Raw genomic sequence first — 71,851 nt, forward strand, 5'->3', positions numbered from 1 at the left:
TTTTTTATATTTATGACATTTGAATAATTCAAAAATAAAAATAAATTCATTATTATGATGCATGACATAGATTATAAAAACACCCTGTAGTGAGCGCGGCCCGAGTCTTTATCAATGGAGCGGAGCGGCGCGGCGCGGCGCGGCGTCTTTATCATTCAAGTTCATTCACCCTAGCGCAAAATAAGTTTCTTACTATTGCAATCTTAATGTTCTCATTATGTAGCAGTTTGTAAACTTGCACTCTTACTTAACTTGTAACACTTAATTCCAATTCTTCCTTCATACTTTTACGGGCTTAGGACCGTCAGAAACATTTTTCGTAATAAAACCAAAACAAAGTGATGTAAGTTGACAATGACGTACCTATTATCAGGCCTCTGTCACTCTCTGTACTCGCGCGCGATAAATGCCTACCGCTCGCTGGGTTACCGGTAGCCCCACGCGGCTCAGGGCGCACAACAGTCACACGCGCCGAGCGCGCTCCAATATTATTATTTTTATTTCGTGCGGGTTGATCACTCCTCGGTTCCGTAACATTATTAGATTGTTAGGCGCAGCGTACAATCTTCTTGCTTCCCTTAAATTGTCACCAGCTATTGCGTACACGCGTACCATTTGTAGGTACTCGATATTCGAGTAGCGACGGTTCCTATCACTCATCATGCAAGACGTATACCCTATTCACTCGTAGCGATCGCGAACAACACTTGATTACCGGTAGTGCGCGCACACTTCCACTTGCGGTGTTCGGACGGCAACTGCCACAGAATGACCTTTAAAACCTATTTTTAAGTAAAAGGCGGCATTTATCAAAGTCCACGTGGACTCTTTGAAAAGTGCCGTCGTCGTCTTTGGCGGTGCCGTCGTGCCGCTCGTGGAATGAATCTCATTGGATGACAGTCCACGTGGACTGTGCTAGATTGGCTTACGATATTTTGTCTCGTAAAAAATGGAGATGGAACGATCACTCGACTCGAGCGCTGGGAAGGTACCTACTTTCTACCGTTTGATACGTAAACATTATTAACAGGATGTTTCTTATTTCTAATGTATTATTTATTTTTCTTTGCACCTATTATCTTAATTAATGCTATAAAATTAATAATCATGTCTAGTGGTATTTTGTGTCGGATACATTCAGTGGACCACCTTTGTAAGACGACTAAAAAGTCGCGGTGTATATTGCAAACGAATATGAACATATAAATTTAGAAGCTAAATGATACGATAATGATATTATAAATCGGAAAGTGAGTTTGTTTGTTTGTTTGTTTGTTCCGCTTTCACGCCGTAACTACTGAACCGATTGCTTTGAAATTTTGCAGACGTAAAGTTAGAAGTCCGGATTAAATAATAGGGTACTTTTTATCCCGAAAAAAATAGATATTCCCGAGGGAAAACAAAAATTTTGTTTGCTTGATGGATGGATTGTAGATGGCGCTGTGTGTCGTTTAAAACAAGGTAATATATTGCAAACGAATATAAACATGTAAATTTAGAAGCTAAATGATACGATAATGAATCCCCGAAAATGAGGAATTCCCGAGGGATGATGTACAATTTGTTTAATCGTCTAAACTGTTTTTTTTTTTACATCTACTTATATATTGCAAACGAATATGAACATATAAATTTAGAAGCTAAATGATACGATAATGAATCCTCGAAAATGAAGAATTCCCGAGGGATGACGAACAATTTGTTTTATCGTCTTAACTGTTTTTTTTACATCTACTTATCCTGAAATATAATTCAACGAAAACTATAATTCAACGAATTACTAATTGGTATAAGTATTAGTTAAGTTATTTAGTTCTTGAGGTATGCGATAGATGGCGCTGGGTGTTTTTAAAACGTGGTAACGATGTGTTTTTAAAATACGTAAGAAGTGGAATGATAGCTTTTTAAAACGTGGTGACGTTGTTTTTTTAAGATACGTAAGAAGTGCAATGATATCTCGCGCTTTAACCTGTAGCTCATTGTTCAATCGCGAGCTTCCCGATAGCTCGATAGATGGCGTTGTGCTTTTCTGTATCGCGGTGTTAAGGTTCGCCGCGAATTAGTCTTAAGGTGTTTTGAAATCAGTGGGGCCCAGTAGCACCAGGGCCAGCCGCGGCTGCGGGTTGTTCGAAAGAGGTACCGCGGCCCTGGTATATAAAAGGCCTAAGACGGAACATGACGATTTTAGTCAGTAAGAGTCTGACACTCCGTCACACTCCCTCACCGCTGCTAACCCACAGCGGGAGGGGTGAACCGAATTCCACGCGGGCGAAGCCGCGGGCGGAAAGCTAGTTTAACATAAAAATGTGACGTTTTTGTCATCGGTCGGGTTATACCCACCATTTTGAAAAAGTGTCATTCTTTGGTTACATTTTGGGCTCACGGCTCGGTGAATGGAGCATGGCAATGTTGAACCTACCAGCAGATGCCTTAGCAGATCTAAAGTGGTGGCTGGTCAGCTGCCCCCAAACCTTGGATATTCATACGCCACTTCCCTGTCACCTTATAACCACGGACGCCTCCGATGTAGGATGGGGGCACAACTGAACGGAACTCCCGTAATGGGTTCATGGAACGAGCGAGAAAAAGGCTTTCACTGCGATCTGAAAGAGATGCTTGCAGTATTTAAAAATCTGGAAAATCACGGCGAATTGCTAAGGAGATCAACAGCCATTTTTCAATGCAAAAATAGGACTGTGGTGTCATATCTAAGAAATCAAGGTGGCACCCGATCAAGGAGCCTACCGAACCTGACGTACAAAGTATTCAGTTATGTCGAGCTGTATCAAATCTATCACGTCGTGAATCATATACCAGCCCTATACAACAGTCATGCAGACCATCTCTCCCGACACAAAGCTCCACCGGAGTGGCATCTTGTATCGGCAGTGAACCTATTTGCCTCGAGGCGAGCCCAGGGACACATAGTTGTGAACTACGTGCCCCTAGATCTGAAAGACCCTTTTTTTTTCTCTCTCAAGTTTGGACTTACCCGCTAGCATGGGTATTCCCGCCACCTTACCTTATACCGAAGGTCCTCAGTCATCTCAATTCAGGAACGGGAGTTTATCTCATAGTAGTTCCTCGGTGGCACACCAGGTATTTTGGCGAGCAGATTTGAAGTCCCGATCATTAGCAGTACCCTACACACTGATGAACCTCGAGCAGAAACCGATAGACACAGCAACAGGGATACCCCCTGTTAAGGTCCAACAAATGACACTGGAAATATAGAAGTGTGGGGGGGGGGACAAGGAGTCTCTCCGACTGAAGTCTTCTTCAATCCACACGCAACACTTATCAATCAGCTTGGAGTCGATGGTTAAATTGGGGCGAAAAGTATGAAATTGGATCCCTTGAATCCCTATTTGGACCTATACTTACACAATTTTTAGCGGACTTAGGTACACATAGTAAATAAACTAGCATACAATACTATTTTATTACACAAGTCAGTTATAGCTACACTATGCAATTCAGAAACCGCTGGAGAGCTAAGTTCAAACGTTCTAGTCGGACACATTTTAAAATCAATAGCGCTGAGCAAACCTGTTCCCCGGGAAGCCGTCCATCTGGAATATTGACCAATTGGTAACCTACTTAAGTGCAGTAAACGTAGACGAGAATAATCCATTTGCAACTTCCAGGCACACTGCTGCTCTTTCTTTTGCTAGCTTGTTTCGGGAAGGCGAGTCCATGACCTTTCCTTGCTTACAATAGACCCAGAACATTTCAAAGACATTTCATAACAAAGATAATTTAATCTTATGGCCAGTCTTTGGCTCTAAGACTGACAGTTCTAGTTATAGGCAGTCGGGTTGTAGTTTGATGGATAATCAGGAAAATATAAATCTAAGTCCAGTGTATTGGGTCATACCACCGTGGGATCTGGAGGCGAGAGTCTTCTTGCGCCTGTACGACTGGCGCGAGGAGGCTCAGCGCCAGGGGGAAACCCCGTTGCCGCGACAAGTTGTCGCGCAGCGGGCAGAGCTCCGGCGGGATGTCATGGTGGCCTGGAGGGAGCGACTGTCGCAACCCAGTGCAGGGCACGCCAACATAGTGGCGGTAAGTCCCCTCTTTGAGGAGTGGCTCGGGAGGAGTCACGGCGCCCTCACGTACCGCATGACGCAGGTCCTCACCGGACACGGTTGTTTCGGGAGGTATCTGCATCGAATCGGTCGTGAGGAGGCGCCCGGGTGTCACCACTGTGCGGATAGCCCCGAGGACACGGTGGACCACACAGTCCAGGAGTGCCCTGCGTGGGAAGGGCACCGCCGGGTCCTCGTCGAGGCTTTAGGCGGCGGCGACCTCTCGCGTCCGGCCCTGGTTCAAGCCATGGTCCGGGGCGAGAGGGAATGGGATGCCGTCGCCTCCTTCTGCGAAGCAGTCATGCTCGAGAAGGAGGCGGCGGAACGTCAGAGAGTTCGCACCTCTCATCCCGGCCACCGCGCTGGAGCAGGTAGACACCACGGGCGCCGGGTGTCGCGAGACGACTCCCGGCCACCGTAGGCGTGGGTCTGTGGGCGGTGAGTTCGGGTGGCTCATCGCTCATGTCTGTTTTTAGACAACAGACCCGTATCGGCGGCGCGCGTTGTTCCACGCGCTCCTCAAAGAGATGTCAGCAACCCCAGCGGGGCCCAGCAGGGCCAAGGCCTGCCGGGGCTGCGGGTTGTTCGAAAGAGGTACCGCGGCCCTAGCACATAAGGCCTACGACGGAACACGACGGCTTTTAGTCAGTAAGAGTCTGACACTCCCTCACCGCTGCTAACCCACAGCGGGAGGGGTCATTTGATTATTTTTTACGTCGTTAAAAAAAAAAAGTGTATTGGGTCAGAAAGACTAAAGCCTTGTTAGAAGATAGACGGACTTTGGCTAATTCCTCAAATTTATTTATATCCGTTAGAGGCCAACCAAAGGCAGGCACCCGAACGATGATTGCGTGTGGATTAAGACATTGTTAAAAGAGGCAGGAATACTACAACCCCAGGAAACTTCCGCTCGGCGGTAGCGTCAAAATCTGGGTTGACAATCTACCTTTAGACGATATATTAGCCGATCAGGCAATACATTTGCCCGTTTTTACAGAAGAGAAATGATACCCACTAATAGAAGTAGCAATTTATTATCTCGATTATTTAATTAATCCAGCTGATTAATGTCTATATTTTTTTTACTATTGTTATTAAGAAGTATCGCAATGTTTTTGTTAATTACTATTAGAAAATGAAATCAATTTTGCCTTTGTTCTTGTATCTCTCTTTTAATTTTTATTACTCATCCTCGGAGCCCCTTTCCCAACTATGTCGGGGTCGGCTTCCAGTCTAACAGGATGTTGCTGAGTACCAGTACCAGTTAACTTTTATTACTAATATACCTATATTCCAGGACGCAATACACATACTTACATGTGATTACTCGTGTACCTAAGTACCTATCTACATACACAATTTCATTGTGCTTTTGCTCACATTGGCGTCCACTTCCACCAGGCGATAACAAACACTTCTCAAACTAGTAAGCTTCAAATAACGGTCAAGAATTTAATAGCAGCGTTTTACCTGAAATAAAACGCATATTAAATACTTACCTTATTTGAAGCTTACATTTTAATTTCTGCCTGGTGTTTTCGACTCAATGACGAACTGTGGCCGCCGAGAACACTCGTCGCCTCCTGCCTGGTGGGGAGTGAAACTGGTCGATGTGCGAGAGAGATGCAAGATATGGGGTAGAAAAGGACGGAGATAAAAGCGGAAAACACGTAGGTGCCTATCTCAAACTAGTAAGCTTCAAATAAGGCAATTATTTAATATGCGTTTTATTTCAGGTAAAACGCTGCTATTTATTTTCGAATAATATTAGGTATGTAGGTAGGTACCACGGTTCAAAAGTGCATAAATTACCTAGTTTATTTATCAACCAGGAAAAATAGAGACAAATTAAATACCCTTACTAAAATACCCTAACTTTCCAACGGCGAAAAATACCTCAAATATTCCCAATGCATTTTCTTTTAGAGAAAAGCAAACCGATCCGCAATTTCGGCAATAAAATGGTGAAATTCTAATTTAGGTATTTGACATGCTTACCTCAAGATCTTTTTCCAATATTCTTATTTTGATTTAAAAAAAATTATGAAATCAATCTTCCTGTAACTGAAAATCTTTTCTATATTAAAATGTCATTTAAAATAGTTTTACGTTTTTTCACGAGAATTAAGTAAAATGGAAATATTGATTGTGATGAAAACGAGAAAATTCTTATTTTTTCTTTATGCAATAACTCTGATTAATGAATAAGTAGAATCACCAGTCAATTAATAGTGGCCCAATTAATTACTGAACGTGCGAAAATGCCATTAAATTATTTTAAACACTACTCACTTATCTCAATATTATTCAACACAATGATTCGATAAAAAGTCGCGAACTCTTAAACGAATACTTAATGCTTAGTCGTTAGTATTTAAGTACAGATGAATCAACAAACTTGCCCTCAGTTGACGACGAGATTTCTTGTGGGAAACTACCAAGCCTTACTAATATAAATCTAGCAAAATATTATACCAATATAAATACTCTACGGTTCGGTTATAAAGTGGTGCTAAGTTTTCAGTATTATTTTGTGGTGAAACGGCAAAGTTTTAATTAAAAAAAAATAATTCACAGGTATGTTCCTTTTATTTCCAAATTATTAACTTAGAATTAATTATTTTTCCCAATCTGAGCAGTATTTTTGAGTTTAGTATTAATACGAATTTAAGGAAACTAAATTATTCAGAATTATATTATTTCATTCTTTGTTTTGTACAATAAATGCTCTGTGCAACAGTATGCTGCTCAACAGCTGAATAAAATGCTATATTTTTAAGCAGCCCCTTTGACGTTGCAAATCGTTCGTTTTAGGAACGAAAGATTACCTACTTATTTGTACCTATCGATTTTCTTATTGTATCGATCATTTTATTATTATCTTTGACCTTTATTGCCACGTGTGTATGTATGATAACATTCTCGCAGGATCTATGTAAGTCGCAATTAAGTGAAATAATGAAATGGAGCATAATTTGAACAGAATCTCTAAGATAATAAAAATGTCATAAATCTCTTTAAATATTTACGAAGCACAATAAGCGATTTCAAGAAATTTTATGACTGTTGTTTTCATTTTACTCTTTTAAACATTAAATAACTCCAGTGTGTTACTTAATTTTATTTCGATTTGCAGTGATAAATACATCAGCTAAATAAACAATGTGTTCTAAATTGTTACTTCAGTTCCAAGCGTATTATACAGCAAAAAAACAACAAAAACAATTTAAATTGTGAAATACATTTATGCGTAATGCGAATGTTCAAAATTTACCGCGTTTGGTTTCCAGATTTTACAAAATCAAAACATCAGATTTCAACCAATAGCAGCGTTCAGCACCATCGGCTGCGAGAATTCTGATTGGTGAATAAGAATTGCTCTGTGGCGCCTCTCCGACCTTATAAATATCGGCGCGATCACAAACCAGACCTCTTTTCCACAGTGTTAATTCAAGGGGACTCTTTCGGGTTATTTTTGTGAGCTAACTCTAAATTCAGAATGCCGGAGACCTCAAAAATGAATGGATACGCAAAAACAAACGGACACAGCTATGATATGGAAGAAGGATCAGTGTTTTTATTCACATCAGAATCCGTCGGCGAGGGCCACCCAGGTTAGTTTTCTTCAATAACTACTAATGCAGGAATTGTTCGTAGAAAAATGGCCGCCTTAGCATGTGCGTAGATAAAGTCTAAATAGGATTTCTTTTGTTTACATTACCTGCAGTAGATCTAGAAAAGCAGGGATTGTCCGGCAATAACACACTCTTGCTGACATGCTTTATTCAATGGCAATGTTTTGTTACATCATGGTTCTCGCAGCTATTATCGCAATTTACATTTGTCAAAATAATCGCAACACGTGGTCCGAGCCAAACAACGTTGAAATTTATGATAATATACACTTGCACTTTTACTTGTATTTACTATTTATTATGATTGTTTTATTTCAGACAAAATGTGCGATCAAATTAGTGATGCTATCTTAGACGCACATCTGAGGCAGGACCCTGACGCAAAAGTAGCATGCGGTAAGTGTCATAATATCGTGAAATCTTATTATTCCATAAAAATATAGTAATACGTTTTGCTAATTATGGTGCTTTATTATCAGAAACGGTGACAAAAACCGGAATGGTGCTATTGTGCGGTGAAATCACTTCCAAAGCTAATGTTGACTACCAAAAGGTTGTCAGAGAGACGGTGAAGCACATTGGCTATGATGACTCCTCCAAAGGTATGTAAACATTATCCTTGGACCACTGATCGTTACCAGAGGTACACAGATGGAGCTCTTTGGCTTTTAGCCAGTGCTATGTAGACAAATTCTAATTTAACTTCCCTCATAGTAATGTATGAATATTATTCCGTGCACACTAGGTTTTGATTGGCGAACACTAAATTTACTAGTGGCTATTGAAGAGCAAAGTCCAAACATAGCTGGTGGAGTATATCAACAAAGAGAGGAATTAGATATTGGGGCTGGAGATCAGGTACAAATTGAATAAGAATTGCTGCACGGAACAACTCTTGGGTCTATTGGCTATTTTGTGGACTATAACTCGGTTTACATTCTGCATGATTTACAGAATGAAATATGATAAAACTATGGGTTTTCATAAATCACTATTGTCATAAAAATCATAAATTGTCAATCACAATGCATTACAATTGTCAGACAGTGTAATAATGATGGTGCATGAATATTTTAATAGTTTGTCTGACTGCACAAAGTGTCATTTGATCCTCTATAATCATAGTCATAAGTTTGCCATTAATTTGTACTAAAATAAGCATGTTGGGATCAGGTTTTGATTACAAGACCTGCTGCGTGATGCTTGCCTTGGACCAGCAGTCTCCAAACATTGCCGCTGGTGTGCATGAGAACAGAAATGATGATGAAGTTGGGGCAGGAGATCAGGTACGTTCAAATAATCATGTCTAACAATAACATTGGGATGAACTGGGTATTCAGTGCAGAGCATTATTAAAAAAAGGGTATTCATTCTTTTCAAAATTTAACAAAGTTGACAAAAGTTAAGCCACTATCTATAAATTGTCAGTGAGGGTTATCACTAACAAAATCCAGGAAACATTCAATGATTTCATAACACACTTGTAACTTAGTTATGCGACTGATAATATGATTCACAAGTATAATGTTTTCTTACCTCTTACTTGGGAAAAATCCATGTGAAAATTTGTTTGCAATTATTGTGCAATGTTGAGGATAACTAAATTTCCTTATTACCCTGCTTCTTGGGTGTCTTGTGATTTTCTTGTAATATTTATTATGTCTAATCAAAAACATCGGTAGTAATAAAAAAATGGAGATTATGATAATACCTAATAATCCAAAATCAATATACAATTTTAAATTTATTTGTTTCTTCCAGGGATTAATGTTTGGCTATGCAACAGATGAAACTGAAGAATGCATGCCTCTGACAGTTGTGCTTGCACACAGACTCAACCAGAAAATAGCTGAACTACGACGAAACGGCGAGTTCTGGTGGGCCCGCCCGGATTCAAAGACCCAGGTAAATAATTACCGCATGCATATTCTGTATCTGTAATGTTTACTTGCCCCTACTGTGACTGTGATAAAAAATGTTTAAAACACCAGTATTTGTATCAAACAGACTGATACTGACTCAAGATAAAATTATTTATGTGACCTCTGCAGCTATTTGGCATGCTTACTTATGTCAAAGGCTAAAATGTATTATTATTGATTATTTTATTTTTGTAAACTTACCTTATCTTTATAGAATGACAAACAAGAATAAACTTTAGGCTTAAAGTCATCACTATTATGATCTATGATACTTTTTCCGGTTCCACTGTTTTTCTTAAGAATTACAATAATTTTATGGTCTTTCACTCTAGTAAAATTTAAAATTACGTAGCTGGCATGGTGCGAAATTGTAAGTTGAGCAGACCCCGCAGGTCATTTCAATAGCCAAAGGCTAATTGTCTGCTACAATGTAACAATACATTGTTTCGCTCTTTGACCCTATTGCTGTGCAACATTATAAGTAGCTTTGATTGATGCATATTGGTGTCGAGACAGTTAGGTATTCTGCAGGCCAATTAAGCCTTGTAAATCAGAACAAGTAACGGTGAACTGCTTCAATAATGCTGTCACTTTGGTTTTTTCCTGTCTTGATCATATACTTTTATAATATCACAGAAATGGTAGAGCCTTTGAATCCAAAATAGGGAAGTAAAGTTACATTTTGCTTTGGATGCATGCTTAACTAATATTTTGATATACATACTTACTCAAATTATTTATTCATATTGCCCAGTTGCCATGCGTATTTTAATTTGGGACCCACCATGTTCAACAATCAGTTTTACGATGAGCTTACTAAACAAAACTCAAGAATATCATGTTCTTTATAATGTGGTTCCTGTTCATGCAAAAGATCACATGACGTAATCAATGTCTAATATTTCAATTGTTGTTTAATGAGTGAGTGATAAAACTGACACCAGTGTCAAGCGACATTTGAGATCGTCTATTATAAGTGGGAGTATGTATGAGCGCCACACAATGAGAATGTAAAAATGTTAAGTCGTAGTTTCTACGCGCTTCTTATCTTCACATGTACGTTTTATTTATTCATGTGTTATTCCTACATATTTTAATACAGTAAACTTAATTCAAGGTAATTAAAAAAGTATTTCTAAATACATACATAAATACAATGTGATATACGTTTTTATTTCATTTCTGAATTGGAATAAAGTCAGTTGCTTCCTCAAATATGTAGGTAATAATATAATTAATAGTTTTACCATAATGTGGGTGGATTGTTGGCCACGAATCACATAATCAGTCGAATTTCAAAAATATCCTGCAGCTAATGCTGCAAATACAATCTGGCGTTCCTCCTCCGTTTAATTATTTTACATATTACCATTTACATTAAACTACATCCATAAACGTTGTGATTTGTTACAGGTGACTTGCGAGTACGTGTTCGCTGGTGGCGCCACAGTGCCACAGAGAGTTCACACTCTCGTTGTCTCCCTGCAACACTCGGAAAAGGTAAAAATACTCACATAATATACTCATTATGCAGGCACCCGAAGTCATGAACATTTTAACACAATCAAGATACGGAACATAAAGAAAAAATCAATTATTTCTTTAATAGCATACATACTTTTTATTAAATATTTCGTCATATCACATTATCATCTGTGAATAATTTCCTTAGCACACGAGTAATTTTCTTGATAAACCTTATGCCCAAGTGAATCATAGCATCACTAATGTATCCATTTCATGGAGATAAGTTTTTAGGCTACATATCAGCTAATTACGTCATGCTTGTGTAATAAAAAGTAAGTTTCGTAGGTAATGTTATACTTTAAACAAGGAACATCTGATAATATTAGGCCGTGACCTGTGACGATATGGCGATTACAACAGTTGATTATTGAAATGAATTTTGTAGATCACTCTGGAGACGTTGCGTGAGGAGATCAGGGAGAAGGTTATTAAGGAAGTTATCCCAGCTCACTACATCGATGAGAAAACTGTCATTCACATCAACCCTTGCGGTCTATTCATCATTGGAGGACCACAGGTATGTAAAACAAAAGCAATAGAATATCCAATTATACTTTATTTTAATAGTCTTAAAAATATTATTTGATACATTGCAGAATAAATTACATAATCGATAAATTATTATAAAGCGTTGTAAAGACAAGGCATTCTAGTGTAGAGTAGTCGGTTACGTGGAAATACACTTTTAATGCTTCGTGAGGCAGAAGTTTGCCCGCGTGATGGCTCGCGAACACCTGCATTTTGTCGCGCTACTTTCTTAGATTTTGCTTTATAACAATATCTCCGCTAGTCATTTTGTTCTCCATGGTACATATTACCAAAATAATACTTTACCTCTTTATTATATTAGAACGGCAACTAGCTTGGCGTTTCTTAAGGTCTATGTGCAATAAAAACTTGACTTGGAGCGAAACTTGTTATAATGTATGCTGTGTTCCGCAGTCGGACGCGGGTCTGACGGGGCGCAAGATCATCGTGGACACGTACGGCGGCTGGGGCGCGCACGGCGGCGGCGCCTTCAGCGGCAAGGACTTCACCAAGGTGGACCGCTCCGCCGCCTACGCCGCCCGCTGGGTCGCCAAGTCGCTCGTCAAGGCCGGCCTCTGCCGCCGCTGCATGGTGCAGGTAAGCTTTACACATGCTTTTCAGGGATTCTGTCTCTTGAATTCAGGTCGGGTACCTGTTATTAGGGACTCCACAGTCCAGAATTAACACCAGATTAATGTGGCCCTTGAGTTTGTTTCATAATAGTTTCTTCTGAATGTAGTCAGATAGGCAATACCGACTTCATCTTGCTTTTTATGAAAATATTGCAAAATAAATAAGAATAAAATATCATAGTTTGAACCTACTTTGACGTAACTAGCCATTATTTACAGACACAAGTTATCAAACCATAATCTAGCTAGGTAGTCTATATTCTGTATCACAATGAGCCATAGGAGCGGACATGATCAAATATATGATATTAGCGTGTCCTACATGTTCTAACAAAGCACACACGAAAAAGGTTATTAACCGCAACGCGGTATTGCTCGTATTTCTGACCCACTTAATAAGTTGCCAAAATAAGTGCACGGTTCTTATACAAACCAGTATGTCTGACTTTACTAGCACGTGATTATTACCCAAAATACTGTACCACATTGCTACACTGTACGTCAGAACATTCATCAAAGTCTAGATTAATAAACTCCACGGATTCAAACTTGTACTTTCAGTGATCATTGTTTACTCAGACAAATTATCTTGAGGCAATCACCTCTGAAGGCGAACCAAATAAATGTTGCGTCAAATTTCGTGGCGATGAGTGTACGTCATACTTCGTCAGTATTGTCGTGTCGTGACGCAGCGGTGCGTTTCCGTTGACGTATTTGTTACGGTTGTCTATTAGCGCCGCATTGTACTTTAACCTCGTTCAATCATCTGTCCTTTGACACGCATTCATTATGCAGATGCAGATGATTATCACGAATGTTCTATTGACTAGCTCTATTTTGAAAATGAATATTTTTAACGTCATCCATTCATATTATCAATATTCAATATTTAAAATGTATGTTGTTGACAGGTCGCATACGCCATTGGTGTAGCCGAGCCGCTGTCGATCACCGTGTTTGACTACGGAACTTCCCACAAGACACAGCAGCAACTGCTCGCTATTGTACAAAAGAACTTCGACTTACGACCGGGCAAAATTGTCAAGTGAGTTCTCTTACCCAATGTTTTGAAATGTAGCTATTCATTATTTTGTGTAACATTCTAACATTAAATATTTTCTTTTTCAGGGAATTGAACCTCAGAGCACCCATATACCAGAGAACCAGTACTTACGGTCACTTCGGACGAGAAGGCTTTCCATGGGAGAATCCCAAACCGTTGGTTGTAGAATGACTTGAAACTTAAGCACTAGACCATTGTAAATATTTTCACCAGTATGTTATAAACACTTAATCTACGTGTGTAATTGTAGCGAGGGCGCAGGGAATGTCGCTGATGTCTCTCTTTAGACATTAATATGTTCGTGTTGAACCTCGCCAGTGGAACTGTATGCGACGCTCTAACAACACGTGACGGTTGCATTTACGAGGTTCACTATATATTTAAGTATTCTCTAGTTTATTAGACACATAGGTTTAACATGGTGCCGTCATTTCTGAATTTGAGTTAGTTCAGGGGTTTAAATGGCAGTCCTATTTATTTAAGATTACGTGTTCAGTTTCCTATAAATGAATTTGTTTGCTTTTTACACTGCCTGATTGTTTTTATAGTTAAGTAAATGAACTTTCCAGTGAACATAAGTAATATGATTTTATATTTATGTACAATTTAAATTTGGACTGCCTACACTCTCGAATGTTCTTCACTGTACGCTTTACGATGTAAGAGCTATGATTTATCGGTAGAGTAGACTACTCCCCTGCTCGCGTCACAGTCGAGCGAGTGGCGGCTGGACCAGCGGTTCCGCTGTTCCTCGCTTCACTGCAAATTATACTTGGTGCTGCGTGGAGATGGGCACTCTAATCGTTTTATTAGGACTTCCAATATTAGACGAAATACACTGACTTGCTTCCTGTTAAAGGTTAGTAACCGACTTAGTTTCCATCTCATGCGCAGCACAATTTGTGTTGTGTTTCCGAAAAGGATTGTCGTGGAAAAGAGCCATTTTGAAAACACACCGACCAGACCAGGGCAGTAGTGCACTGTGCATTTACTCCTTACTGTAATTGTAATTCCGCCGGTAGTTTTAATTAGGCGAAATGCTAACCGTACATTTGACATTAGGAATTAACATAGTTTTAAACTATTGCTTAGGACGGTTAGTGAGTATTTCCGATTATATTTTTTGATCTGTTTCATCTTCGACCTGTTTAAAGTTTCTGATTAACTTCTGTGGATTATCAATTTGTCAGATTGTGGAATTTAAACTTAATAAAATTATGTCCTCCCAAAATACTAGCGGGAGAAAAAACCCAAGCTTTTATTTAACGCCATGCCACTTACACTTTGTAGTTGCAATGATTTATTGTTTACAAACACTCATATAAGTTTTCTTTGATACAGGGAATTATTACGAGAAAATGCTTGAAAACTATAAGTAAAAGATTGTAGATATTTACAAAAAAAAATATACTATACATAACTGTTCTTATAAAAAATCTTAAATGCATACAGCATGCAGGTAATTTGCTGCATAGAGCGTTTCTTGAAACAAAGATAACTAAGAGAGCCAGGAAGCTACAATTCTTCTAGCTCTTTGCTGTACTGCTGTCATCGCAATTGTGTCTGATGAAGACCAAGCTCGCATGTCGAAGCAATGAGATGCCCTGAAAAATTAAAAATGTTGGTCTTTTACATCTCGTACGGTATGTCACGTGCAAGCCAATAACAGATATGCATACATATTCGGACCACATAGCAAACTAGTCTTGTTTGTAAAATAGGCAGCCTGGTAACTACAAACAAACATTCGATTGTATGTGATTGTGAAAATGGACGAAAATCGTTTGCATATGGCTTTCATAAGAAAATTCTTTCCACTGCCAGAACTCACCGAAATAACTTGGCTGCTCTGAACTGTATACTACAGGGGCCCGATTCTCCTAAGTTAATAATGTCAACATCGAATAGAAATTGAATCGCTATAGCAGTTTTAACCATATCGGGCATTCTGCTACTAATATAGGACCAATCGTATTCCAACGACATTCGATTGGTCTCCTGTTTTGGTGATTTTGGTCTATACGGTAGTTTGCTCTACAATCATATTGCAATCGTAAATCATTTGCAAACAAAATTATTCATTAGTAAATGACAGAAAAGGATAAAAACGTTTATTTCAAAGAAAAAATAGCGGAATGCCACATACGCTTCAATCGTAATTGAGTCGGGATTGGATCTCAGTCGAATGTGAATTGTATGTCATTTAAGTAAAATTAGGAGAATCGGGCCTCAGCTCTATAAACGACTATATTTTTTCTAACGTCAGCCATTTCATGTTATGCGCTTGCGCAGGTGTTTTGTTTAATATATATTAATTTGCACAGAAACTAGCATAGCAGCCAAGTTCTGAGCGGCAAAGATACTATTCTTGTCTAGAGTTATATATTTATACCTGTCTACGGTATAAGTAGGTGAAGTATCGGAAACATCTTCTTTGTAAACGCCGAGTGCCCGCCATGGGTCGATGTAACCATGAATGTTTATAGTATTTTTTACTTCAGGCGCGAGGGCACCGAAAACTAAATTGACTCTATCAGCTGCGGCTTTCACGAAAGCTTCGTCGAATCTGTAAAACGAAATGCAATCTTGAGTTGCTTCATTTACAAAGAAGTTTGTGAACGCATGAACGCATTCTTGTTTGAAGTCCCAACAATAATAAGAATGATCATGGGCGTAGCCAGCTTTGAGCTCAGGGTGGGGCAGCAGTCAACCTATCCCCCGGGGGAAGGCGAGGGTCCTCCGATTTTTGTATCTTGAGCCGTTAATTTCAAACTTGGTAATCTCTTAATTTGAGAGGGTAATATTTTCAGGTACAGAAAATAAACAATCATACACAGGACAAAAGCCAAAAGTAAGGGCATATAATCTCTGAATACGCGAGCGAAGCGAGCGCGAAATTTTTATCGGTCTTAAACCAAATGCTACGTAAAATTGAGCCCAAACGTACGTATCTTTTTGTTTGTTGACAAATGCAAAAATAAGGGCATATAGTTTCTGAATACGCGAGCGAAGCGAGCGCGAAATTTTTATCGATCTTAAACCAAATATTACGTAAAATTTAGCCCAAACGTACGTATCTTTTTGTTTATTGACAAATACAAAAATAAGGGCATATAGTTTCTGAATACGCGAGCGAAGCGAGCGTGAAAATTTGATCGTTCTTAAACCAAATATTACGCAAAAGTTAACCCAAACGTACTTTAACTTTTTGTTTCTTGACAAATACAAAAACAATATAGTTTTTAAAACGCGAGCGAAGCGAGCGCGAAATTTTAAGACTCAAAACCAAAAACTACGTAAAATGTTGCCCAAATATACATTTTCATGAATGGGGGTACTGGGTACGACACACCCTATTTACGTCCATAAGAAAACCCCCGCTCGCATAGATAAGTCGATAAAAATAGGTAAAGTTAGATAACGTATAGCAACGTCGCACAGCTAATCTTCGCGGACCACTTGGAATGCCTCCAGGGACCACCAGTGGTCCGCAGACCACCGGTTAAGAACCACTGTGCTAAACGATCGTTCTATTGTACAGGTCGTACATGGCTGGGCAAGCAAAATAGCGAGCGCGGTTTTTACACTACGATAAAATTGCATTTCCGAAATTTTGATCACATCTCCTTCAATGCATTATTTTTTGGATTAGATGGATTAGAAGGCTCGACTCGCTACGCCACATAGCACCTATTCTTTTAGGGAATACGGCTCGCTTTCAAATGACGCGCGCACCGCGCACTTTCGGGACCTCGAGCGTGTATTTTGTTTTGATCGCGCTCTTTTCAAAGTCGACATTTTTTTTGTGCAATAACTTACGGATACCTAGTACATAATGATTGTTGATGTTGTTAGTTAGAGCTAGTAAAAAAAACATTGTTTAATCAGACACCTTATAGGTCAGAGCCAGGGCCCAGGGTGGGGCAAGTGCCCCAGCTTGCCCCAGTGTGGCTACGCCCATGAGAATGATAGCTGATTTCTAGCTTCTATTTCATCTTACCTACCTTTCATCGAAAATCTTTTTGCAAATATCGACATAGAAATCCAAACTGAGCCACTTGAGGCCGTCAAACACTGTGCCCGATGTTGGCGCCGTCTGATAGAAACCGTATTCGGTGCAAGTTTGATAGTACCAGGCACGAGCTGAAAATAATGTTTTTCATAAGTGGAATGAAAGAAAGAACCCGTAGGTAGGTAGTCCAAGCAGGGTATAAGATGTACACTTACAATTTGTCGGAAGCATGTAGCTATCAAGGAAACTTTGATAATTAATTTGCCAACAAGAGTTGCCCAAATTCCGAATTCTGGCTATGTAACCGCCGATTTTTTCCATTGGAGTCGATCCTGCAATGCATTATAAAAACAATATTAAGGACAGGTTATAAACATTTTAATTTAGTAGGCCGTACATCTCTGAAAGGGTGAAACTGTTTATATAGCTAGCAACAAGATCTATATAAACAACCGTCAATCCTATCCAATCTGCAAAGTATCTAACCATGAATTCGATAAATTTTACGAAAATATTACTCACCATAAGTGTTATCGTTGAAATTATTGCAAATTGAAATTAGCGACCCGGGAAATGCTTGTTGTACAGATGTAGAGAACGTCCAGCTTATGAGCCCCGAAAATTGACCCAGATCGTACACATTGTCGTAATTCAATGGTTCACACAATCTGCAGGAAAATACAGGAGGAAGGGTTTAATTATGACGTATAAATTGATTTATCAATCAGCATAATAATGAGTGCTAACGAAGAACAAGCAATTGCTTGTTCTTCGTACGCAAAAACGACGGGGTGTAATTACACCCCGTCGTTTTTGCGTCGGGGGTTAAAAACATGTCGATCGTCAAATCTTCTCTGGAAAAGGCGTAAGTACCTATGTATTTCATTTCTACACAAGAAAATACATTGATATGAGATACTCGCCTATAAGCTTGCTCCAAGCGGCGCCTGCCCTCTTCAGTCTGCATGGAAGCTACTGTTTCCTCGATGCCTTGTCGAATGTGAGCTATGCACTGTTCTCCACCCTCCAACAAGAAAGCTTCATGTACCACTTCCAGATATTCTAAAATTAAATAAAACAGCATGATAATACATAGATCCTCTTCTATTCTGCAGTCTGCAGGGCACAGGTAGGACCTACGTTTATTTCGCGGTCGTATCCTAACCATTAGTAAAATAACATGAGTAAAGTAGGTACTCACCGAAGAAGTCAACTTTCGCCAGGATAGGACCACTAGAGGCGACCGTGCCCACCACCAAGTGCGGGTAGCGCATTTTGAACCACATGACCATGTTGGCAGCGTATGAGCCTCCGTACAGTATAACCTTGCTGTCTGCGAACCGCGGCTGCTTCTTCATGTCCGTGATGAAGTACGCGAGGTCAGCCAACGCTTGGTCAATGTTGAGGAATCGTAAGTTTTCCGCAGTGAAGTTCCTGTCAATCAAGGTTGAGGTAGTAGGTAATTCAGTTTCATAAAATAATGCTAACTTATGGGGGGTTTACACGGGTGACTTAAGCCGCACGATTTTTGCCGCGCGGCCAAGGCAGATGCTACCCAACTTAGGGGCTTGCGGCTTAGTCACTTGCGAATTGCCATTTAGATGGACGATTTACGCCGCACGGCAAAAATCGTGCGGCTTTTGTCACCCGTGTAAACCCCCCATTAGGTAGTTGTTTGTATGTTACGCAAGTTAAAATTACGTAGTCCAGTTCTGACTACGCCGTAGCCGCGTAGCGAATAAACTGAAGACAGAACACTGCTCGTTTTTCGCTTGCTTTGCAGCGCATTTAACTCCCAACGCGAAACGAGTGGTGTTATTACAGTATGTTAGCTTTTAGAAATGTTTTTTTATTTGTCCTTGTGCGAATTAACCAACAAGTGTCTATGGATTTCGACTTACGCAAAGATTTTAGATGCTCCGTAATAACGATGTTCCGTGTAAACTTGATACCCCTTGTTCTCTCTCGCCATCTCAAACATGTTTCCAGCCATTAACCAGCCAGGAAGTATGTCCCATTCTCCACCGACCAGGATAAATATAGGATAGCCGTCGCCACCAAAGAATTGTTCGTTAAACATGAACCTCTGTAATTTCACGACAGTAAAATATTATATAAGCAGCTTCCTATGCAAGTACTTTCATAAGTCTGTGTCATTGTATGTTTGAGTGGATATTAAAAAGTCCAAAGATAAGTTTTTTGTGTTTCTATAATTTTCTATGTACCTAAAGTATTAGGATCCATATTTTATGTAGTTGATTAAAAAAAAACACGAAAACCAACTGAAAAGCTAGTGACACTTTGCATGTTGGTTATAGCGTTAATTGGTGAACACAAAAAAAACACTGTGAAATTCTAGAAGATAAAAAGGGATCTAAATAAATTTAGCGTACCTACCATAGAGAAATTGGTAGGGTTCTGATGATCGAAATGGTCTAGCGGCATAGTTGTCCATGCTGTGTTAACGTTCCTGGCAGGCAGTCTGCTGATCTCCTCAGGGGGTTTCATGTCTATTCCCAGGGACATTTCTACGAGCCTGGGCTCCTTCGCCCATGATGGCGACAATAGACTGAGGAATAGTAGGAAGATAATCTGAAAATTGTAATGTACCAGATTAGATCACTAACCTCAGAGAAATTTAATGGTTACTTAAGCCATTCCTTAGTGAAGGATTTGTATGACATTCCGTCAATAAGGAGTGCCTTAAGTAATCATTAAATGTCTCTGAGTAGGGAGGTAAAACTTATTTTATGTTAATTAATGTTGGTCGATACCAACAATATTTATAATAATAAATAAATAATATTTAGTTATTCGATAATAAGGGTATCTAATTCCACAATCTGTATTTCGTACAAAACCGTAAATTACAATATTAAATGTTTACTTACCATTTTATATATTTTCTTTTGAACAAATTAACATATCACACGCGCATTCGATAGCCTAATTGCGCTATCTAAACGAAATAACTTCGATAACAAATAGAATTATCGTTATCATTAGAGACGATTATGATAATTCCAACTTAATACAGGGTGGTTCACATGTAGGTAGGTAAGTACCTACTAGTCCAAAATAGTATTTTCGCCTTTGTCCTATAATATCGACTGATTTAATTAATGTGTTATCTATTTGGCACTTAAGTACAACAGTAAGTAGACGTTATCGACAGAGGCAAGATTACATTACTCATGCATTACACATACATTTTCTAGTTTAATTGATTAACAAATTATGATAATAATGATTTTTTTCATCGTTCCTATTCTTATAGGTCCTACCCGTTGTGAGGGGTTTAAAATTAATATAAATGTCTATGCATGAAATGTATCTTAAACCCCATTCATTATATTTTTATCAGAAGGCTTTTCTGCTTTGATTAAAAGGTAGTAGGTACCTACACCTACGTGTGTTTAATACGAGCACGCATCGTCGGATATATCTGTGTATATTTTTCGAAGTCATTAATGAGATTGTAAGATTACCTACTTTATCTAATTGTAGGTACCAACCTACGCATTGTTATGATAAGACATAAAGTGCTAGAGATAACTGGTATTTAACATTAACGTAGATATTTCTACCTTGACCTCATAGGCTACCTACACCATTATCTGGTAACGCTGAAAAAACTCACTCAACCTGTTAGAGATCGCGTATATAAATCAAAGGATTCCTAAGTAAGTACGACTCATGAATAGTCTATTTGAATAATGCAATGTAAACTACTCAATGCGCGATCTCAGCTGACACTACTCTATTTCAAGGCATTATAGCAGCTACTGCTACTTAATTGATAATCTCATTTTCTTGACAGCGATGATAGCTATAATTGGAAATATCGCATACAAACGTCATTCTATTTGTAAACGACTCCAGAAGGCAATTTAAATAATCACTAAGTATCTAGGAATTTATTAATTAATGCTTCTATTCTAGTTCAATAAGTTTTCCTTATCTCATTGTGTGGTAAGGTCAATATCTGCTACAAAAACTGTCTTGATTGATTGATATTCTAAAAATATCTTCGTGGCAGCATCTTCACACGTCACTCAAGGAATCGCAGTTGCAACATTTATTATAACAGTAGATAGTTTGTAGGGCCTCACTAAAAGCTGATGACATGCGTAGTTCCTAACAGATTTTACAGAGATATCTAGCTAGATATGCGTTATGTAAATTAGATATTTCTAAGTTAATACTAGTAATCTATGTTAATGCTCTGAAATCTTGTTTGCCATTATTTTGTCCGTTATCAGCCATATTACGAAAAAATATACCGTGGGTATGCCCAAATCAAACACTAACCGTTATCAAACTACGAAACCGTATGTTTGGGAAAATGAACTATGACTACTATAAAACCAGTTTCTATTAAATTAATATATTTATTAAAGTTTAAACCTTAATCACAACTTAATTTTCAGCATCCTCATTGTCTGATGTTATAATTTTCTACATTTTGGGCCGTATGGGTGGTCACAATTTTTAGCGCCACAGGTTAATTTTCCACTAGGACCATCGCTCACCGGCTTATACGGCTTTTTACCTAAATAATTACCTCTGAAAAAATAAAGGATGGAAATATAATAAAAAAGATTTGTGGGGCAGGATCATGGATCTTGTGTCATGTTTCTGGAAACCGTGGTAAAAGGGGTAAAAGTGAGGTTTCATGACATTTTTTTTTTGTTCTAACCTATTTCTTTGATTTGAGGTTCTAACATAGTAAATAGTAAGTGTGTCCTACTAAATATTATGTTTGAAGAACTCACCCTGGTCCGTAGTTACAGGCGACGAAGAATTTGTTCCACCCCTTCTCGAACTGTTGGGATATTGCGCAACCCAGGTAATTGCTATTGGCCCACACCATCTGGGAATTAATTTTGTTTTGAGCTAAAACTACACCTTTCTATTAAAGTTAAAAAAAAAATCCCGACGAATTGAGAACCTCCTCCTTCTTGGGAAGTCGGTTAAAAATGATAAGTAGGTATACAAACCTGAGTGTAATGTCCAATATCGTAGTCTTTGGAGTTATCAAAATCGCTGGGCTGTAGAGGACCAAAAGTGAAGTTTACGTTTTCACTGAACCACGACTGAATAGCGGAATCTGGTTCCAGTTCGTATTTATTAACGGTTGTGGAATACCAATATAAATTTTCACCTGTTTTAAATCTTCCGGACTCTGCAAAAAACAATTTTATTGCAAGAAAAAAAATTGCGGAAGTGGTCTCCACCAATTGCCGGTAAGTAGGTATCCGTTTGCAAAGAAGGATTTTGTAGGCCAACTAAATACCTAACCATATTCAAGGTAAGCATAATGTGGTAGGTATGTATTATGAAACAATAAGTCTATTCGTTATTTTAATATTTTTTCTTACCACTAATTTGTTGCAGGTAAGTACCAAAATAATAATATGTTAGCCCAACTGTTGTTTAAACGAAATTAATTAGTATACCTACCTCTTAAGCAGGTATAATAAGTCACTTAAAAAATTAAAAAAGCCAACTGACATTCTATTGTTTCTAACTTTTAGAATATCTCTCTCAACAAATACCTACATTATAATTGTAGCAAACGGTTTTAAAGCACAATGGATACCACGTAGGTACTCCTTAATGATTAGGTACATACCTACTCTTACAGTTACTTGAATGCTTGTGTTAACTTGTGTCTCATTTCAGAAAGTCTCTTAATTTAATGACAATTTGGACGAAGAGTCAACAAAAAAGTTTAAATGAAATTGTAATAAGGGATTTGAAGTTCTGTTACATCAGGCACATCGACATCATCAAGAATCGCCTTTTGCTTGGCGACGACTAACACCCTGGATAAAACATCTTACTTTTGACAGGAGTTAATTATACTTAATAGGTAGGTAATAAAATACTTACGGACAGATCTCTCCGGGTTGTGATAATTAAGATTTTTTATCACCCACTTCGACGCTTTAGCTTGCAACTCCTCATCCCATACCTGGGAACAGAGGAGTCAAATTGATACCTCATGAAATCACATCTTGCATACCTACCTACACGTTTTACCTACGCGTTGTTATTCTGTAGAATTCTTGTATATATTTATATGGAAGCACTTGTTAAGTGATCTACCTAATTTAATGTTAAAATAAACTCAATACCTATGTTTGAATAATAGCACTTTAATGCGCTGAACGCTGAATATTTTTACAGAACGCTTTCAGGTAGGTACCCTCCTATTTATTTATGCATCTGAACTCCAAATCAAAAGCTAAATAACTGACACACTCAATTTTAAAACTTTAAGTAGGTAAATATTTCATTTATTAAATATTTAAATTAGTAAATATATAAATATAAATCAGTAAATTTTAAAGGACAAAATGTTTAACAAACCATCATCTTCATTTCAGACGCAGCCGGTTGTCCAGGCAGTTTTCCTTTGGCTACCTGAAGACGTCGGGAATTGTGGCCATCGACGAACGCACGGATTTGTTTACATGACAACGGTACCACTAAAACCAACAAGATTCTTTTATTAAACTGCGGTTATACATGCACAAAAAATAACCTTTAACTGAAACTGGCCCAAAATTCAAACAACATAATATTAGCAATATCGATAACATGAACTAACATTTGCATTGTACGATAGCAATGAAAGACAAAATAAAGAGCACTCTCAACCCCATTGTTCCGATAGGCACAACTGTTAGGACTGGCAAACCGACTAATTCGAGACAGCGATTTGATTGTAAAACAAGGCTACTTCAGTTATATACTACTACTATGTAGTACAAAACGGTGTTCAAACACTTGTTGTTAAAGACACGGTTCCGTATGTTGACATTGGTAATATTTGTACCTAAGTATACCGAATTTAGTATGTTTTTACTCATCATAGAGGTCGAGAGAAGAATAAACAGATTGTTATTATTTTTTTCTCTGAGTATATCGCCTTAGAGAAAACTGGGTTAAGTAGGCACCTACCTACACCTAGATACCTAAATAAAACTCAGTACTAAACGACTTACCGATTAAGAATTTCGCTGGATTTTTTCTTGGGTGCGTGGAGTTCATGAGTTCTGCAGTTTTACCAGGTATCTAAACTTTACGAGTCTGAGGCGAAGTTTAATGCGCAATTTAATCGCTCCAATTAGTAGGTAAGATATCCTTTTTTATCCTGGAAGTGGAATAGCTTAGCGGACCTCATTTAGACAGACGTTTATTGAATCCAATTTTGCCGGGTGCTAGAACTTACTTTAAAAATGATACACGGGTTGTCATCATAGATTAATATTCCTTAAAAATAGTTTTGCTCAAGTATTTCGTATCTGCCGTAAAATTAGATTCCTTACTAGCTTTATTCAGTAATGGAATTCACGGCATTCCAGTAAGTAGGTAGATAGCTATTTAGTTGTGTGTGTGTTCTGCGTCGTAAATGCGTATTTGTTCGTTTTTAAAGATTCTAACTCGCGTAAAACGCGCGTCTGAAAAACCATCGGTAACGTTTGATGGCCTACAAAGGGCTAGAGAAGAACAATGATTCCATTATTATTTACGTTGCAAAATACCGTCTAGTTAATGAAACGGAGCACATTGACAGAATTTCAGAGAATGAATGGGCAATGCGCGCTGCAACTAGGTATAAAAACAGTGACGCATACCTACGTATTGTCAAAAAGTTAGGTGATAACAAGCAACACAGGAAGTTAGACTGATTCAAAGGTGTTGCATTTTTAAAGAAACATGATTCGTTTCAAAACGAAGTAAAAATTGTAATTAGGTATCTGGGAGTGGGTTCACGTGTTTCACGTGTTCGATCTCGTTCCTAGCCGTTGGGCAAGTCTAATAAACCACCACCAACGCACTGTCTGTCTGTTGTTTCTGTCCAAGGCACTGTTCTTATTCAAGACATGGGCCCAATTCTCCTAATTTAAATAACTACCGTAAATAAAATACCTAAATTAAATTAACTACCGTATATACCAAAATGGCAGACCAATCGCAAACCAATCGAATGTCGTTGGAATACGATTGGTCTTATATTAGTAGCAGAATGCCCGTTATGGTTAAAACTGCTATTGCGATTCAATTTTGACATTATTAACTTAGGAGAATCGGGCCCCTGGACGGTCTTCAAAAGTTTTGACAACCCTATTTTTTCATATTCCTTACGACATGTTCATATTGTTCATCCTTTAGTTGTTTTTAAGAGTAGTTTGGAAGGAATTTGAAACAATAACTGATAATAAGAATGAGTCAATGGTGAATGATGGACAGCGTCAGTCTTTACGAGTGAAACGTGTCGTTTAGCCCAATAAAAGACATCATTATGATTGTTTATTCTTGTAAAGAAACTTGTTTTGCTTTCTGAGGTTCTCAATTCGTCGGGATCTTTTTTAGGGTTCCGTACCTCAAAAGGAAAAAACGGAACCCTTATAGGATCACTTTGTTGTCCGTCTGTCTGTCTGTCTGCCAAGACCCTTTATTTTATGTATATTTGTGTACGTCTAGTAAAATTATGCAACAGTGAAGGTTTGGAGCTGACCTGTTGATGGAGACGAGAGAAAGTCGAGGGAACTCGACAACTGAATATGTAAACTACCTCATGTTTGGGCTTATATTATTTGTATTGACGAGACCTTTGCAACTGTGAAGGTTTGGAGCTGACCTGATGATGGAGACCGGAGAAGGTTGAGGGAACTCGACAACTGAATATGTAAACTACCTCGTGTTTTGCTTATATTATTCGTATTGATGAGAACTTTCCACAAATGCGGATAGTGACAACTACGCTTGTCACTGAAAAGCCAAAAAAAAACTTTTTACAAAAAAATTAAACCTACTCCCAAAAACACTGAAAAGCAAAAAAAAAAACTAGATATTCTTAGGTGCACCGGCCTAGAAGTCGGTGGCGTATAAACTCAGGAACATCCATTAGACACTGACTTCTAGGCCGGTGCACCTAAGAATATCTAGTTTTTTTTTGCTTTTCAGTGTTTTTGGGAGTCGGTTTTTTTTTTTTGTAAAATGTTTTTTTTTTTTGTTATTATCGTGTGTCAGTTTTGCTGACCGTCAAACAGAAGCGTACCAAGCTAATTTTAGAATTAGTTCTATAGTTAAGTATACAATAGCAATACCTACATAATTAAATTTAAATCTCTAAATTGCAATTACATACTTAATCTCAAAATTGCATAGTAACAGGCGAAATATAGCGGTTTAATTATGAATACTTTTAACATTCAGAAGCGTAACACGACGCCGTTACTAAGGGCGCATTAGTTTTAAGTTAATTATATGAAATATGTATTAGTGTATCATTTAATGTTATAATATTTATGTATTGTATTTTCTACTAGCTGTTGCCCGCGACTTCGTCTGCGTGGTGCATTCTTTCACATGACAGCATAATAAATGTGCAATGCGTGATTTTCTGTGTAAAGATTTATAATTGTAGGCCGATCAACTAATATAAGTACAACATTCAAATTTGTGTTATTTGGGTTCAGAATCGATTTATGTATCACCGTCCAAGTATTCTTAAAAAAATATATTCAATGTATAGTTTTGACTTTCCTATTATTCTATTATAGGTATGTATAGATATAGATGGGCCTTAATTGCCTGATTTAAATAAATAAATATTTTTGTACAACATAGAGATTTGAATTATCACTACCATCAGTCATCATCACACAAATTGTTTGCGCATAGTGGTGCAAGTTAGCAATAAATACTTTTTGTGAACTATTTTTAAATGATAATATAGGTAACAGAAATAAAATAAATGATTTACTTTTACACTTTATTTCGTTCATTTTTCACTAACAAGTATACTTATTTTTCTCAGGTCATATTTCTATTGGAATATTTTGTTCCACAGCATTAAGAATTTGTTTTATATTATACGAACATCTTTTGAAATTGTTTATCAATAATTTATACTCTAATCTTAACATTAACACACGTGACAGTATACAAATATGGACATTAATTAAGAAGTTTAACTAATTAGGAATTCACCTAATAAGATGCATTTGTTATCTACAAAGAATTTAAATTCTTTGGCTTGTATTGTAAAGAAAAAATATGTTAAAGCGACCGTTTACTCAAGTGTATAAGCCGATATCGTATCTATTCATTGTCTAGAAGCTTAAAAAAAGAATTTATGTTCAGTGATGGATTTGTAACTTTATCACGGCTTTCAATTTATTTAAGAGCACTACAGCTGGGCAGCTTTATTAACTTAACTCTAACCTTTTGAACGCCAGAAGAGACTTCAAGTTAAGTGAGTATTGCTATCAACGACTATAGGCATTGACAACATGCTTAAAAAGTGCATTGGCATCGTATTTTTTTTAACGTGACGTAAGTTTGAGGTTAGAACTAAATAATAATGCAAGCGAATTCCTCCACTTACAAAATGAGACACCTGTGTGAGTTCGCTCAGTTCTAGGGCTGCATAGCTGTAACGTTTCATAACATTTACTTGCGTGATAGTTCTCTGATCCCAGATATACTATAATTTGTATCTTTTACTATTTAATTAAATGCATATTATTTGTCGCTTTGTGCGTCACGTGGTAAAATATTAAGTTTGCTTGAAAACACTCGAAAAATTATCACAAAATATGTTTCGTAAACAATAAAATCTTACGGCTACTGAATTTCAAATATCTTTTTATAATTTCTTGTCTTGTTTCTCGTGGGTACAATATACGTTTTGAATACTTTTACTCTTTTACTCAATGAATGAAATACATTTTATTTTACACATTATTCAATTAACCTAAATCAATATTATTTCAGCTAATTAACAAATGATTAAGTCTCAACACAGCAATATTTTGCTTATTGTAGTTTATGCAAATTGTTCTTAATTATAGGTTCCTGTATTTAAGAGCACAAAATGTATGTTTGCCGTGATCTATTCCAATTATACAAATGTAGCATTAATTTAAGGCCTTCATTAATATGGTATGTACCTAGTGTCGCGTTTGAATATTATTAAGTCTAAATGTTTCTCACACATACATCGAAACGAATCAAACACTGTATATTCATAAAACATAATTATTGTTAACATTGATATGACAAAATTTATTCAGTCCGGGGATATTTTATCACTTAAGGGTGCGCTCACATTGGTGAAAGAGGAACTTTTATTCCAATCAGTAACTTGGTGTATGATTTAGCAATATGAACGCACCATTAGACGAAAGAGGTTAACATGACAATGTATACTCAAAAGTTACAAAACTAATTAAAATATAGGCGAAGGTTCGCTGCAGCAGCAAATAAAGAGTGCTTCAAAACTAAGTGGTTGTTGTTAATGTAATCAGTCAGTTTCGCGGTTTCGGGGAAAATAAACCGTTGATTGCTATTGACAGCTGCAACGAATTTCGTCTATACTAGAATTAGAATAAATACAGACAACAATATTACAAAACCACGTATTGCAACCTCTTTCCTCTCATCGGACTAATTAACTAACAATCATTTAATCGACACGCATTTTTTTTTCGATTTCTTAATTTTATTTCACATCGACATACGTTTGCCAATAAATTAAATATGTATTCGTTAAAATACAAAGTGATCTACCTATTACGTATACGCTACATTCATTGTCACAAGACTGTACAACTACTTAGGAATAATAACAAAACTGAAGTGATACAAAAATAAAAATAAAATGCGATATGATACAGATTTTTTAATTTAGTCTATTAAATTCTATAAAACAGAATAATAACCTAAGGATCAGGTTGTGCACTATACTAATCTATGCATTTGTCTATTAACGATAATGATACGGTTTATAAAACATTGCTAAGCTGTTCAGTTCTGATGGAGAGTCGAATGAAAAATTATACAAAAAATAATCTCCAAATATTTATCATCATCTCTTTGATAACCGAGTAGTCATAGACTTAATACCTTTTAAACCCGCATCAGTTTATACACGTAACAATAGTTTGACGCTACTGGATAAATTAACATTAATGTACTTCAGTTAAATCGGTAAAAACGTTCATAATGTTGCATAATAAATTAAAAACTAACATGTCATCAAATTGAAACCTACTTACGCTTATCATTATAAAAAGTCTACAAATAAAACCATTTGTAGAGTAAAAAAATAAGAGGAAAATGTTTCCATTGTTTTTCAAGTAATATTCCTAGAAATGAAAGGGTTAAAATTGTTCTAGTTGGTGCTCGGGCTGTCTGTTCCACTGCCGCTGTTCTCTGTGTTCGCGAGCGCTGCTTTTGTATTCTTATTAGTTTTTTTAGCAGATTTGCTTAGCGTTGCAACCTCTTTTAACAGATTCTGTATTTTAGTATTCATAAGGTTAAACTTTGTTTCGTTAAGTCGCTCTTTGTTTTTCATTTCATTCCTTAGATCCTGTGTGTTGTTTAGGTGCTGAGCTTTTAGTTCTGTTATCTGTAATTATAGAACGCATATTTTATAAGTGTCTTTTTTACGAAATCATTAAAATATTTCAATATTGGTGAATGATACATACCAACTTGTCTTTGGAAAGTAATTCATTATCCTTCTGTTGTACTTTCTTCTGTAGACTGGCAATTGTCTCCTTGAGTTGAGTCATCGCTACCACATGGTCTGAACTGTTGGGGTCCAGTTCACCTATGGAGCGAAATACAACTAAGAAAAAAACAAGAAAAATTAAATTATAAATTAATTGTATTCACAAACAGGGTATTATAACAGAATAGTAAAAAAGGAAGGTTCGTGCATGCAAAATACGTTTGTTGAGCTAAGTGCGGAACTGAAAGAAGAATTAATAGCACTAAATCAAGAACGTATGACAAGAATTTCAGGTACTAAGATTAGGTGGCTGAAGATGAAAGATTATATAGTATGTATAACAAGCTAAATCTTATATGCGGACAATACTAGAAAGACGACACTGGCGGACTATAGTAGTATAGCTTATTGGTTGATTCAAGCTACAGAAAAGCTAAGTTGCTACTTATGGAGCGTGTCGCGAGGTAAATATTACGAAAACAATAACAGAAAAGTCTAAAATAAGCTTGCAAAAGTGATGTTATTAAGCCTCGTTCGCACAACGTGGCATGTGACGTCACTTACCTATGCAACGTCGTTTCGTAATAAAAGTAGCCTTTTAATATAAAGTCGACCAAGTCTTGATTAAGTCGTCTGCAGATTCCTTAAATTGAAATGGATTAATTCTGCTAAAATAGAATGCTTATTGAATGACAATTACCTTGCATTGGGTTCATCTTAGATTTCTTCTCCGATGGCTGCGAGTCGTTTAGCGATGAGTCGTTGGAGTTCATTGACTTCATCATGTCGGACTTACGCTTCTCTTTGTGGCCGCTCCTGGATCTGTAAGTTATTAAAGCATTAGAATTTCATAGAAAGGGGAAAAATTATGGTAGGTTCAACTAATGAATAATAAACTAGAATATTTACTTACTATTTATGTTTTTAATTAAAGAAATAGGCATAGCGACATGCCATGAAACTTTTCGAACATAACAACTGAAGTACATATTACAAAGATTCATTTACTTACTTGTGTCCCCTGTGCTTGTGTTTGTCCACAGATGATAGATGCTGCTTAGTCCTGGCCAACGCCCTCTTGAGGGACTGGGTGCAAAGCCAACATAATAGTTTTCCATCCACCTGCAACAATATACAATCCATTTATTATTTAGATGAGTATTCAGCAAATATAAAAAATAGATAGATAGATAGAATATTCTTTATTGTACACTAATAATGGCGTCCACGGCCGATTTCGGCCACGGCGGCTGTTCTCATTTAAGGAGATCAGCCAGCTGCGCAGGACATATTATAGTGCACTAGCATTTGCGCAGACACAGGTGCACTCCCTATTCCTTCACTCTCATAACCCGATGGGACGGCAATCCGACACGACCGGAAAGAGATTAGGCGCAGGACCGACATTTACGTGCTCTCCGATGCACGGGTGAATCAATCACCAACTTCCAGACTACGGGCTGCTTTGTGAAAGTTCAAGAAAACCCACAAAGCGATTTCGGCCCGACCCGGGAATCGAACCCGAGACCTCGAGAACAGCAGCCGCGCTTGCGACCACTAGACTAATAACAAACAGAAGGACATAACAAATAAGTAGTAGACGAGTACAATAGGTACAATAGGAGTAAAATACTACCTATTTTTTTTCTAAGAGATTAGTATGTAGTAGTAGAAGTAGTAGTGTTTATTTCAGATTCCATGTGGAAACTTACACAAACGTACATAAACAGTTCAACAATTCAAAGTATTGATAAGAAAAAAGCCATAAATAATGTACCTACACAGTTCTATGAACAAGTCAAAACGTTACATTGCTTCAATGTTTGAAAAAAATCTGTAATAACATGCCTTTGGCATTTTGTTATCAGCTGTTGAAAATATTTTATGTTCAACATGAGGTGAAAATGGAGATTTATTCTAGTTCAACATTTTCAATGGATTATTAAAAAGAAGATGCAAAAGTTAGAACATTGTTATTTTTGTAGCTTTAAACTGAATAGGTATAACAACTTTTAAATCATGTTTATAGCAGGAAAAACTTGAATAAACACAGTCAGATTTACCTGGAAATTCATAAGTGGGATATTACACAGGGCATTTAAAGTACATACTTAAGGTTAGTTGCTACATTTGACTATAACGATAACCAGCCAAATGGGCAATTAATATATAGGCAATTTTTTTATCCATGTGCGGAAAGTAAATTCTAACTGTAATCGCAGGTGGAAGCTAACAACTCATAAATACAATTAGGTACACATAAAATGGTATTAAGTTTCCAAACTACTTCATTGTTTGAGACTTAGCCTTGATTGTAATCTAGAAATTTCTAGGTCAATACTCAAACAATCTTATTGTTAGTAATTTAATTTGCATAAAAATAGACTGGCAGCAGCCTTACTTTATAAATGATAAATTGTGTTCAATATTTCTTGGCTTGTTTTATGATAAATCCTTACTATGTGTCAGTTAGTCTGTCGTGCTTTCACACCAAAACTAGAGAACCAATTTAAATGAATTAAGTTAAAAGACAGTCTAGTGTAGAGTCTGAGAGAATGGATATATGCTATTGCTGTGGCATGTTTCATTGGATGCTGGATGTATAATAATGAGACCTATTGCTAAAAGTATCACAGAAAATTTTATACCTTTTTACTATCATCGTGGCGGTCGAAAGCGCAGCGTTGCTTGCACTGCTCACAGGTAACGGCTGGTCCATACTTGCGCTCAGAGTTAGCGCACCGTTGGCATTTGTTACCTAATTGCAATGGAGTGTCAGAGCATTACTTTTAAACTGTAATAGAAACATGAATTGCTAAAGCTACTGGGATTGCAGTATTTGGTCAAAAACCGTTTGCATTTCCTTGAGACTTTTGTTTGAATTAGTTAATTTATTTTTATCTTATTTTGCAAAGTGGAGTTTCCATATTGCCATACATGAGTAATACATACAACGAATTAGTTAATTTATATAATGTAAAGTTGAGTTTCTATATGCAATACATACACAGTTTAAAAATTTAACTAAAACATAAACAGTTGTAATCTTGTTTTGAATGCCAGTGTATTATTGAGATAAAATTTCTAAGAAATCCTTGAACAAGCATGGTATTTAATGCTTATTCATTATTTATTTTAGCAGCATTGTTTCCTGTCCACTATAAGGGGAGTTAATTGAAATAAATTTTGTAACAGTTGTTGACAATGTTTAATGAGCAAAAGTACCAAACAATGCCTTGTCTGTAATGGAATAGACTTGCCTTGCAATTTCAAACAAAACTACTGCTGTGGCCTTTGTATAGTTAGAAAAAAATATTTATTTAACTTTGTTTAAATTTTAGTTTGTAGGATTGTTGGTATGTAAACTTGCTCAAATGTCACAGGCCAAAAAACAGAATTCATCATTGGCAAAAATTAAAATAAACAGGATCAACTTTAGGAACTTTTACAGGAAGTTTTACCTAAAACAATGAGCGAATTGCTTAATTTTGTATGTATGCTTACCAATGAACGCAGCGATGATGTTACAATATTCACAGGCCGTAGGCTTGCCATAAGCCTTAACATTGGCTTCACACTTCTTACAAATTGATGAAGTGTTTGACTTGCTACAAAATAGAGATATCTAAATTATAGATTTATTTGTACACACAGCTGATTTGTTTGATAACATAGATAAAGTTGGTAAAAACGCAACTCGGTCGGTAAAAACAACAAAAACGCAAACAATAAAATGTAAGGATAAAACTGGTTTACAACCAGTAAAGTTGGCTGTTACTATGTCAGCTGATTGTGATGTTTGGCCATTGTTAAATACGTATACGAGAGAATGTCACGATCTAGATAGTAATTGCAACTTCATCTATGCCCTAATACGCAATTCATGCACATGCCTTGGCAGGTGACACTGACCTTGTTTGTTGAAACTCGGAGCGGCAGTACGTGCACTTGACGACTGGGAATGATCCACGACATTCCTGAAATATCACACAACAATCGCGTCACTTACTGACGTCAAAATAACAGTAAATTATGACGCACACACATAATCCCGTTTGTATTGCCCAAGAACATTAACATAGAAAGTAATAATCAGATCAATACTATATTTTGTATTCATTAAAAGTGACGTACGTACCTTACAAAGTTGTTCACCAGTTGATAATTCTTCGAAAGGGTGTCTTGAGAAACAACGCGAACATGCGAAAAGCGGTGTTGATGCTGTGTTACTCATGTTTATCAAAATCAAACAAAACTAGTTAATAGTCAAAAATGATAGAGTGTGATCACTGAATTACAAATACAAAATTACAAACGCGTAAATTTTAACAATTATTGAAAAATGGCTACCAAACCAACCAATAGCAAATATGGCGAATTGGTGTTTTAATTTTTAATGCCAATGTCACTCATCTGTCAAAATTAGAAAATAGTCGATTAGTGACATCGCCTAATCTAAAAAATAAACTGAAAATGAATGAACATTATTTATCGATAAACAAACACCATTAAAAACTGAAAGGTCGCGATTCTTATCTGATGTTAACTTATAATAGTAAAAAGTGAGTGCGGTACTTATAAACATACTTGAATTTCCGTTTTGGGCGTAAAATTCCTCACAGTATAACGGATAACATGTGTTCAAAAATGAGGTAACTGGTTCATAAAGTTCGAGTCCCCTCGATCTCGATCTGCTAGCGGAGCATCTTCTTTGTTTAAAGCAGGAATAGCTTCCTCGCTCGTGTAGCCTCTGTGGACGATGCCCCTAAGTCCCGCATCAAACGGTGTTAAGAACTTGCTCTGCCTGATTTCCTTCCACCTGTAGAACGGGTCCCATCAGTTCATGACTTAGCGTGGTCCTGTAGGAAAGTATTTTAACAGACTACGTACACAGGTTGTAGGTAGATTAGATGCAAGAAGAACTACCTATATAGGGCTACTATGCTGCTCAATGTGTATGTATCCAATGGTTATGAATGCTTTGTAATCCTACAAATCCCTACAATATTTTTTTTTTTTAGTCTGTGTAGTTTTAACTGTTATTGCATATCTTTACTATATCTGTGGCAGTCTGTGTGTTTTGTGTTTGTGCACGAATTTAGAGCGTGTTTATTTGTGATTTTGTTATTAATTTTATGATAAGTTTAACGTTATTTGCATGTAATTAAGGTCGTGTAGTGTTAATTTTTCTTTTAAAATGACGTTACCACCGTTTCCTTCACAAGATTTGGCTAAGCTAGTTCTTGGTATGTTGACTATTTGGCGGGAACATGATCCCAATTAACGGACGGGATGACTGATGTTTGAGTTCTTTGTTTCTTGTTTTAGGATATCTTGCGGAAGAGCAGCTTATGACTGCTTACGATGAGTTTCTACAAGCAAGTCCTTACCTGGATGCTCTCAGAAACGAATATGACAGGATATTTATGACATCACTCAAGAATATTCTGGCAGAGTATAGGGCTGTTAAAATATATGGTTAGTATAGGGGTGCTTCCCCCTCTGCGTACTTAATTTTTTGTCGTTGAAATGCATTGAAATTTAAACGCTGGTTCTTCAGTGTAGCTTTTGTATGTGTCCCTATCTGGTTAAACATGTTTATAACACGCAATTTGTGTTATGTCACAGTTATAGTAACCCAATTTAGTATTGTTCATTGTATACAGTATGATGATTGAACATGTGAATCCCATACTAGAAGGGGCAGTCAAATTAAAGCTAATTAGAAAGCAGCCAATGTCCAAGTATCTGAGAATAGTAGTATTGTAGAAGTTCTTTAGAAAAGGTCATTGGAGAAAGTTTCACTAAAGTTGATGATGATGATGGCTAATGAGAAACATTTCACTAAACACTGCTACACTGTGAACACCTATTTCAGAGTTTTGTTTACAAAAAAGTTCACTAGACTGTAAGTAGGTTAACAGTTATTGATGAACAGAAAAACGTAACAGGGTGTCACTTTACTGTGCCCTTATGTTCTGTAAACTAATGTGGCCCACATTGAATACCTACAAAACAATTCATACAGTAAACCAAAAACCTTTTGTAACATGGGCAGTAAAGGTTGCATGTTAAGATATGTCCTTAGAAGTTATCAATAACATGAGCCTTCACTTCGATCACTACTGAGTTTAATTGATAATTGATTAGCAATTTTATGAGACAGGTGATTAAATGCATGTTATCAAGCAGATGACTTGTTGCTAAACATAATATTCACAAAAGACCTTTGCTAGATTAATTCCTTTCTTGATTTAACAATCAAAATGCTAGTGCACAAGAATCTTCTTTTAATGTTTTTCTTTTTCAGTGGAAACCTGCAAGCCACTAGCATTAAGGAAAAAGGTGGTGCAATGTACTAATTTGTTAGACGTTGTTAAGCTCTTGGTGAACAATATAGATATAAGCAAAATACAAGCACAGGACTCCTCAATTGAGAAGAACAGGTAACTTTCATTTGTTTTATACATAATAAGAAACAATGATGGCTTGCCTTCTAAAAACTATTTTCTTTAAATATAAGTACAACAGCAAATCAGATATTGCAAACACAAAGTTTGAGTTTTAGGTTATCTATGAAACATTTACACATAAAATTATGGTTGATAATAGTTATGGTTGGTTGTTAATAGTTATGTGACATAAAAGTGCCCCATAAATACTTATATTTGTACTGACCCTTTCAGTTTGATAAAGCAGAATGCATCAGGTAATTCCAAACAGAATGATTGTGAAGTCTGTAACACATCGAGTTTGTCTGGGTGTTCCTGTAAAAATAAACAGAAATCTACGTTCAATTCAGCCAGTTATGTGGAAGGAAGTACTTTGGAGAGCTCAGTGGAGACCACAGCTTTGGAAGATCTACCAGGTTTGTATTTGGAATGTGACTGGTTAAAGCTGCCTTATAATTTGAACTCAATGGAAAAAATACATGTAGAAATTCAAAATACTCATTTGTTTCTTGGTATTTACAGGAAATCATGTTACAACAAAAAAGAAACATGTCAAAGTTCTTGAAAAAGAAACTTTTGAGGCCACCTTAGGAGTAAGTGAAACTACAAAGCAATCTTCAAGTGTGTTGAACAACAGCAACAGTGGACTGAATATGTTAAACTCTAATAGTCATTGCTCCCAGATAAAACCAAGTGGTCAGTCTACACATTCTTTGAACTCAATGGTAAGTTTATTGTGTACTTTAAATATACTATTTGCCTTTCAAAATTTAGTAAGTTCAGGTAATTGGTCATAGAGTACATAGACAAGTCTAAAACTGGTTTTTGCCACATTGATCACAAAATATGCAACAGAATGTTAGGTATTATCTATAAACAGATGATAAGGAAGTGTAATATGAATATTTAAACATTAAAATGATCTGTTTGGGTGTATGAATCTAAATATATTCATGCTTATGTGGCAACAAGAGTGTCTGTTACTAATTTTGTACTATTGCATATTGGGGAGCTTGGAACTTTGCCAGAAAGAAAACATGCATGCGTTTATGTAAACAATTCTTTTGCATTTACCTGCTAAGCGAATTTTTATGGCTATTAAGCATTATCTTGGACAAAAGTTTGCTTCTGCAATACATATTATTAAATCAGATGAATTAATATGGATCGGTCAGATTGAAATTAGCACCTCAATTGCTCTAGAGCAATTTTAAATTTGTGTATGTCACTTCAAATGTGCAGTATTACCTAAAAACGATATGGTATGTTAATGCCCTAATCTTGTGCTTATCATCTTATCACAATATTTAGTAAAGTTGCATCTAATTTTGATATCAATTAAGCTAACAAGTGAATTTAAAAATCAGATGTATTTACACTTGCAGACAAAACCTTCTGAAAATCCTGAATGCAGAGAGAAGATTGAAGAATTCAATAAAATTCTCAATAAAGTTTGTAAGAATAAGTCTCAAGCAGATACTAGGGTTTTTAGTATGTCCCAGCCAGAACTCCTGAACAAAAGCATACCAATCTCATTCCAAGACTTTGCTTCTGGAGTTTGTGGTAAGTACTTAAAGATGTTAAATAGCAGTAAGAAGAAATATTTCAGAAAATTGATGAATAATATTATGTCTTTGCTGTTTTAGTTCACGAAAATCGGAATAATCCTGTTGTACCTGATTCAAGCACTTCGGAAACCTCAATAGCTATGTAAGTTTTTTAAAAGTATTTTTAAACACATAAACCGTCATTGAAATGACTTTTTAAACCGCACGCATAACTTTGATTGCATATGAAATGCCGCGTATTTACAGTATATACATGGCTAGTACGCAAGCGTGTGAAACTAGTCGCGAATAGATTGGAATTCACTTTTTGTACAAAGTCTTCCGATGTATACAGCAGCAGTACGCAAATACTCGCATATATTTTGTAGTGGCCAAAGTAACTTGCTTTGTTCCATAATATACAGTGCTAGTCCGCATGTAAACTAATTGTGTATACATTGGAATAGGCGCGAAAAACTTTACGATTCCAATCTATTCGCGAGCAGTTGCATGCTGCCATTTTGATTAAAACACGACCTAGCATTTAATGTTAATTTAAATATTAATAATGCTCGTAAATTCAATTTCTTTTTGTATATTTTTTAAACAAGTTGATTTTTTATGGGAAATATAAGTGCAGCCACAAAATTATTTATTGAACACATGATTAAGCTTCTAATTTTACAACATTATTTATACATTGTCATCTAATTTACTAACTCCGCCGGAGCCCCGCAGCACCGGAGCCGTGACAGAAGCGATGCTTGCTGCATGTTGCTTGCCTACATTTTAAACGTACTGAGTTAAAAAATTAGAAGCTAATTAAATATATTTATGGTGTCATTTAATAGCATTTTAGAAGTTTACTGTTAGAATGTTACATGCTACAAATTTAGATGCTAAAAAATAACCATCATGCTGAGTTGTATTTAGAGTGGTTTACTTAGAAGATACTAGTGGCTAAGATAGTATTATTTAGATGCTCGTTAATTATGGCTGACTTAGTAATTTAGAAGGCAACATACATTTTTGGGGGCGAATAATGATATTAAAAAGAAGCCTGTTTAATTAGCACCCATTTTTTATAAACAAACTGAGTGTCAAAAGCCTTTTTTATTTAATGGTTTACCTAATATTAATTTTGTATACTTAAATTTGACCGTGTATACATTGGCATGATGCATGTGCACGTCTAAGCTACGAATTATACTCGAGCAGTACGCAAAATTTGTGTATACTTTGAAATCACAAATTAAAAAACAGCATTACAAAATATCAGCGAGCAGTTTCCTATGGATGCGTTTTGGCTATGTACACTCTGTAAATACGCTGAAATGCCGGATAAACAATGTATGTGTCATGTTAAGACTAAAACGTGAAGTGCGGCTACAGCTAGGTTTAACCGGTTTTAGAGCTACAGCTGGGTGTAACCGGCCATATTCAGCTTAAATTAGTTATATCTTCGGTAAGAATAAAGTGTAGCCTTCATGGAAGCGACTACAACTATCAAAGTTATTGTAGCTGCACACCTGTAGCAAAGGCCAGGCGTAACCGATTTCTCGTTGGCTAGAGCTATGTTTTAGATTCAGTTAAGTAAAACACTGAAAACAAATTTTGGATTATTGCATATCATCTTGTCTCTTCCTACTGATCTTTCAGAGACCACCTTTCATTCTCAGATAATATCTGATTATTTTTCAAAGATGCTTGTGTAAATTTTCAATAAATATTATGAGGGGGTACATAAGGGTAGTACATAGAGGAAGTACGTAAGAAATTGTTACAAATGAACCTGGCTCAACGTTAGATGTAGCCGCACTTCGGGCTTTAGCCTTCAAATATTAAAAAAAAAGAGTGATGCAGAAAGGCAATGAAAATATTCGATTTTTTATTTTTTCAGGCCTTCAGTAGCTAGCAATCAGAATACAGATCTAAGTAACAATTTGAATGATGTATCAAAAAGTGGTGATAATTTAGGGTTTGAAAATTACAACCAATATCGATATCCCGTTATTAAACCTAAAGGCGTGGATAACAAAATTAAAATAATTTCCGACGTAAAAGTGGACCAACCATTTCCAGCAATAAATAATGCTACTTCAACACCGTTGATGCAAACGATTGTTATAAATGGTACACCAGCTTATAAACATAACCATCCACCAATAAGCAATAACTACACAAAGGATGAAATCATGGCAATGCCTACAATCATAGTTGTGCCAGCATCAGGTAAGATTACAAAGTCAAATTACTATGAGATAAAATGTTAAGTATTTCATTCTAAGTTTTATCGGTTTATTATTTATATATTACAGGTCCCCCACCGCACTTGACTCAATCTAAACCTGTTCTGACACAAAAGTTACAAAAAACAAAAACGAAACCATCGACAGCAAAAGTGCTTAGACCTCTAGTAATAGATATTTCATCTAGCAGTACTGGAGGTCCACCTAAACCTAGCAATGAGTCTTCCAATTCAAATATACAACAAAATACGCAGGAACCTGGTTTAGTAAAAGCGGTTGAACCTGGTTTAGTAAAAACGGTTGAACCTGGATTAGTAAAAACGGTTGAACCTGGTTTAGTAAGAACGGTTGAACCTGGATTAGTAAAAACCGTTGATGTAATGAAAAATGCTTCGGTTCCAAAAGATAATGTCATATCAGGTTCACTTCAAACAACAACACCTCAAGGCATGGCGCCTGTGAGGAAGTCTTCATCTACACCGCGACGAAATTCTCATATCAGAGTATTAGACTTCACTACTCCAAGGCGAATATTACATGAGACTATAAATGAAGTAGTCCCAAACGAACGAAACGAAGTAACTGAGAATAACCCTGTTGAAGTTGTGGTCACCAGGAGCTCTCACTTAGTATTTCCCGAAACAGGAACTAGTGTTAATGATATTATTGATATGAGTACTGTGAAGGTTCATAAAATTGAAACTTCACAGTACAATAAACTAACAAACAGTAATGATGGTAATCCAATTCCAAAAAAGAAAAGTAATTGGGATGCTGATTTGCGCGCTCTAATTGCGATGCCCCAACAAGATAAGCCACCACCGAAATCCAAAGCTAAACCTAAAAAACCTAAAACTATTAAACCTGTAATACAACCTGAACAAGATAAAGCCCCAGATAAAATTGAAGATAAAAAACCACGCAGTAAAAGGAAATTGTCACCCAAACCTAAGAAATCAAAGAAAAAACAGAAACTAGAAGAAGAGGAAGAGCAATCGACAGTTAGTACTGAAAGTAGCAATTCTGTTAAACCAACCTTCAATGTTGTACATGTTAACCGAAACACAGAACCCGAAACTACTAAACCAGCTAACGCTGAAAGCAGCCAAAATCAGAACAAGTCTAACAATGAAGAAATTAACGATACTCCTGAAGCAGAGAGATTATGCTTGCATAACGAAATAGGTGCCAGATTAAACATATCAGAATTTCTCGAAACTCCTTATAAACAAGTTCTCTATGATATCCAAATGGAAACACCAAAATTTTTAGGTTCTGTGTTGCCAGATGAACCTATTTCAGATATCAAGATTATGAGTATTCCAACGCCTCGATTCTTTGATACTCCTAAACCTGCCATCGCCACGCCGTCTTCTTACTCATCGCGGCCAACTGATTATTCTAGCGGAGGCTCTTATTATAAACCAGATGAGCAAGATTATTTGCGAATCGTGGATGTAGAATGTCCAGTAACATCATCGAAAGAGGATCCACACGTCGAAGAGTCCAAGGATGTAGTAAATGATAATAAGAAGAGTTCGAGACCGGTTAGAAAGTGTACGAAAAATGTGTCATACGTCAATAGTTGTGCTACTAAAACTAAAGTGAATGATGATAAAACCGATGTAGCCTCTTCTTGTAGTGATTCTACAAGTGCCAATACTTCTATGGAAAGTACACAGATTAATGTTAAAACGCCTAAATGTAGTAAAATAAAAGTAAGTTCTAAATCGGAAACTAAGAAAAAAATTGAATCGAGCAAAAAACTAAAAATATCTCCAATGAAAAAAGACAAGTCAAATTCATTCATGAAAATAAAACCAAGACGATTGACTCCAACGAAAGCAAATACAAGTAAAAGAACAAGAAGGAAAACAGACGTGTTTTCACAGAATAATACATCTAAACCCCAAACAAAAAAGAAACCGACTGCTAAAGAAAAGAAAGTGCATATTACTCCCGTCGTAAATCCTGCTCCTACAAAATCGCGTCGAAAATCATCAACGCCTAGAAAACTGCATTGTACTAAAACGTTTAATTCGGAAAGTTCTGGTCATGAATCGCCGGATACTAATGCGTCTGCTAAACATAACGTAATGCCAGAACCGAACACAGCTTCAGTTATGTCCTCGCACGACTCCGATAATGAACAAATAGCGTTAAGGTGGTCCGATGACGGTTCCCAAGATGCTAAACCAAAAGAAACGGAAAGTGAAGATATAACAAAAATAAAACAGTATATTGAAACTTCTCTTAACAGTAAACCCGAACTTGGTACTTTGCAAGTAGATTTAATTAAAAGAGGTTTTGACGCTGAAACTGCAAAAATTATTGAAAGAGACTTGTTGGATTCGCCTAGCATAGAGGTAGCAAGTCAGACTCAGGTCGTGGTTACTGAACCGAAGAAAAACGATCATGCATCAAATAAGAGTATTGATCCAGACGCAAGCAGTACGAATGAATTACAGATAGTGCAAGATGCTGAGTCGGATGACGAATTCGAATTATCTGTGTATGAATGTCACGAAGACAGTCGTAATTACATTAAATGTAGTAGTGACGCCAAAGATAGAGGGAAGGAACAGCCTATTAAGTTAAAAGATAAGTTTACTATGGAAGTGTGCATAGACGACGGAGTAGCGATTAGATTAAGAGCAACAGATTGTACTACGTTATTTAGTAACGATCCAGATAATGAAGGAGAATTGGGATATAGTTTCATGGAAACAGAAGTAGCTGTAAGTTCAATATCAAATATAGATAAGTTATACACCCCCATGAAAGATCACAAAACGCAGTGCTACGAAATATTTGATTCCACACTCACAAGCTTAGACACTCCTCTAAAGGTGAATAGTCCAAGCCATAAAGAACGGACAATTACTGAGATAGAAATAGTATTAGAAGAGGAAAAAGTAGATACTAAGGATAAAGCTGACATTAAAAAAAGAAAAAGATTGCAAAATAGTAATAGCTCCGAAGACGGTTTCAATGAAAGTAAAAAAACGAAACCAGAAGCTAGTTATTTGTTTAATTCTACAAATATTCAGAATATTGATATAGAGTCAGTACTGAAGAAACTCCATGGCCCCTAGTGGACTAATATATTATGTACCTACCAGTGAGTTTATTCAACTTGTGGACAAATGTTAAGTTTTCGTATTATTCGAACAGTGTTATGAAGGTATATTTATATGTGTTAGACACATACAGAAGTAATTTCATTCTGATTGTACAATTAAATTTATGTGAATATAATTTTGTGCTAGACACAACTCTTGACATTTATAAGTAAAAATTATTATTTAAGTATATAAATTATGTTTGTTTCATTTGAGATCAAATATTCTAAGTATAATCAGATGCCAAAAATCAAGCCAGTTTCCTGAAACTTAAGCTGTCGATAAATGGTATATACATGAACTTACTAATTAATCAATTATCTGGCTGGCGAATGAATGCGGCTAATTTACCGGTTGGATCACCGGCGGCGGTGTGAGCCGCGTGCAATTATTATGTTATTCAGTTTAATTAGGTATCACAATTAGAGGCTATCGTGACACTGCAGTCGGTGCGAACCATCCATTATGAATGCTAATTTGAACCGTTAGCTCCGACGTGCCGGCGCAAGCGCATTCTATGTAAAAGTGCATCTTGCCACGAATTAGGTAGACGTGTAATTTGGTATGCTAAGATATTTAAGTATGATTCGTGTGAAATCAGAAGCGAAAAAATTAAAAGTGAATTAAAAATAAACAGGCGCTATTATCCAGTCTGGTACTTTTGTAATTGGCGGGATCAGCGGCGGATAAACAAGCCACGGCTCATGAAAATTCCATTAATGATAGGATGCAATTAAGTAGAAACATGTTCAATGCTTTATGTACTTATAATACCTTATAGATGTCGTTATTTTGCCTTAAAAAATACTAGCTGCTGCCCGCGGAGGTTTGCATATGTCATCAATAAAAAGTTCTTTTTTATCCGTAACTTAACGTAACTTATGTTGGCGCCGACCGTAAATAAAATTGGGAACAGGACAGGTCGAAGAAGAATGATAATATTGATATGTAGATAAGCTATATTGGGTACTGCCAAGTTTCATCAAAAACCAGTCTGCAGTTTTTGCGTGAAAGAGAAACTTGCATCCGTAGACGAGTGACCTCGCAGCTAGATGAACAAGTGTTCCATAGAACAGTCTCCTAATAGGCGAGACGACAGGGTTAAAAAATAGTGATTAATCCACATTTTAGATTGGCAAAAATATTGGACACCCTTTTTTATTTTAACAAAATACCAAATATTTGCTAAGTTATAACGCAACAAAGACCGTGAGTGGGCGCTTGTGACGTCACGTCTATGTAAAATTTGTACTATAAAGTGACGTAACGCAAAATTCAATCTTGTCCTATCATCGTTGTTGTTTTTAAACGGTTTTATTTAGCTCACCCCGTTTGTTTAGAGAAAAGAAAAATACTTGTCCATCATTTTAGGGTATTCTAAATGACTAATTACTTTTCTGTTTCGCCATGCCTATTGCGATTTTGTTAGTTTATTGAGTTTTTTTCATGCAGGGGGATATTTTTGTTTCTAATTCTAACATATTTCTTCAATTTGTCAATCTCAAGCAAAACCAACAGTCACACTTATTTGAAAGCCGCCTCACTTACGACATAGCCAAGGATAACATAAAACACAGTAATGGCGGCAATATAACTTGACATAACCTAGACCAAAATATACGGCAGTGTCGGTACTCACAATTCGCTAGTGTACGCGGGAAGGGGTGTTTGAGAAGTGGGTCACGGGTACAGCTCCTGACACAAATAGCTACGTCGCATCTCACCACGTGGCCTCGTGCCTCTCAAATGCTGTCAATGTACCTATGTACTTGTGTGGGGGTGGTATATGTAATACATCCGTGTAGGTATATAAGCTTATATGGTAGTGGGATTTAGGGAGGTACTTACGTACCTACTTGTTTTTTTAGATAGGTAAATCGAAAAACTTCGTTTCTATTTGGTATTGAACCTTCTAGAATTTCTTGTGGTGAAGCATTTTATGATAATACTTACGTTTCCAAAAATACAATTTAAATTAACCGAACCAACAATTCCCCTCAATAGATATGTATAAACAGACGTTATGTCATATTTATAAATGGATATAATTTTTCAATTAAAATTGTATTGAGTAGGTAGCTAAATAAAACATCATTATAAACAACATGCATACCATGTTCATTTTATCAGAAATCAGATAAGTTCTCGGTAATCGCCACACCTGGAATTTGCCCGAACCTGAAAGTTATACTTTAATGAAAAATTATTGAAAGTAATTCATCTAAAACATACTTCAAAACAGCAAAACAAATATAACGCAAACGCAAATCCCAAGAAATAATAATTCGTATCAATTTCAATTTTATACTGTGAGAGAAAGCCATAATAAAGTTGGTGCGAGGGGGTGGTGTCGTGAATTTAGTGACGGCTAGTAATTCTGCAGGCAGTTCGGGTATAAATGATTGCGGGTGATTTTACACCACCCTCCTCCCTGATGTCTGTCCCCCCCCAACCCTCAACCCAAAGTGCAGCTCCGACGCGACGTCGCTCCGGACAATCTGCGTGCTCTGCTTATTTTCACCAGTAATTCCTTTTGCGGAAATTGCCTTTATAAAGAACAGAGAATTTAGTTTTGAGAAAACCGAGATAAAAGGAATTGAATGTGCTATGAATTAAGTAGGTGTTTTTGATGAGGTTTCTCGGTGGCGTGTTTAAATTAAGGCTTCTGAAGAAAACTTGTAAAAACAAAGCGAATCATCGTTAATGCAGTTCAAAGAACAAAATTAGGACCTATCAAAATTAAACACGAATACTATAAAACTAATATTAATATAACTAAAGTACAGTATGCAGTAACAACTTATTACTAAAACAAAGGGGCACCTTTGTAACAACGGCTTACAAACGTGGGAGTACCTACCTGGCACAGTACAGGCGGTGGTTAAGATGCCTCGGCTATATGCACGCGTCATTGTCTATTAATATACCTGAAGGGTGTCTCTAGAGGTATTGCGACTGACGAAACCTAATAGGATGCAGAGACACGTAGGTACACAACACATTCGACGAATATTACTTTGAATTTAAAATATAATTAAGATGAGGATAAACACGTAGTTTTGCGAATTATTTTCTATTGCCTGTCTATAGAGAGATTAGGATGAATTTACTACACAAAATAATATTTGCACAAAACACGGACCAGTAAAATATATTTTTTTGTCTAGTCAGTAGTCATTAGTAAAAACTTTAGTTTTTATTGACTTCTCGCAGGTTCTCAACTCTACACCCTAATGACATCTAAGTTCTTATCCTATCGAATGAAAGTCCTTTGTTAATGCAAGTACGCTAATACTTCTGTCAATTCGCAGTCATACAAATGCAGTGTACATAATTTGTTTACAGTTCTCCAAGGTTAAATAAAATAGATACGTATCTTCTATAAGCAAGTGCGCGATGTTCCGATGTACGGGCGGGCTCAGCGCCAACTGGGTCGAGCTTTCTGTAATTTTCAGCTACTTCTGCTACTCCGCTAACAATAATCGTAGATGCAATATGATTCGGTTTATCCGATTGTTTTTTTGAAGTGACTTGCAGTTTCTTTGTTCCCGTTTTCTTTAGTTTCAGCTGGTAAGAGAAATGTTCCGATATTTGAAGCAGTTTGGCACAGGAGCTTTGTTTCCTGGCCACCATACCTACGGTGAGGCGACATCGTAAGTGCCAAGTATTACCTTAAGTGTGTCAATTGGTGGCTCGATGTGCGTGGCTCCCCCTCTCACCCTTTTGGGAGGTAGAGCGTGGGGTAGGTCGTCGGATCGATACCCGACGTCTGGCCCACGACCTCGCCTTTCTTACCACCTTCCTAAATACTAATTACGTGCTTTGACACAGGCTGCACCGGCTCGTGCCGAATGAAAAGGGCTATGGATGGCAACGTGAGCGTTATTAACGTTACCGCGCTGTTTTGACGTGTTTGTTTTTGGTAACGTTGATGATATGTTTACGTGTTGAATGTGCACTCCATTTTGGTCTAGCAACTTAGCTTTGTTGTGAGATATTAGTACTTGCAATAAGTTAAATGAAAAGAAAACTTTAGAACTTAAAGTCTAAAATGTTTGAGTTAATACCGAATTTCAAAATATTTTTTTAACTTTCATATTCTTTTCTAACTGTGGAAACTAATGCTATCCGATAGATGGCAATGAAAATTAGAAATAACCGTTTAGCTTTCAAACCTCGTTTTTAGAAAGGTAGATTTCAGCAGCGCTCTACCCACCGACCGCTTTTCTGAGCCGCATGATATAAAGGAAACAAGATTAAAAATGTATTCCCTACACGTGGGCCATAATGCGATTTATCGGTGCAGGGGCATGTCGTGACTGGGGTAGGTACTTTAACAAAATACGACTATGTGCAGTAGTTAGGTGGATGTCATTGTACGTACGAACAAGGATAGTGTTCTAAGATAAAACTAACTTAAGTGTTTCATAAGTTCAGTTTGTTTCAGGTTTATACCTATACCAATATATCGCAAACAAACGTGAAATCTCTTTGAAGCCTTTCAGAAACGTTGATAAGTGATATTCCAATATCCAACATAAAAGCAGCATCAAGTACATACCCAGAATTTCAAATGAAGAGAGCTTGCAACGGAACGGACGTAATGCTTGCAAAACATGTCGAGATTTCAGGAGAAATCAATAGCTAACATATAGGTACGTATTAAATAAAATGGAGACGAAATTCATTACCATTATATGCAGCGGCAGTGCGGTTTCGTCCAGAAACTCGATGCATCTTTGGGTGTGAGCGAGACACTTGCCACCCCGCACTTTCGGCAGCCCCCCGCCCCCACTGGGAGGGGGTAATGGACGCACGAGGCTCCTCGGCCGTGCTGCGCTCACTCTTTATACCCGGCCCCGCTTGCACGCGTGCACTTGCTAGTTTCTTTGACGTCCCTTTGTTGTGGATTCCAATTTTGGAACAGCAAAATGTTGCCGATATTGCCTTTAATTTATTGCTGTATCGATGTAAGAATTTGATGTACATGCACGGTGGGGTTTTAGCATTCGGGAAATATTTTTTACTTTCTTTTGCCAGCTTTTAATTTTAATTAGACAAAAATGTTTCTTTGTTATTGTTTAATTTTCCCAGCTGCATTGTTATGCTAGGTATTCTAGAGCTTTCGTGTGCTTTATTATATTCCTAAATTAGTTATTTCTACTTGCGTTCTTATAAGGCAGCGCGTTTAATCATGCAAATTTTCCGAGATGGGAGGGAGAGCGCCCTCTGCAACTGAAACTGAAACTTGAACAACCACCCTCCTCGAAGGTCGTTCAAAGTTCTTAGAAGAAATGAATCTGCTGCACTAAAACACTTTCATTTTGTATTACGTTTTGTAATATTATTATGATACGAGAAATTTCCATTTTCGTTGTAATGCTACGTAAATACAAAGCAGGTGGTTTCTACGTTTTCAATGCGCAGGTAATTTGTTAGAATAACAAGTTGACAGGCTAAACACTTGTTAGAAACCTTGTTACTATTCGACATAACTGCTTCGGTATAATATTTCTTAACGACCTTTTCGTGTAACTACATACTTTCATAAAATTAAAAACTAAGTTTAAGTGGGTACCTACATTATAAAGCTGTTAGTTGCCCTGGTGTTGGGCGCCAATAATGGAAAACAAATACGTAGGTACCCGACATGTAAATGCGAAACAGCATAAATAATTAGCGACGCCAAATATTTATCGAGAGCAAAACATTTTAATTATCGCGGCGCATGATGAGGTCTGCATGAAAGGGCATACTGGGTGGGTGCACTATCGATCTCCTTTGAATTAGTGTGCGGATCGGTCGTCGTCTTTGTGTGGCGGCCGTCCTCGGTCCAAACAGACCAAAACAAGCGAACCTCCCCACGAGCGTCGCCCGAACCTCCGCGCAAACGATGCTTGTCGCTACCTTGTTCACTAGTCTGATGGTACGGGGAAACTCCCAATTTATTTGGGATATATCTAGTAATTATTGCTCGTCGCAGGCTTTGATACAGCTTTGTATACTTGTAGTTAGAATAATCATTACATTTTCTTATGGGTTATAAAACAATATAGTCAGCTCTCGCACTGTTATGTTACACTAGTTTTCACGGAATAAGTGCACCCAGAAGGATCAAAGAGAAAACCGTCCCGTAAGAATAAAATATCATTGCTTTTTTTACTATTTCACCATGAACGTCGGGCCGACTTACTTTCTGATATTCAAGTCAACAGTTCATTTCCGAAACTACGCACTTTGCATTAAACAATGTAAAGACTTAACTGATACATATTTTTATAGTTCTTAGGGCCGGCGCTATATCATTATTGATATTATCTGTACGAAGAGCAGAATTAAAAGCAATATGTAAAACCATGAAGCTTAATATATGAGCTTTTTATAATATGACCTGAAAGATATAATCGACTTTTGCATAAAACTATTTCAGAAAGTTTTTCTGGTTGAAGACTTGTTAAAGCTCTTGGGCGAACTACTTAATTCGAAAAGCAGATAACTTAATTATCTTATCTTGAAAATCATAGAAAGTCTTTAGCACAATATATACTGACAATATTATAGGTGAGCCAAGTAGTAAGTAATACCTATACAAATAGTTGCAAGGTACATAACAGAATACATTTGTGTCGTCATTTCGCACGTGCGATATAGTCGTAATTCGTCGTCGCGGCGTTCCCGTGTGCCACGCTGTAGTTACACCAATTTACTTGTACAAATATGTATAATGCTACCTGCTACAGATGCGACTATGAGATTACTCATTGTTATAATACGTTGTTAATTGGTGTGCTCTTGACAAAATGTTTGTTTTATGGCTCTAAAAGTAGCGGTTTGGGTACATCACAGGCTGATACGGATTGTACCGATAGACACAATAAAAACTGTATTGTTTAAAACTTTTTGCAAGCTGCCTACTTACTTACTTTCTAAAGTATGTTTTTTTCGTGATTCAGGTGAACTAAAGAAAAAGCTCTATCGTAAAATTGCAATATTCAACGCTTGACTGAGTAATCACTGTTTAATAAACAGCTAGGTTACCCTTATCCAGCGTAAAGTTAAACAAAGTATATAATTATGTAACGGAAAGAGCCGTGCCACACAGCGTCCATCTATTGAATTAGTAAAGTCTGTCAAAGTGCATCGCCGAGGCACAAAGGTCGTTGCGTGGGAAATAGAGGGTGGTGGGGGCGCCGCCCGGCTCCCCCTCCGCCGGTCTCGTGGGCTTGCACCAACTTAGCTACGGCTCCAGAAATTTGTTATGACGCATCCCAATGCGTCAAAGACAAGATATATTTTGTTTGAGTACGGAATATTTGGAGAGTATATAGCATAAAGTTAAATAACCCTGTTTTCGTGTGCAATTTTGCTTATAAGTACTAAGCATTTCGTTCTGTTTTTCTGTTTTGTTTTTAGAAATTAAATCCAAGTTTTCCTGTGAGAAAAAGATTTTGTCGGTTGGACGACTAATTGATAAGTTTTGCTGAAGTAACTAAATCATTTAGCTGGTTAATTTAGTTACTTTAATATCAAATAATATTTAGTCTTTATTGGTCTTTTCTGTTGGTCCTCATTTATTTAATTGGTGATCAATAGAAAAAGTAAGACAGATCATATTAGAATACAAACATTAATTTAATAGTTTTACTTTCATATGATTGCATAACATTTATGGTCTCATAGCTTATTTTGAAATGTCCTGCTAAATATTAATCAAGTGACAACATACTGGGCGCTCAGGCGCTCACACAAAAAATATCATGTCTGTTCTGTTTACTTGTACCCGTCCAATTCGATTAATGTACCTGCTTGTACTAACATTAACTTACAATTTAAATAGAATATGAATGAGAAGTCAACGACGTAGTATTTCATATGTAACCATACATAAGCAGGGCTATAATCATTTATGTTTACTGGAAGCGCACAAAAAGGCGGAGAGCGGTTATTTTCAAAGCGTTGCGTGTGAACAGGGGTGACGCATGGCTGTAGTCTGAAGTCTAGACATTATATTATTATAAGTGATGCTAGAGGGCGCGCCTCATTGCACCGCAGCTGTTCACTTGTTTACCACATTAACACGAACCACTAATTAATCCCTTATCACTATTGTTCTAAATATCCGTACCAACTAATAATTTGCAATCAATTTGTAATTAAATGTTTATCCTCGCGCACTTCATTAATCAGTTTTAACTTTCTATGTTCAAGCTTATAGTTTTTGCTGCCTTTGCGACGGTTTTTGCGTAGTATGCAAGTGGCTGTCGTTGTTGGTTAAAAGTGTCAAACAAAAAGTGATTTTGTGTTTTGCACAAAAGAGTTCAGTGATCCCTCTTTAGTTTAGCACCTATTCCGTATTGTTCGGTATACGTAACATCGTCTGCTTAGTATTGTTGAGTTGACAGGGCAATGACGTTGGCGGTTCGGTGCAGCGGTTCGTGCCCCCCTCGTCTCCACCCCTGAGCCCCCTCGTAGCCGACGGTCGACGCTCTCTAAAAGGAAAAAGGAAGCTAAAGGATAATCTATCACGCCCGAGGCCCGACTCGATAAAAATGAACGATTATAACACACTCACAATCGATGGTTTCAGAACAGTAGTAGTGATAAGTAATGTTGTTTGTCAAAGCGTCCTTTGTTTGACGGCACTATGATTGCATAGATTAGCAGCCTTGTAAAGTATGAATTTTAGATGCCAGATTAAGAGGGGTTTACCTTTGTTATCCTTAAAATTTGTTGTGTCTGCGAACGTGCGTTTACAAAAGGCTTTCAGGTAGGCGAAGCTTTGAGTATAACAATTATGGTCTACGAATATTAGGGATACAATTGGGTACATTACTCTTTGACCTGCGCAAGTTAAGGTGTACTAAGTTCAGAAGGGTGCATGCGAATTCGGCGCCGGCACGTCGAGTTCAACGGCCGGACGTAGACCTGGAGCTACGCCGTAGACCAGTAGCTCCCGTGTGGACTACACACGATTAAACCTCATCGTAAACACGCTGATTTTGTGTGACATACCCTTTGTGTAGGATGTAGCGACAGACGGTAAAGTTACGTGTTTTATTTTCAAGTTGCATTGGACCGACTTTAGGAGCTCTTACCGGCATTGTTTTAATAGGGTACAGATGTAAAGAAAATTTTAAGTTGTAGAGATACGGGGCAAAGCTGGAAAAATTCCTTCTCAATCTTTCCAAGATAGTGATGCGATTTTTATGAAAAGATTAAGATATAAAGAAAACGCATATAAAGAAACAGATAACGACGGTCTATGTCTGTAACATGATGCATAACTTGGTAAAAAAGATTTTTCAATATAGTGTTGCTGAAATTTTCACTTTATCGCTATTATTTATTAGTTAGTGTTATCAAGTGAAAGTGCAACGTGTTTATGAATATTTAGCTATGATGGCTTGCGCTTTTTCCTATAACGGTAGATTGCAAATCGTGCAGTTTCAAAATGAGTGTCTCGCACGTTTTTGAATTTGTTACTCCTTTTTGGAAATCTTTACAATGGTGTCTGGCATGGGTTGATATAGTTTTTGTTACCATGTCTGTAGTATATTTACTTATCTCTTTTCTGTAACGTTTTTGCATTGATGTGGTCGCAAGTTCCCGTCTACCCATTGGTTTCATAATTGTTCTTTTGTTAGGTATATCTTCATCTGTTTTGCATATTAGAATTCACTTCAATATGATAGGAAGTTAGACAAGTACAGATAGGAATTTAGTACAGCTCAGATTTTTTCCTCTCAATACGCTTCTGTCATATTGACTGAAAGCGTGAGTCACTTATATAATTGTACAGGAGCACAATACATTTTTTGCGCCTTTCATATTCTTTGTGTTCCTTGTTGATTTAGATGTTAAACTGTTTGGTCACTTTTCAAGATGTTAAAGAGTAGGACCCCTGCGGGTTTATACAAAATGTCTATGGAAGCTTACCGAGCCGTGTCCGTTAAAACTAGAAACGTGCAATGACATTTTAATAGGAGACATAATGTAACGAAAGTTTTTATGATGTGGTTGCATTTTTAGTCTTAATAAATTGGTTGATAGTTTTGGTTATTTATTTATTGTCTGAAAGGGCTTCGAGGGTTAGGTGGCCTATGCTTATTGGTTTTGTGTTCACTGAAATATAGTGAAATACAGGTTTTATTTTATTATGTAAAAAACAATGATTCTTCAATAAATGAAAGGATGATTCGATTGGATCACTTTATCTATACCTAGATTCAGCCAGCGGTTTCACCCACATGGGTAAAAAGTAGCCTATAGCCTGCCTCTTTGTGTGGTCTATCTAGAACCGAATTAAACATTCCTGAGGTTAGCTTGTGCAAACAAACTATTCAGCTTTATTAAGTAAGTTCTGACAACGTATTTCTATGTAGGATAGCAAATCAACATTTTGAAATCTAGCAATATCCCTGCTCAGGGATTGATGCTCATCAATCAAAATTATTTAAATAAAATATCCTTAAAACTGTAGGTACTGCATTTTCTATATACCACTAGTCAAAGCTTGGAGGACAATAGAGTTAGTGCTTGGTAAAAAATTATACGAACAATACAAAAAATATTTAGCTAGCCACTTATTCATCTATCATAGCACAGTAATTATTACGTAGTCCTCGAGACAACATTAGTAGTGCATCTTAACTAGTTTCTATTCAACGCCAGACGGTGTGTTACAAAAAATGTATTGCTATATCAAAAAAATCGCCAAAAAAGATGTCTGGCTAGTGATCGCTTCTTAATGCCATCGGAAATAATACCAGTTTGATTAATTTATTGAACCAGACGATGAATAACCAAGTTGGCGTCTTTTATTTGCATTAAGCCTTTTTGTCAAGTCTCGCATTAATTGAAAATGGTCCAGTCTTTATATATTGCCTCTTTAAATTATACGTCACGACTTTCGCAAATTGTTATTATTTTCTTAGACGCAGCTTTTCTTATTAAGTGACTACTTTAAGTATTAATTCAAGCACCCACTTCGATGCAAAGTGTCTACTTAATATATTTATTTTGATTTATTCGTAATAAATGATGATACGGTATTAGAAGCGCAGATTATTCAGATCATTTTACGCGTTTACCTTCATAGTACCTATTCAAAATAAAATGTGAAAGGAAATCTGAATGTTACATATTAACTCCCAAACTGCTTGAATCTTGTTTGAATTTGGCGCAGAGCTTTATAATGATTCAAATGTCATAACCAGCTTTATGAAAAACTTAAATACGATTAAAGAGCAGGATAAGACTTATGACGAATTTGCTGTTAAAATAGGCGATAATAGGCATTCATTTTTGTCACAATTTGCAATCCTTTCTTACAAATAGGTACCTACTACAGCTAAAGCCCACACACGATCATAATCCATATCGCACGTTTTGCGGTTACGAGAAATATAAAATATTTTAATTTTAATAGTAAGGAAGCTGCAGAGCAATGCTTTAGGTGGTTCATAAAACTAGTCGTGTGTCCCAAGTTTATGATTATTTCTGCGCTGGCGTATGAGACGGATAGCCCGGACAGTTTGCATAGGATATCTCAGATATTGTGGAACGAAGCCTGGTTATGACTGGCCGAGACGGGAGAAAATTGACTATTGGCATAGTATTTGTGCAATGTTACATGTAATTGCTATACAATATTTCTAAAGGTTGGTTTTTACAATTATTATGTTTGCAAAACATATTGTTCCTTTGTTAGCATTGCGTATGTATCAGTTTTAATTAGTTGTTGTCTTTCTTACACAACTATTTAGTTAAATGACGTTCCAAGAAGGCTATAGGGTTTTTGAAAGTTGCAAAAAGTTCAGTTGTTGTAAAGTTAGCTACATGGCAAGTTGTTCGCAGTTCTGGCTGAAGATAACAAGGAGTGGTCGTCGTATTCTTCTGAACAAGATAAGGTCGACTGCGCAATTCGTGCCACGTCCTCGCTTGTGTTCTGGCTTTATACAATATCTTATTTCAGTAAACTGTTTTTAGAGGAGCTTCTGTAAATTGGGCGCTCTCAAACTACTTTGAGGGAGAACCTACGTTCTATTATACATATGCCTTCTATTATAGTATTGTTTTGTACCACCAAAAGTGTGTGCGTATGATTTGGAAATAGAAGTCTCGATGTCAATTTAATATGGAGGTCTAATCAGGGTCTTCAGACATAAATTTTGGAATAACGACAACACCTTGTGACAGTTCACGTTCCGTTTTGAGAATCGCAGATAGTAGGTAGATGTGCAACGTGTTTGTGTTACCAATTATTGACTGATTTTTTTTTTGGGAATTTTATGACCTGGTAACTAAGACCTTTAAGTCAAGTCATATTTTATACATTAAAACTTTATCACTTCACTTCACGACATTAGGGGTTGAGCGGTAGGGTTGTCAAATCAGCGTACCTAATGTCTTTGGTGATTAATGCCGGCTTACAAATGATAACTTATTTGGTATCATAATGAGGGATGCTACGAGAGACTCGGGGGTCGGTTACGTACATATGAATGTAGATAAAATGTCGGCACCTACAAATTGATAATCCTACCAAAAGTGTATTTTAAAGAGAGATGAGTGAGCGTACAAGTACTTAGAGGTACCACGCAGTTACAGAGACATTCCTAAAAAACAAAACTAACCCCTAAATAATGATGCTTTAGTTAGAGGATGATGAAACTCAAATTAATGATGATAAAAGTATCTTCAAACAATCACCTAGTACAATTCCTTATTAAGATACATCAAGTGCAGTATAAACGTGACGTGGAACAAGACTAACAGCACACAGCACTAACCGATGCACTGTGTAAGCTTACACTTTGCGGCCACTTACTGGCCTACACACTTGTTCGTTTTTGCATGAGTCCCGTGTAATCATAAGTAGGGCTCTTCCACTATGAAGCTACTTTACACTCCTAAAAGATTTTCTGTTGCAATAATTTCGTTTATTGTGTGTTATGGCCTTTAGACGCGTTCTTAATGTTCTTCTTCTTTTTGAGTGTTCTTCTTGTGTTCAGCATAATATGATAATCCATTCCATTCTTTTTATGCCTTCCTTTATTTTACACTCTATTTAATTATCTTTGGTTTTTGATTAAACATAACTCATGCTTAGCTTTCCGTCGTCGTCATTTCATGTCTAACTAGTACATACATAGTACCTACATAATAATTTTGTTAAGTCTTAGATCTACATGTTCACTTGTGCAGTTTTTTAGTGTTCTATTTATAGAGCGTAGAACAGTATAAACTAGTATGTTATAAATAAGTACACTTACATTATTATTTTGTCGGTTATTACAAACGTGATACAGTTTGTAATGAAATGTCTAATAAATGGCTAGTTTGTATAACTAACAAAAAATTACAGACATATTTTTTGTCGAATGTAATTTGCAACTCGTAAATGTAATTTTGCCTTTATACAAATAAATTGTGTCTAAGAAAGTAACCGATTACAAAACGGTGCATCGCACTGAAAACTTACTTTCGGTGTCTGAAAATAATTCCTCACGTTTTTAGTTTAAATTATCGGGCTTGCATAATTTTGCATGACTACAGGTTTACCTACAGCACAGTTTCAAGAAAAAACATAAGATTAATGTAAAGTTGGTTTCAAAGTTGAACACTGTTTTTTTACCAATATATACTGGCTAGCTATATTGTTACAACTCTATATGCAAAAGCACGAAAATTAATTTAAAAAATACAGAATCTGATCCCACGCTAGTCCTTTGTGGACGGACCCTTACAGATTCCTACAATCAATAATAAGGGAATTACACGCACGCTCTACAGCTATTTGTTTTTACCTTTCTATGCTTGTGTTTAGGAACCCGGAATTTATTATCTAGTACATAAACTTTGTATGGGAAAACACCGAAACGCTCTGATCTGCGGTGAAAGCTTTCATGTACACGTAAACTAACGCAAGTAAACAGATATTAGTTAAAGTTAAAATGTAATGCGGAACACCGTTGGTAAATACGTCTATCTCATTTCCATATTGTGAGCTTTTAAATCATTTACGTAGCTACTGTGCTATAAACAATATGTATTAACAGCAAGTATTCCTAAATGGAAACTATTTCCTGATAATAAAAGCTTTCAATATTTTTTTGGGTTTTTAAGTGTTTACAGGTTCTTTAGGAATTAAACTCTAGGTAGATCATAATGTACCATTGCTTTGCGAATCGTTTTGCAATGTGTTATGCGGATGGATTCCACGCTACACTCGGGTTCATAATCTACACTGTTATTATTTAAACTGAAAATCTAATCATTAAACCAGGTTCCCACAGCTGACAAGCCCACAAGAATGTTGGCTCTTCGGGAATCCTTTTCCAAATAATTAATGCGATAAAATAGTGGTGTGCGCTTGCGCCGACCGGGACGCGTGACGAGAGCGCGCGCGCGGTCACGACGCATGCGCGCCGCAAAACGACCACAGAGGCCGCACGCGCGACCCTTCCCTTACCACAATCGCTTACAACGATGTTTTGTTTAGAACTGTGTACATTTCTGCTGATATAAATGGTATTTGATGTTATAAGACATTAATTAAGTTATACTAGGCGTGACTCAACTACTTGTAGCTTTTCAGTCTGAATCACAAAGCGATGTGGTTACAAACTCCAGTCTTTAGATTGCCTTTTCGTACACTCCAATTACAACGTTCAATCAAGACTTTATCATAAAACAAACTTTTCTATTATCAAAGAAGAACCATCAATGTAAACAGCATAACACAAAAGAATCACTGGAACAAAATAGACGGAAATACGCGCGAGTAAGAGCACCGTGTGTCTCTACATCTATGGCCCTCTATTCTATTAAATCAGGACGCTGGCCAGCTATGCATGCATCTTTTACGTACGAACGCTTTTTGCGATTCATGCTATGCAAAGTTATTCCAGATTTGAGGCAGAAACAAGTAAAATAGGGCCCTCTAAGACTTTGTTGGTGGAGTATTAAAACTTCGAAAGTGTAGGATCAAGCGCAGGAGTTTATAATGAAACGCAATTAATTTAATAGGCGCCTAGTAAGGTAAACTCTTAAACTAACTTCTATTAATTGTTAAAGAGCTGAACTTGTAATTTAAGCATCGGCTAATATAATTTTACGTTTTCTTATTTGTCAAACAGAAAAATCTTATTTAAATAATTGCCCTATTTTACACGCTGGTTTAAGTAGTAATTGAAGGAGACTATTAAAGTAGATTTGTTCCTCTTCTCCCGGAATATGGAAACTGGATAATATTTATATCTACTATATACCTAATATTTGTTACATGAGTGAAACAATTATCCATGTAATTTTAACACAATATTAAAAACCGAAATAACTATTCTTAATAGATTACCGTCATGGAATTTAATGACTTCGATGGTATTTACAATTGTTAAGATGGGTACTCCCCTCTCAGTGAAAATGATGTCACAGTCGTTGTCTCTAAATACACATAAGTCATAAAAACGCACACAACACAAGTGATTTAAAACTGATCATTATGGCGTTGGCTGCAATATTGCTACAAAAACAAACTGGTTTTTAAGATGACAGAATCGGGAATCCAATAAAAGGCATTGTCCGTTAGGTTTCCTATCCTTTCCCACGGATTACTAGTTTCTTAAGATTCTTAAATGCCAAAATATCGTTTGATTTTAAAAGCTTATTTTATTTTTCGATTTTACCTAACATACTAAGCGTACCTAATAAATATTAAACATTTGGAGGTGGTGTTGGGATAATTAACGCCAATTAAAGACGACCTAAATTAGGGGAACAAGAACTAATGGGAAATTATTATGTAGGTACCTCAGGAAAGCGGACTTTTTAAAGTTTTTTTTTTTAATAAAGAATTTCTGCGTTTCAGAATTAAGATTATAAATTGCCAGTTTGTTACATTCTGATTTTAAATTTCAAATCGAATCTTTTACGTCTGTCATTCATTAGTTTGTGCTTGTACACATTCATTCATAAAGTACGTATTACAAGTGTGGTCATAAGGCCGGTTCAGGACAGCTGGCGGCTTCTCGGCCTCTATTGGAATGTCAGTCGCGGTAACTAATGCTGCATGCTGTCTGTTACTGCCCTAACTGACGATTGTGCGTACACGTGCCGCTAAGGCTTCTAATTAACACAACCTTTATATATTTCATTTTTAATTTGTACTATGTTCGATTTAATGACGTCACTATTTATATGGGGGCATAAATATTTCTGCCGGTATCCCCCTTAGTTTATTTAAATGTGAAGATGTCTTATTAAGTCAAAATATGCAACTGGTAATTTAGTAATCCAAGTAATTTAGTTCGAATTGTGCATAGGAAAACTAATAGTTAATCTCTCATAAATAAATAATTTAAATTGATTTGCAATTCATGTCTGTCCACGGCAATTTTTTTAAAATTATATTTAAAAACATTGTTGATTTATAATGATTAGATGAATATAAAATTATTATTTCCCTCTTACTTTCATATATTATTGCAATATTTTGAAATTGTTATGTAAAAATATTGTTATTTTGTAAGTAACGTCAGTTTGTATCGGAGGCGCGATATGTTGAATACTGTCAGTGCGGAGTGAGGCGTGTGACATCGGACAATGCAATTCAATTCGCATGCCAGTCTGCGGCTTCATTGCTGATGAGATTTTTGTCCACCAGTCACTCTCGCGTGCCCGCAGACAATAACAACACATCGTTTTAAATTCACTACAAAATACGCAGCCGAACCGCGATATTCAACCCCTAATTGCTTAACCTCCGCTTATTTAATTTCCATACACATTTTGTGCACTTGAATACGTCTCAATTAGTCACAATTAATTATACAAATGAGCACGTTCTTATCGTAACGTTATCGACGTAACTTCTGAACCAGTATGCGGACAGACGCGGCTTTCTACATGCGAAATGAGAAGCTTTACTCACGCCCCGTCACACCGTCTCGCATTAATTACTGAACAAATTATACGTTCTTTATCACCATTCTTTTTTTTAATAACAGGCATTGTTGTCCATTCGTGCCAAGAAACGATTCTGTTCAGCCAGTGACTGATTTAATTCGATTTCCACACGACTCGCCGCTGACGTATGGTGGAACGTCTTCATCACTCCTCCCAGACGGCTTAATTTTTAAATTCTTGGAGCTTTGTTTCCGTTTCCCAGTACTGGATTGTGAGGTAAAATAAAACGTTATTGGGCTTCCGGTTACCTTGTTTATGGGGTTACGTGACAGTAAGTAGGGTATCTGCACTTGTATTTCGTTTCAAAATGTTCTTACGACGTCACTGAAAATAAAGAATTAAGTAGTTAATTATTTTGGGAAATGCTTTAACGTGGTTTTTCGTGCAATCTGAAAGTATTCATGGCCAATGGTTATCAATGTTCTATTGCGCGCAGAATTTTTAAATAGAAATGCAGCTTATTTATCGTTTGCTTTTCATGTATTTTTTCAATTCTGTTTTTTTTTTTCATTTATCGTTCACTGCCCTCTATTTTTCCAACATGGACTAATATCAGTTGTTACAGAAATAAATAACGTCATCTGCGCTCTTGGGCGGATGTAGCTTTTTTTGTAACTTAAATACTTACCATGTATGTACATGCTACTGAGGTGTATCAATCGCGATATCTCAATAGGCATATAAAGCTATCTATTAAAAGCAGTAAATATAATAAAATAAATTGTATATAGAAAAACACAGCAGCCGCCGCCGTCGCCCGGTGCGACTAGACACAGACAGATTGCTAATTAACTGGTAAACACTGTTCAAAACGCTAATTTTGTTTACTTCATTGGTGATACCGCGTTCAAACTAGGTGCACTTAACTAAATGAGTGTAAACGCACCTGGGAGGCACCTGCATCTTGATTAGTGATTGCACTTAGCTCCTTTAGCTTGCCACACTGGATTAATACTTGCGTATCAGCAAATGTGAGGTTATAATTAATTAAATGACTCCGCAAGGTTCGCTAGCGCCCTCTGCAAAACGATTATTATCTTAACTGTCATTTTTAGACAGGTTTTAATAACAGTTATTAAAACGGCCACTATTATATTGCTTTAGTTTTACGCATTACCAGATCTTTTATTATTATTAGGCCGCCCCAGTGACTTTGTCTAGTACCGGCTTAACTACTTCAGAATAAGGTCGGGAATTGGAATAGATGAAGTCGTATGCAGTTCCATAACAAGAGAGAATTAAGTTTGAATAAAATAAACTCAGTATACATACGTCTATCTGTTCTGGGTAAAGAGGGCAGAGGGTAGAGCTTATCCTAAAATTCATAAATATACCTAATTATGTAGATATTACTACAAACGTAACCTCAGTACTAAATTGAAACAAACTGTGTATTTATTTATTATCTGGGTGCACGGAGTAGTTCCCACGGAACTCTGGCGAAGTCGCTGGCAGAAGCTAGTTCAGAAATAAATAATTACACCATCATAACGTTTTTAACCCAAGACAGAAGCAAATTATAATTTAATTGAAAGTTACAACTGAATTTTACAACGATTTTAATAAGCACCTATTAATTGGAAATGACTTAAGTAATTTGTGGCAATAATCGATGTTAACTTCTTTGCAAAATGGTTACTTAATTAAGTAAGATAATAAATTAGATGGGTAGGTATTTCATTACCTACCTATAGTTCATAAGTAATTGAAGACAGGCTAAGTACTTATATAAAATGTATTTTTTTATTGCTAATAATTATTAAATACCTAGCTGGTTACTAATTATTTATTCTTGCATCCATCTTATTTAAGTAGGTATAGTTACGCACCAAATAACTTTGCGTTTCAGAAGTTGGCGTTTTCACGCATTTGTGCTTTTGTTCGTACAATCCGTCAAGAAGCTTTGCTTTTCCGGAGTTGGCTACTATTTTCTTCACAATACTTACACACACGCGTGGTTCGACTAATGACTACAATTTCAGAAACCCAAAGTTATTTCGTCCGAACTGTATTATAAGGTGTTGGGCTTTTAAGCGGGGCAGGAATTCCAGATAATGATTTATATCCGTATAATTATAAATATTGCGATAAGTAGTTTTACGATATAACGTAAAGCTTCCTGCGGTAAAGTTGTGTCGATTAATTTAACATTCATGTAATATTTTTATTAATACTTGTTACCTTAACAATTTTACCGTTATAAAAATAACTGAATGACGTTCAAGAGTTTTATAAAACAATATGAATTTAAATAAACAAACCTATTTAAATTTATACACATTTTTATGGAACTAGCTTTACTTAGTACCAAGTTGAAAGGCGTACCTAATTATAATAAGTTAATAATTGAAAAATAAACATAATATGCGCTTTAGCATGCAAGGTGTAATGTTATGTTGATATTTTTATAATATCAAAATTTGATATCTATGATAATGACTATCTTAATAAATGTTATCAATTCATGAGGTAGGTATAGGTAAATATACCTAAGTGTGTTGCTCGTAGTTTTTCCTGTTGCATTCTTTGCATAACTTCCAACTGCACTTCTTTGGTACTTTTGTATGAAAAATTAAAAAAAAAAATCTTGTTGTATCTATTGGTGAAAACTGCATATAAAGCCGGTAATAAGATTATCGCGAGCTAGCAAATAGCGGCAGGGTCTTAGTTTTCATACCTAGCAATCTACCTATATTTTATTCACTGACAAACAAATAGGTACCTATGTTGAAATTACCCGTAATTCAAATTCTTCATCAAAATGCCTTCTAGGTACTCCCAAGTGGAGTCGTTAATTCATCATAATAGTTTATTAGTATTAACTCCTTAATTGTTTATACATAAATGGTGAATTATGACTGTCGTACTGGTCCAAAAGTTATGACCATCGAGGTCGCTAGATTACAAATCGTGGGTTCAAAAATAAGCCGTTAATTTTACACGACTGCAAAGAGGGGTTATTTTTCGAGATTTTTGTTTTTCGAGATTCTGCCTTTTTAGTTTGTTAGTTGAGATTTTTCAGACACGCGGGTTTTTAAGAAATTACATACCTAATGTTAATTTCATAACATGGATGACGTAGTATTTGATACAAATTAATAAATTTGAGACAAATCGTTATCCTACAGGATCGATTTTCGGGGAAAACAGGTGTGATATCGCGTTAGTTATGTAATTTAAAAGCGAATTGAACTCATTTCCTATACTGTTATTACGTCATTATTTTCAAAATTTGATCTGTAATTGCAGTTTAACGATCTAATTTATTGAACCGCTCATTATAATATTAGGTGTTTTAATTTTGCATATAGAGCAAGTCTCTCACTTTATAAAAGTCGGTACATTGATTTGCACGAAAGCAGGAAGCGTAAGCAACACTTACAAAGTCACTCAGAAACGGGTTAGTTTCGCAAAGGTGCATCGATTGGTATAGCGAAATAATCTAGGGGATCGGCGCGTGCCTTACCATCGCGTTCGACACGCCCACAGCTGCGGGCCTAGTTTGTTTAGCACGATGCCGGCGTTGTCCTGCTTCGGCCTCCCATTTTGTTTTACGAAAATATTGTGCACCTTGACAGCTTTTGTTGCCTGTGATCTTTATGGGAGCGTGTTTTTATACCAGGATGATATTCCTTGTGTTTTAAAGGACACAGCGATACACCTGGTCTTGAAAACAACCAACCTCCTTTGGAGCCATCTGGGACCCAGATAGTTCTTATTAGATAATTACGGATATCCTACAATGATCTCTTGAATTAATGAAATGTTTTATTTTAGCAGCCGGTACATAGCCAATAATAATGCAGATTGTTTCCACTAGTCTCTTCCATAAGAATGAGAACTTCATTAGATTCGGGATGGTATAGAATGAATGTTCCAAAAAACTTTAAAATAGAATCTATTTCGAATGAAAAATGTCCGTTGGGACTACACCGCGTCCACTAAAGCGATACTGATGGCCAGATGACGAACAACTAAGTTTCTTGATGACAGCAATCTTAACTTGCAAGTTGCAGAGGTCAGCAACATTTTTATCTCCTGCAAAAGCTGACCACGATATATTTGTTAAGACAATCGTACAAGTTGTTAGAAAGAGAATCGTCTTAGAATTTCAATGTAATTTCCAGTTATCGTAATTCCTGTGAATGATGTTTATTTTTATACCAAAACAAATAAAATGTTTGCAACATCTGCAACAACGGTATTCCATAATTTATATTTTCCGACGCACTATGATTCGATGTCGATTATTACGGACACCGATAGAGAATCGAAAATAATACGAGTTATCTACGTAACGAAGTTTTATTGCAGGTAACCGCTGCGTTGGTGAAGCGGTCTGGCTGACGATCGCATTTTGCCGAAATTGTTTGACTCATGAATTTCGTCCCGTGTTTATGTTAGATCATTAATGCTACTGAAAGTACGTGGAAAATGCAATACTTGTTACTATGCTTTAGTATGTGAGCACGCCTTCACTTCATTAGATACTTATTTTGAAACACAGACAAGCTAAGTATATCAGTTTCTATAAGCTCAATAGAAAGGGATCACGTTCCAGACTCAGTAGGAGTAAACTAAATATATTGAAAAGCCTAGTCATCACGCAGAGTGTGAAATCACCCCATGAGATATATCGTTCTTTGTTCCAAGTTTTGCACGGAGAACTATCTCAGCAATAATTTTCACACCACATACTAAAACGTGATGTCTTGATAGTTTGGAGGCTCAGACTGTCTAGTTAGAGGGTATAAAATGGCAGGCAATATTTCCTAGCCGAGATTCGATGTTAGAATTTTTAGATAGCTTTCGTGATAATGTGTGGTCATAAATCACAGGCGATAATAGTTTTAGTTTACCTTTCTCTCAGGAGAAGAGAACATTAATTTGTTCAATGGTGAGCATTTATGGTCAATAACAGGATATATAGATGTAGTGGAATAAAAGCGCGCGAAACTATAAACTGGTCCATAGATCAGCTAATTGTTGCAGAATGGTACAAACGCGGGTAATGGCGCGCTCGGTCGGTGCAGCCGGTTCGCAATTTAAACGCTAACGACTTTTATGGCCAGCATGTATCTTTCTTTAACAAGGTTATAATGAAGCTTTATTTTATTCTTTTTTTTTGTAACCGTTTTACTACTCTTGCGTATTGGTTGAGAAGTGGGAGCGTTTTGTGAATTGAAGTGAGTTGTAGGGTAGTGTAACAGCCTCAACTACATTTGTTTAGTATTATGAATATGTCACAAGTGGCACTGTCCCATTATGCGGTTCGAGAGTTAATTATGTAGGTACTCATTCTGGAACATGTCAAGTTATGAAGACAGAAAATATTAGGTAAGTATTATGTTAAAGCTTTATCACATTCGTAACCTAAACTTCGTCTTATTTAATATGTAGGAAAACAACTTCAATGTTATGAGCTATTTTGAAAATACAGTAGAATCCGGATATAACGATCTTCAAGGGACCGACGATACTATGTCGTACTAACCGGACGACGCACAAAACGGACGGATTATTTCTTAAGTACATAACTTAACTTGTACATATATACAAAACTTACGAATACATATTATTATCTTCTTAATATAAAAATGAATTGATGTTCGTTAGTCTCACTAAAACTCGAGAATGGCTGGACCGATTTGGGTTGTTTTGGTTTTAAAATGTTCGTAGAGGTCCAGGGAAGGTTTAAACGATACGAAGTTTGTTGGGTCACCTAGTTTATATATAAAAATGAATTGCTGTTCGTTAGTCTGACTAAAACTCCGGAATGGCTGGACCGATTTGGCTTATTTTGGTTTTAGAATGTTTGTAGAGATACGAACGCGGGGCGGGGGTGCGAGTGCGTAGGTAAACAAAACATTGCGCGTGTGTCGTTTTAACCGGACGTATTATAATAAATATTGGTCGCTATAAGCAGTTGGTCGCTTAAACCGGAGTCGCACTAAACGGTTATATTCTCTAGTACCTGTATACGAAACCTAACTTGAGTAAAGATTATCGTCGCTAAAACCGATTAGTTGTTATAAGCGAAGAATATGACTTCTACTGTATGTTGTTACAGTTTGTATAAACACTCGACAAAAGATTTTTTATTTAATCGTTTTAAATTCCTTATAAAGCTTTAATGAATAAACTTTTTATTAATATAACAATAATAACAATTAATCAATTGATGGTGCCTACAGCTGGCAAGTTCTTTAGCATAACTAATAAAGTTGTAAATAATTGCCAATTTGAATGAGATAAATTAACTTTTTTACGATCGTGATCACCGGCCCATATCTACTAGTTCTGTAAATACTCGTAATTTTAACGAACGTCTATAAAAATAATTGAAAAAACAAATAACTTCTGTCTAATAGGCCCTTCGCTATAATGAATCTTTACAAGTAACATAAACAATTATATAGAGGTACTCAAATAATTATCTTGTAAAAGTTATATTTTAAGAATACGCAGTACTGAGGTCGTCTTGTTGATACGATAATTAAGTTCGTTTCAACGTTTTACGTCTCAAACGAATAGTTCATATAAAATGTACCGTGTACAGTTTCATAGAAAATGGTATAAACTTTATCATCATAGTCTATTAAAACGTAATTAATTGCAGCTACTACGTATACGTACCTATTTTGTTTTCTAAAATTGTATTAAATGTCTACAAATGGTAATTAAAATCCTATACAGTTTTGTAGAAAATAATCTAAATTACCAAAGAGATACACTTAATTAAAAGCTGGTTCATGTAACTGATAAACTCTCTAGAAGGATTTCGTTTGTCGTTTTATGTTTAAGTTGCTATCGATATTTATTTTATTTTTATTTTCCCTTTAGCTAGAATATCAGCTTTTCATTTCACTGAAAGCTAATGAAACCTGTTTTCCCAGAACCTTTTCTATGTATTTAATCAGGAAACAGATTATTTTTTATTTGTTTGGATTTATTTATTGGAATTACTTTGCTGAAAGCACGCTTCAGTACTAGGAACTGGTTTTAGAATGGAACGCTACTGAAATACTCGTAAACAAAGGCATTAACTGAAAGTAATCGCTGAAAAGCGACTCGCCTCTTAATTTACATTATTAAGGAAGCTAGAAAAATAAATGTTATTAGATTAGCAAAACCAAGTGGAGGTTTAAATTGGCGGGTAAATGGCCACGGCAAATAGAAGCGCGCGACCAACTAATTGGTCCACAATGGGCTAGCGAGCATTTGCTTCGCTGTCAAAAGTATTAATTTACGCTTCCATTTAGTTTTAAAACCAATGTCAAAACTTTTTCTAGTAATTTGAGGCGAGTTTGTAAGTATTTTAAATGCGTAAATGTAATTTGTGATTTAGTTTAATAAAGTAAATAGTTAAATGAAGGTGCTAAAGACTACAATAGGAACTTCTTTGTTAGTCTGTTAAGCTTAAAATATTTGTCGGATGTCGGTTAAGTAAATAAGCTTGATCCTTTTGGTCCTTAGTTCAATAGGCCAGGGCTTGAACTTAGGACCTTAGATTTGCCAGATAGATTTTACAGCCTTTAGGCTATTTTAGTTATGTGGGAAGTTTACACAAGAAAATATTATATTAAGTTGGGTAAAAATATTTATTAAAAGTTATATATATATAGTATAGTATATATAGTATTTATTAAAAGTCGTGGTGGCCTAGTGGGCAAAGAACCAACCTCTCGAGTATGAGGGCGCGGGTTCGAATCCAGGTCAGGCAAGTACCAATGCAACTTTTCTGAGTTTGTATGTACTTTCTAAGTATATCTTAGACACCAATGGCTGATAAAAAGGTGAAGGAAAACATCTTGAGGAAACCTGGACTTATATAGTCTGAAATCACCAACCCGCATTGAGCAAGCGTGGTGATTAATGCTCAATCCTTCTCCGTGTGAGAGGAGGCCTGTGCCCAGCAGTGGGACGATAAATAGGCTGTAACTAACTAACTAACTATTTATTAAAACCGAGGTTTTGGCTATTATATCAGAAGTAACTGACAAAATAACTTTAAACTAGATAACCAGCCCTATAAAAGCAAAAGCCTATTATTATTAAACATAATATGCAAACTACTTGATTGCTTAGCTTTGTCAAGGAAAAGTTCTTACTCTCACAGAAGTTCACAAGTTTTATAATTATTATCATATTAAGCTTTTAAACTTAAGTAACCGCGATAAATCTTTCAACAGCTACCTATTAAGTCAATCAGCATTTACTTTTAATTTTTTTTTGAGTTTTTGTTCTGCATAAAATATGAATAAATATTGCCTGTTTCTAGCTCGATACTATCGTACCCTTCACGATGGTTGCCCCTCCCACTTCGCATGGATCGATTTTACGCAAATATATTTTAGACAAAAACTTTGTATGGTAATTGTGGCGTCATAACTGCGTTTATTAGTCGCAGTGGAGCGTGGAGCGTGGGCGTCGTATGTGGGTATGCGCGCGCGCCGCCCTCTCCGCCCTTCTACGCTATCGCCCATCGATGCACGCGCACCACGCCGGTGTAACATTTAATTGAACCTACGCTGAGAGAGTTTTCTACTATTTAAGGATATTTACAAATCTAGTTTATAGATATATAGGTATAAAAGTCGGTAAAAATGATTATCTTTAAACCTTTTGGGGGGTAATAAAAAAAAGATAAATAGGGCAGGAACGCAATCAAATAAAAATCGAAGTTTATCTAAACATACAGGTAACTACATCATTAAACATGCATGAAATTACAATAACAAAATCATATCACATAAAGCTCACAGTTAAAACCATCGATAAAAAACATAACGCCAGCAAAACAATAGAGTTCACATTGTATGAACCAGTAACGTTAACAGATAAGCATCTCGGTAAATTAAATAAATATTATTTTATTTAGGCCCCGGGCGCGTTGGTCAGTCGTATTTTGTGCGCGGACGCAGCTTCGATAAGACAATCCTAACTACCGAGTGGTGAGCTTATTAATTTATTTTATTTACTGCCGTAGACTGGCCTGTTACATACGATATCGCAGATTATGTTCTGTTGAGCTTTAAGAGTATTTTAGACAAAAAAAATCGGGATAAGATGTTAATATCTCATAGTAGCAGTGGGACTACGTTAATACATATTTATGGGAGTATTTCTTAAAATTTTCGTTCAATAATTTAGATTACATAGATTAACTAATCTGTTATTCAGCCCACAGATCGAGCTTCTGTGTGCCTTATTAACGGTGCCTACAACACAAAATGGCAGAGAATAGCCCCGCATTGCTCTCAGGCAGTATTAAGCGAGCATCCTGTAGCTCTAAAGGCAGAGAATCACATGAGGCTGTGCATTAACGACATCAAAGGGTTTAACAGGAAGTAGTTAGTGCCCGGATGACTGATCGGATATACCGATAAGAGACTTCCGCATCTCACTAATATGGTTCTAAGGTGTAATGCGTAGTTAGGCTGAAAAAGTAGGTACCTCAGTGTTGTTTATTAAACAAGTAGCCAGGTAGAAAATGTAGAAAGATCAAAAACAATATCAAGCTTCCTTTGTTTTAAAGCCTAATAAAGATAGGTACACGGGGTTTATTTTCTTTCTTACTTCTGTTGCTTCTTACCATCGAAGCTATGATTGCTAGAAATATCAAAGCTAAACTCATTGTTGTTTCAAGTTAAATATTTGCACGTCAAAGACACTAGATCATAGACTGAAAAATCGTTGCGGCAGAACTTAGCAGCTGTATAGAGCGCAGTCGTGGTCCCGCGCAGGGTGTGCGGTCTTGTCACGATTCACGCAGCCCTGCGTCTGCGCAGCCTCGCTATTTGTTTTATATCCGAGACATATCGGTGAGAGGCACCCACGCCACGCCACGCCGTGCGTGATACAAACGAGAACTTTGCTCTTTACTTATTTATTTATGTGCTACGATTTATTGTACTTCCTACCTTTGGTGAGCTGTAAAATGAGACTGACTGGTCTAGTTTCAATACCGTCTGTGTTCGTTAATAGATTCTGTCGTTAAATGAATTAATGGCTCCGAGTAAGGCATTGAGTGTGAATGTTGTCGACGAGTTCATCTTGGAATGTTGATGCTACGGTTTATTAAGACAGTTAAACAAAATAGACTTGAAGATTCGTCACTTAAAATAGCATAGAGCAATGCATTAGTTAATGTCACTTAGAGAGACGGTAGCTATTGCTTTCCTGTGATATCTACCTTATTTTTGACAAATCGTAATAACTAGATTCACAACATCTCATGACAAGATAGGAATATTAGCTATTCTTTTAGGAACGATAACTTCTGGTGCAATATACAAATCTGTCCGTACCTATATTAAAAAGCTATTACCCGATTCTGCTTTAAGTGTATCATCAAAGAATAGCTCGTAATGTATGGGCGGCTCCGCGATGAGAGTCTAGAATCTAGATTTTCGTTCATAGCTTAGAGCTAGACTTTTGCTGCGAGCATCTCACGCGCTATTACGCTGGTCGGTCGTGAGTACGCTTTGCATATTTCAAGAACGCTTCTAAGCGCGTACGCCACAGTTAAGTGAAATGGATCGACGGTTATGTTATGACGTTAAGACTAACTGCTTTGTGCTGTTCCCACGTTGGGGCGCTTCCTTGAACAGCATTGTTGCGGCGCCTCATTATTATTTCGATGGTATAGTTTAACGGGATTTACGTAAACTTATGAAATTAACCTAAGGTAGTAAAAAATCTACTATTAACTTCTAATTTATTGAACAGCTAATTGATAAACATAAACTTATAAACTTGGTCGGAAGGTAGTGTTTGTGAAACCAGAAGTTTTAAGTTTCATGTTATAAACACTTGCAACTTTATTTTTCGTACAGCTATATTCAGGATGTTCCGTCTATTTTATTTACTACTGCTGGTTTTACAGAAAGCTGCAGAACACGCACTACCAATTATAAGAACCCGACATCTCACTGCGCTGTCTTCTCAAAAGGGAAGATCCGCAATAAATAGCAATACGTATGTATGTATATAGTTGTCTGCGTTAGCTTTGTGAATTGTGGCACTATGGAGCGAGCACGCTTGACCTACGTAATTGTGTGCTGAGCCGAGCAGCCGAGCCTATAATACCTTACTGTTCTGTCAGTGTTTTTATACCTCACGATTTTACTAAAGGGCTCTGTTAGAGGCGTGATATGGAATGACGGGGTTGAGGGCTACGTACGTATCTAATTTCAGAAGAAAAGTAAGAAGTTTTTTTGCACAGCACATATGCTATGCTGTATAATAAAGCACAACATTTTAAAAAGTTTATTGAAATTAAGCTACGATTAAAACGTTTTCAGGCGACATTTACAAAACAACAGCACCCTTAAAAGTGAAAGTTTCGAAATTCTACAAAAATCCATCAATAAATTATTTTCATCAGTAACGCAAGCGATTCAAGTGACAATTGAAATCCTATCAAACCCATGTGACATACATACACAAACCTATGCCATTTCCCATGGCCACTTAACGGGTGTTATAAATGTCTTCAGACTGAGATCTTGCCTATTAGTGGTGGGGCAAAAACGTGCGGAAGGCAGTGCCGACTAATTGGGCTGTATT

General features: G+C 36.5%; 5 protein-coding genes across 10 annotated transcripts; 2 read left to right on the top strand and 3 right to left on the bottom strand.

Annotated features, from left to right (window-relative positions):
* The first annotated feature begins 6,482 nt into the window (after positions 1 to 6,482).
* On the top strand, positions 6,483 to 14,803 carry LOC110375053 (S-adenosylmethionine synthase). Of its 2 annotated transcripts, none has more exons than XM_021333035.3 (11): positions 6,483 to 6,665; positions 7,379 to 7,702; positions 8,042 to 8,119; positions 8,203 to 8,325; positions 8,469 to 8,581; positions 9,485 to 9,628; positions 11,059 to 11,145; positions 11,558 to 11,689; positions 12,115 to 12,297; positions 13,244 to 13,377; positions 13,461 to 14,803. In XM_021333035.3, exons 2-11 carry the CDS (start codon positions 7,588 to 7,590, stop codon positions 13,564 to 13,566), a joined length of 1,215 nt encoding a protein of 404 aa, XP_021188710.1. In that variant the 5' UTR covers positions 6,483 to 6,665; positions 7,379 to 7,587; the 3' UTR covers positions 13,567 to 14,803. The 2 variants fall into 2 exon arrangements, with proteins under 2 accessions (XP_021188710.1, XP_021188701.1); XM_021333026.3 differs by lacking the exon at positions 8,469 to 8,581 and adding an exon at positions 8,897 to 9,009 and having other exon boundaries at positions 6,484 to 6,665.
* LOC110375048 (putative serine protease K12H4.7) lies at positions 14,610 to 20,457 on the bottom strand. The gene is made up of 10 exons (XM_021333014.3): positions 20,299 to 20,457; positions 19,805 to 19,999; positions 19,309 to 19,493; positions 18,609 to 18,841; positions 18,331 to 18,469; positions 17,930 to 18,075; positions 17,623 to 17,739; positions 17,400 to 17,538; positions 15,788 to 15,961; positions 14,610 to 14,999 (listed from the first exon to the last, which is right to left on the bottom strand). Exons 1-10 carry the CDS (start codon positions 20,299 to 20,301, stop codon positions 14,894 to 14,896), a joined length of 1,437 nt encoding a protein of 478 aa, XP_021188689.3. The 5' UTR covers positions 20,302 to 20,457; the 3' UTR covers positions 14,610 to 14,893.
* A 1,321-nt stretch (positions 20,458 to 21,778) lies between these two features.
* Positions 21,779 to 24,154, bottom strand: LOC110375150 (venom allergen 5). The gene is made up of 6 exons (XM_021333159.3): positions 24,024 to 24,154; positions 23,783 to 23,901; positions 23,303 to 23,384; positions 22,408 to 22,592; positions 22,183 to 22,280; positions 21,779 to 21,973 (listed from the first exon to the last, which is right to left on the bottom strand). The coding sequence occupies exons 1-6, from the start codon at positions 24,076 to 24,078 to the stop codon at positions 21,856 to 21,858; spliced, it is 657 nt and encodes a 218-aa protein (XP_021188834.3). The 5' UTR covers positions 24,079 to 24,154; the 3' UTR covers positions 21,779 to 21,855.
* Positions 24,155 to 27,183: 3,029 nt separating this feature from the next.
* LOC110374057 (protein FAM76A) lies at positions 27,184 to 34,351 on the bottom strand. Of its 4 annotated transcripts, none has more exons than XM_021331635.3 (8): positions 34,081 to 34,351; positions 33,855 to 33,919; positions 33,447 to 33,550; positions 32,591 to 32,700; positions 30,955 to 31,064; positions 30,643 to 30,764; positions 29,920 to 30,041; positions 27,184 to 29,837 (listed from the first exon to the last, which is right to left on the bottom strand). In XM_021331635.3, the coding sequence occupies exons 1-8, from the start codon at positions 34,174 to 34,176 to the stop codon at positions 29,601 to 29,603; spliced, it is 966 nt and encodes a 321-aa protein (XP_021187310.3). In that variant the 5' UTR covers positions 34,177 to 34,351; the 3' UTR covers positions 27,184 to 29,600. The 4 variants fall into 4 exon arrangements, with proteins under 4 accessions (XP_021187310.3, XP_021187301.3, XP_021187283.3 ...); XM_021331626.3 differs by having other exon boundaries at positions 30,955 to 31,067; XM_021331608.3 differs by having other exon boundaries at positions 29,920 to 30,059; positions 30,955 to 31,067.
* Positions 34,352 to 34,990: 639 nt separating this feature from the next.
* LOC110374271 (uncharacterized) lies at positions 34,991 to 43,508 on the top strand. Of its 2 annotated transcripts, none has more exons than XM_021331931.3 (9): positions 34,991 to 35,188; positions 35,271 to 35,420; positions 36,253 to 36,388; positions 36,629 to 36,810; positions 36,917 to 37,119; positions 37,762 to 37,957; positions 38,041 to 38,104; positions 39,842 to 40,173; positions 40,260 to 43,508. In XM_021331931.3, exons 1-9 carry the CDS (start codon positions 35,140 to 35,142, stop codon positions 43,283 to 43,285), a joined length of 4,338 nt encoding a protein of 1,445 aa, XP_021187606.3. In that variant the 5' UTR covers positions 34,991 to 35,139; the 3' UTR covers positions 43,286 to 43,508. The 2 variants fall into 2 exon arrangements, with proteins under 2 accessions (XP_021187606.3, XP_021187613.3); XM_021331938.3 differs by having other exon boundaries at positions 37,780 to 37,957.
* Positions 43,509 to 71,851: the final 28,343 nt, after the last annotated feature.

The sequence above is a fragment of the Helicoverpa armigera genome, chromosome 12 (genome assembly GCF_030705265.1).
Source record: "Helicoverpa armigera isolate CAAS_96S chromosome 12, ASM3070526v1, whole genome shotgun sequence".
Taxonomy (NCBI): domain Eukaryota; kingdom Metazoa; phylum Arthropoda; class Insecta; order Lepidoptera; family Noctuidae; genus Helicoverpa; species Helicoverpa armigera.

Bases quoted from the DNA above. Each gene is read 5' to 3' on its own strand.
- LOC110375053 (XM_021333035.3), top strand. From the start codon at position 7,588: ATGCCGGAGACCTCAAAAATGAATGGATACGCAAAAACAAACGGACAC. The intron at 8,120-8,202 runs GTAAGTGTCATA...CTTTATTATCAG, and splicing joins TGACGCAAAAGTAGCATGCG to AAACGGTGACAAAAACCGGA. The intron at 11,146-11,557 runs GTAAAAATACTC...TGAATTTTGTAG, and splicing joins CCCTGCAACACTCGGAAAAG to ATCACTCTGGAGACGTTGCG.
- LOC110375048 (XM_021333014.3), bottom strand. The intron at 18,842-19,308 runs GTAAGTCGAAAT...CTTGATTGACAG, and splicing joins GGAGCATCTAAAATCTTTGC to GAACTTCACTGCGGAAAACT. The intron at 17,740-17,929 runs GTGAGTAATATT...AATGCATTGCAG, and splicing joins TTTCAACGATAACACTTATG to GATCGACTCCAATGGAAAAA.
- LOC110374057 (XM_021331608.3), bottom strand. From the start codon at position 34,176: ATGAGTAACACAGCATCAACACCGCTTTTCGCATGTTCGCGTTGTTTC. The intron at 33,551-33,854 runs GTCAGTGTCACC...TCTATTTTGTAG, and splicing joins TCCGAGTTTCAACAAACAAG to CAAGTCAAACACTTCATCAA. The intron at 30,060-30,642 runs GTAATTGTCATT...TTTTTTTCTTAG, and splicing joins TAAGATGAACCCAATGCAAG to TTGTATTTCGCTCCATAGGT.
- LOC110375150 (XM_021333159.3), bottom strand. From the start codon at position 24,078: ATGGGGTTGAGAGTGCTCTTTATTTTGTCTTTCATTGCTATCGTACAA. The intron at 23,902-24,023 runs GTTAGTTCATGT...TGTTGGTTTTAG, and splicing joins TGCTATCGTACAATGCAAAT to TGGTACCGTTGTCATGTAAA. The intron at 22,281-22,407 runs GTTTGTATACCT...ATTAATTCCCAG, and splicing joins ATATTGGACATTACACTCAG to ATGGTGTGGGCCAATAGCAA.
- LOC110374271 (XM_021331931.3), top strand. From the start codon at position 35,140: ATGACGTTACCACCGTTTCCTTCACAAGATTTGGCTAAGCTAGTTCTT. The intron at 37,120-37,761 runs GTAAGTTTATTG...TTTAAAAATCAG, and splicing joins CACATTCTTTGAACTCAATG to ATGTATTTACACTTGCAGAC. The intron at 40,174-40,259 runs GTAAGATTACAA...TATATATTACAG, and splicing joins CATAGTTGTGCCAGCATCAG to GTCCCCCACCGCACTTGACT.